The 58,916-nt window shown below is 30.9% G+C and overlaps 2 protein-coding genes and 2 pseudogenes across 2 annotated transcripts; 1 reads left to right on the forward strand and 3 right to left on the reverse strand.

The window, feature by feature from the left end:
- Positions 1 to 16,931: 16,931 nt before the first annotated feature.
- LOC107905832 (UDP-glycosyltransferase 84B2) lies at positions 16,932 to 18,601 on the forward strand. The gene has a single exon (XM_016832603.2). It carries the CDS (start codon positions 16,964 to 16,966, stop codon positions 18,380 to 18,382), a length of 1,419 nt encoding a protein of 472 aa, XP_016688092.2. The 5' UTR covers positions 16,932 to 16,963; the 3' UTR covers positions 18,383 to 18,601.
- Positions 18,602 to 22,736: 4,135 nt separating this feature from the next.
- On the reverse strand, positions 22,737 to 24,737 carry LOC121223165 (probable receptor-like protein kinase At5g24010; annotated as a pseudogene).
- Positions 24,738 to 31,860: 7,123 nt separating this feature from the next.
- On the reverse strand, positions 31,861 to 34,693 carry LOC121223038 (probable receptor-like protein kinase At5g24010). The gene has a single exon (XM_041103967.1). It carries the CDS (start codon positions 34,480 to 34,482, stop codon positions 31,975 to 31,977), a length of 2,508 nt encoding a protein of 835 aa, XP_040959901.1. The 5' UTR covers positions 34,483 to 34,693; the 3' UTR covers positions 31,861 to 31,974.
- A 10,980-nt stretch (positions 34,694 to 45,673) lies between these two features.
- On the reverse strand, positions 45,674 to 48,365 carry LOC107910923 (probable receptor-like protein kinase At5g24010; annotated as a pseudogene).
- Between the last annotated feature and the right edge of the window lie 10,551 nt (positions 48,366 to 58,916).

Here is a 58,916-nt window from a genome sequence, read left to right on the forward strand (position 1 = left end):
CTTAGACGGATCGGTGCGACGGAGGACTCAGCAGTGACCACAGTAATTTTTAGACTTCATGGTTTTCAATTTACGATTTATGATTTGATTATTATTGATTATTTGGGTTGTAATTAAGGACCCTCTCGGACTTTGGTTTTAAATTTGGGTTTTTATTTATTTATTTTACTTTATTGATTTATACCTGCTAGTCGTAGGAAATTCGGTTTTCAAAAAGTTAAAGTATTTTCTAAACGCATGATCACTTAGACTATTTTATTAAAGCTTCTGCAATGAGGGATGTTTCAAAACAAATGTTTTAAATGAATAAAGACGACTTTCTAAGTTCTAAGAAAGGTTTACTAAAGATAATAACATGGAATGTTTTCATCGTAACAACGAGGTTTCAAAAACACTATCGTGTGACATTGGCAGATATGACCATAACGTCTAGGTTGGGTTTGGGGTGTTACAGCACCAATATTGAACCCAAATTATTACAAATCACTCTCCTAAAATAACCCTCACACAAAATCAACAAAATACTCTCCAATAAATCTTAAGTAGAGTGTCAAACTATCAGCAAGAAAATACAATAAAGTATGCAACTTAGACACTTCAAAATCTACTCTACAGGGACGTCACACTACTACATATTTATAGTCCTCTTCAAGTGATCATTCAACAGAGTTTTGATAGGTTTGAAACACTCATTTAAGATATAAAAATATCCCTTAAATTATCTCATAAAAGCTTTCTTAAACAAGTCTCTCAACAACTTCAAATCTTTTGAAAGGATAAGGATAAGATTCTTCAATAATCCAAACTCTTCTCATTTCTCCTCCAATCTAATTGAATAGATGATGACCATATTCTAGAATGTTGGCCACGAAATATCTCCACATTTGCTATTCTAATAAGATTTAATCTACAACTAAACATGCTAACACCAAAAACTTTTACTACACCAAAATTGTTCTTCTATTTGTTGTTCAAGCATGAAGTGGAACAAGAGAAGTAGTTAAATTTCAACAGGTCATTCTAAGTCCCCATACTTTTCATATTTTGAGATTTCAGTCTTGATACAAATGATAGTCATTAATCCATTAACTAGTTTTTTTTAGTGAGTAATATGTGAAAATAACAAGCTAACATAACATCATACATATAATAATATGTTTGTCACACCAGATTTTGGAAATAACAAAACTTAATGTAACATTTATCATTTGGTGAGGACCAAAAATTTAAAATTTTAAAAAGTACAGAGACTAAAAGTGACCAAATTAAAGTAAAATGACTAAATCTATAACTTTTTTAAAGTACATGGATTAATAGCAAAATTTAACCTTTGGATATTTCAATTTTACACGTACGGATTTATTACCATATAAGCAAAATTAGTTTTCTTCCATTATATTTTGGTAACAATGGATTTCATTCCAAATAAGCAAGTAACAAAAAGAGATTTCTTAATGCTCAATAGACATAAGCCATTAGCAAAAATTCAAAGCAAAAGAAACAAAAAAGACCATCAAACCCGAGCAAAAGTGTCTTACCCTATATCTTAACCCCTAATATGGGTTGTAGGAAAAGATACAAGGAGATACTTTGCATTAGAGAAGCAAAGGCCATGTCTTAAGGCTAAAGCCTACACATAGGCGTCGACCACAAGTCGTTATTTTGGTGTATTGGCAGTAACTGACATGTCTCTAATGCAGAAAGATTTTGCGATATCATTTCCTATAAACAACAATAGTTAAACAAGTTGCAGGTAAAGGAAATTCACAACAAAAAATTATTATCCTAAAGAAAACAAAACTAACGACAACACATCAAAAAGGGACACAGAGTCAATAACTTCAAATTTAACCGCCAAGGTGATGTACCCTCCCTTGTTTGGATCCCATTCCACACCTTTACACATGAATGAAAGTGGAACAAGATGCTATATTTAATTGGTAACCAACTTGCATTAATTTTAGTTTAATTGGCCTCTTAAAGAATTGTTTAAGTTTTGTTACATGCAAATAATCTTGGATAGTTTTGTTTGACACTTTTTGATGACAAGAAGCTTTTGGATTAAAGGAAGGTAAGTATAATTTTATACTCTTTACTTGTTTTGTGCTCATTGAATATATACTATCAATAAATAAAATATACTTAGTATTATATAAGAATAAGATTAGAAGTATAATCATTGTGATTGATAAATGATAATAGTTAGCATATTTTAACGACCTAAAAGTCAATGGTGTCAGAAAGGGTGATTTCGGAACCCATTTCCATAAATCAGACTCGTAAATATCTAATAAAAATATTTACGGAGTTATTTTAAAAGTGAATTGAATTTAAATTAGGAAATTTTATCAAAATAATGCTTAATTAGGGTGCAGGGACTAAATCGTAAAAGTATCAAAAGTTTAATTATTAGTAAATTATGAAGTAGAACTTGGCTAAGGGACTCATAAGGTAATTACACCATTAGCTTATTATTAGTGGATAGTAATATTAATGTTAAATGTTAAAAAATGTTATAAATTATATTAAGTTAATAATTAAAAAATAAAGCCATTAGTAATAAAATTAAGTTAGTGGAAGAAAACAAAACATTTTATCCATCTTCACATGCAAACACTGAACCATTAAAGGAGGAGAAGAGCTCAACACACAGCTAGGGTTCTAAACTTTCAAGCTTCAATTTGTTAACGTCGACTCAGCTTCTTTGAAAAAGAAAGGAAAAGACAAAGTCATCGACGAATAACTCAGAGTTTACAGTTTGTGTTTCTATAATCCGAACTATCTTGTAATTGCTACATATTGACTTATTTGTGCATGGTAAGGATGTAATGTGAGATCTTTTGTTTAAGTGAGATGAATTGGATTGATTTGATTTGATTGATGTTTATGAGGACTAAATTGAATATATTTGAAAATTGTGTATGTTTATACAAATGTGAAAGTTTGTATATATATATTGAGATAATTTATTGTTTCCATATGTTGGATAAATGTATTCATGAGGTAAATTCATGTGAATTGAAGTATTAGTTGATAATGAAATATGTAATAAATGCCCTATTAAGTTTTTAGATAGAGTCGGATATAATTGGCATGCCATAAGATAGGAAGAGTTCGGGGTTACTTCGAATACAAGTCATTGAGGCACTGGGTGCCAAATTGCTTCAATTATACCGATGAGACATTAGGTGTCAAACTTATTGATAAATGTTGAGTGCAACTATTTGCTTTGGATTTATCCAATGAGGCACTGGGTGCCAAAATGGTGTGTTGGTTGGATCCATGTATCCGTCTGAGTCTGAGTTGTGTTAATAGGGGGATAAAAGATAAAAACGAAATGTTTATATTTGAAATGATGATGTTGAATAAGTCCTCAAAATCCAAGTGATTGAATAATATCTAAGAGATGTGAAATTGATATTGAGATGACAAATGATTAAAAAATGGAAATGATATGTGAAAAGGGGTATACATTTTTTAAATGTGTTGAAATAGTGACAGATATGATCATTGACTACATGAAATTGGAAATGGTAATGGAATGTGTCATCTTATGAATTGAAATATCAAATGATTTGTGAAGTGGTTTTGTCATGCTTTATATATTGGTAAATCATGTTAGTTTGATCAAGGAATGTGAGAAATAGTTTAAATGACATGTTAATTGCATATCATCATTCATTTTTAGCTTATGCACTTAAATTGGCTTATGTTATGCTTTAACTGTTGGTGATACCAAACTTAACTGTTGGTGATGATTTAATTTTGGTTTCATCATGTACCTAAAGTGTCATATGGTTATATAATGTTCATTTTGTATTTTGTTTGCATTTTCAGAATCATAGGTGGGTGTGTGTGTGCGCGCGTGTGTGTGATGACAATGATCATGAAAATGATTTATTGTTGAGTAGGTTAGCTTGTATGTTTGTTTGCCTAAATGGTGACTAGGTGATGTGTCGTGGAATAAGTGTGAAAAGGTGATTCATATGCCTAGGTTATGCTTGAAATGATTTGATATATTTAGTGCATAAATTATAATGTTGATTTGGAGCCAATTGTGAAATTGTTTGAATGGTTAAATGGATGTATGTTTGGTTTATTGTGTGAGGTGCCATTGAAGGCATATTGGTTAGACAATTAGGATGATTGTTATAAGTGATATTTTTGGTATGATTTTGATGTTTTTGAATTGGTTGAGATATGGCATAATGGTTGCTTAAGGCCTAAGTGAATTTAGGTTAAAAAAACTTGTATTGAAAGGTTTCTTCAGGTACACACGACCTTATACATGACTTGACACACGGACGTATGCCATACATGGACATATGGCACAGTCGTGTGGTCTGTTGGTTTGGATGATATTTGGTGCACACGAAAACAACTTGTCACATGGCCCAATGACACGGTCTTGTAGCATCTTTTGAATATTTGCACTTTTGACCCACACGACTTCAGTGAGTTATATAGTTTGTTCACACGACCGTTTGACTCCAGCCCCACACGACATCAAGCTATTACACGGCCTGCCCACACGGCCGTGTGTCCCATCCCACACAGCCTTAGCCTTTCACATGGTCAGAGGACACGGCCGTGTGACCCCTTTTTGCAAAATTTTCCTACCTTTTTGTTTTTGTTTCAAATTGATCCTTGTTTGATACTAGGTTGATCTTAAGCTTTTGTAAGCTCGATATAAACCCGAATTTAGTTTTAATGCTTATTATACTTGATTATATGTGTTATATTGATATTTAACTGAGATTTTTAAATTATGATTGTATGAAAATGTTTTGTATTTATCCGTAACATTCTATTACTCGGGTTCACCAACCGAATCGGGTAAGGGGTGTTACACTATTGTAAAGGCCTTTCTAAAGGCTGAGAATAATTAGTAAAGATCTAACTAATGAGTTATAATAGTTAGCAACGGCCTCACTAATGGGTTATGATAGTTAGTAAGAATTTCAAGGATAATAGTAATGCTATGACTTTGCTCATGGTTTGTAATAGTGATCAAAGTAGTGGTCATTTAAGTCTTATCATATTCATTTTCTTTTTTTAATACAATTATATCGTTATGTGTGGATGGATAATTGGGACAAACAATATCTTATGAAATATGCAGAAGGATTCATCTTGATGTTTAATTCTTACTTATTTTTCTATCCAACATTATCTTATATATAGTATTACAATTAGACTAATTTTTGTTATGATGTGTGTATTGGTTATAACTATAGGGGAATAGCCACCCACCTATTTACCTTCACCTTTTTTAAAGACATATAAGATAGGAATCTAATATTTAGAGATCTAGGAGACAAACTTGGGATCTAATATAACTTTTTTTTTGCACTTAGATTATTTTTGTTATGATATCCGGGCTCTCATTTTTTCTCACTTTTTTATAACTTGGGTTGTAGTAATTTTATTGTAGTTTTGATATTATATCAAATGAGTTATTCTTTGGATAGTTGTCTATTTCTATTATGGTTATCTATCAAGCAACTTTTATATCACTTAGTAACATCACTCAAAGTAAAGAGCATCGTCCTATCTCAAAGTAAAGAGCATCGTCCTAAGGTGATATTGTCATGTCATGTAATATTTTCAAGGAATTAAATAAATCGATATTAGTGCTTAAGTTTAAGATCCAAGATAGGGTAAACACAAGTATGGTTTTGTGTAAAATTCATGTACCTTTAGCATGTTTAAGTTTTTAAGACTTATTATCCTTCTATTCTATATGTGGAAAATTGTTTTCATAAACATGTCTAGTGACATTATTCTTAATAAAAAAATGTATGATACATTTATTTTATGGTTGAATTATGGTTGGATTGTACTTCAGTGTGTTAAACTTAAAAAATTAAAAAAAAACAATTATAGCTGAATGAGAAATTGTTCTCAAAGAGCCTTCTAATTGAAAATTTTCATACTCACTACAAGTTTGTATTGTTATTTGAGCTATGAAATAATGAGCTCGGTTTTGGTTAAATAAAATATTTTTCCTGTCTAATCCTAATATAATTAGTAGCTTTATTACATGAATTGTGACATTCATATATTTCATAATTCATGTTTTTTTATCATTCATGAATATAGAACACTTATTAATGTAAATGTTTATTAATTAATCTCATTTGAGAATGGGTGACTTAAATGATTTACATCTATTTAATTTATAAAAGCATAATATCAAATTTAGCATTTAACATGCATATATTTTGTCAATTTAACCTTTAGTTTCTTTCAGCTAAATTTGACCCTCAATCTTATAAAAATAGTCAAATTTAACCACAAACCTTTTGAAAAAGAGTCAAATTGATATTTTTCTAATGAATATACTATCTAAAATATTAAATTTTTAAACATGGCAGCTCAGATGACAATCCGCATGTACTTCATACTAGTTTTTTTTTATTCTTCTTAAATTTTTGTAGTTTTTTAATTATGATTTAGTGGATCTAATGATAAATATAAACCTAGGATTGTTCTTAAAGGATATAAAAAACAAAAAGGTGTGGATTAGTTTGATACATACTTACATGTATTAAGGATAACATCCATGTGAACATTGATAGCAATTGTAGCTATTAACAAGTTAGAAATGCATAAAATGGATGTAAAGACAACTTTTTTAAAGAATGACCTTGATGAAGAGGTTTACATATAATAATATAAGGGGTTTGTTGTTAAAGGAAAAAGAAAGCAATGTGTGTAAACTTGTTAAGTCATTATGTGGCTTGAAACAAGCTCATAAACATCGACATGAAAAGTTTGATGAAGTTATGCTATCAAATAATTTTAAATTCAACAAGGTCAATAAGTTTGTCTATGTAAAGAACACCAATAAATAATGTCATTGTATGTCTATATATAGATGATATGTTGATCTTTGGAAGCAATGAGTACATGATCAAGTTTACAAAGGATTTCTTCCAAAGGGCATGTTAGTTTGACATGAAAGACTTGGATGTACAAATGTTATACTAGGAATTAAGATTTTTAGGACATCTAATAGATTTGTGTTGACCCAATTCCATTATGTTAAGAAAATTCTTTACGAGTTTTCTAAAGGTGATAATAGCATTATCTAAACACTGGTGGACTTGAATGTACATCTATCAATGAATAAAGGTAAAGGAATACACTAATTGTAACAAGAGTTTATTACTTTTAATAAAGATGAAGAGGAAGTTGAATGACTTCAAAATTTTATGGAGGATATTCTATGTTGGCCAAAGTCAATGCCATCTATTTTTATTCATTATGATAGTCAGTCAACAATTGCAAGGGCTCAAAGAAACATATATAATGGCAATTTCATCACGCCCCAAAATATAAGGGGTTAATTGAAATAAATAACTAAGAAAATGATTAGGCTTGATGGTTAGGTAGATAGTGCACTTTAGAGGTCTTAGATTCAAGCCACTCTTCTCCCATTTTTTTATTTTAAATTTTAGCAAACTAAGATAAAAATCACACTAAAATAAATATTATTTGGAGTTGCAACTAAATAAGAAATAGGCTTAGGTCTAATGTTTAATATGCCACTCTTCCTCCTAGCATACCTAAGTTCAAGCCACTCCATCCTTAAATTTGTTCTTTTTATTTTTTCTTTTAAATTTTGGCCCAAAACTTTGGGAAAATTTCTCTTGTCGCCCTAGTGTTACCAAACCCTAGATTTTTAATCCAAATTTCCCTAATAGAACTAGGGTTTTGTTTTCTCTTCAATTCCAACTAGGATTTTCTTTCTTATCCCTATTTCTTTTCTTTCCTCTCTTTTACACAAATTTTTTACATTTTTGCTACTGAACATATTTTGTTTCATGAATCAAATCATTCTCTCCTTTCAACCATTCTTCCTATTAGGTTTATTTTGGCCATCAGTAGCACCCCTTTTCTTTCCAAGAATCAATAAGTACACCTTGTTCTAAGGACTAGATTTCATATTCTCGTAACATGATTATCCTTTATTAACCTTTCATTTGATCTAATCGATCTTTTGCGATTCTTGCCAAATCTTTTCATTAACCTCATTAAATCTTGAAAACAATTGTTAATTCATGCAAATATGTCGTTTGAGGACATGTTTTAGGTGTGTTGGATCAGATTTAATTGTAAGGGATATCATTTGGGCTTCCAATGAAATGTGTGTGCTATTTTACAAGCGAATCAGGTCAAACCATGTCGAGGATTAGGGCCACACAGGCGGACCACATGGCCCCTCACAAGCTTGAAAAAAGAAAATACTGACAATTTATCTGCAAACAATAGTGGTTAATCCACAAAACTTGCTGGTAGCTTTTTTCTGCAAACTCGTTTTGTATTCACAACCATTGATAGCGTATTAACCTGCAACATTGGTGGTTCATCCATAATTTTTTTTACTGGCAGCTTTCATCTGCAAAACCGTTGTGTATTCAAAAAGATTGGTAGCGTATTAACTTGCAATATTGGTTGTTTATCCACAAATTGGAGTGTCCGAGATATAAGAGTTCTGGGGAACTCTTATTGTGGAGTGTAGCAATGGGGTATAACCTTTCCATTCTGTTAATATGAAATTGCTCTACTTTACATCAACACGCATAAGCATGCTCAAATAAACTGTAAATTTATGCTATATTACATGATTATTACTATGCAGAAAACTGTTATTATGTATGTTTGGATTATTATTAAGCACTGATTTTCTTGTGATAGAACGCACGCTAAGCTTCATAGTTCTCCCCTTTAATTTCCATCCTTATAGACAATCCACCAAGTTAGAACACGGACACGAAATTAGAAGGGTCTCACCTCAGATTTATTTATTAAAACATTTTAGGTTCATTAATTGATATCTTTATTATTATTATTATTATTATTATTATTATTATTATTAGACTGTATTATTTTATTTTGAACTGTGGCATGTGACATAAGATTTGTGTATGTTTTTATATTTATAGCTTACATGAAATTTAATTTGATTTTAGGATGTTTAATTATAATTATTAATTAGTTATGCATGAACCTTGGTTTTTATTTAAAAACATAAATAGATATTGTAACACCTTTAACTTGTCTTCGTTACTGGATTAGGGTTACAGAGTATTACAACACATAACAAATAGCAATACATCATAAAAAAATAACCAAATATTATTTTAAATATTATTTATTCATAACCAATCATCATTCATGGCATTCAAACAAAAAAAGCTTTAAATCGAGTATACAGAACCTAAAATTCAATTTAGAAACAATTAGGGACTAATCTAAAACAAAATAGAAAATTACTGAAAAAACTGAAAATAGGGGTCACACAATCGTGTGGCCAGGCCGTGTAACAACAAGTGACTGTGTGGGAAAAACTTGCATCAAAATTAAATAGGCCACATGGCCATGTGGGGTGACCGTTTGTGACAACAACCGTGTGGCAAACCATATAACATGCCGTGCGTACCTCAAAATGCCTTCAAAATCAAACAATTTCAATCCAAAATACTTAGGCCACAAGTCATACCATTTTCATTCCTTAAACCCACTTAAAATACATCAATATATGCCAAAATATATCAAATACCAGTCAACCTAAGTGCCTAACCAATATGCCTTCATTAACACCACAACTCAGACACTAAAACATAATCCATTCAAATACAACTACTTAACATTTCATACTTATTCAACTATCAAATATACCTCATTTATCAGGACCAAAATCATCAACCAAGGTTTACCAAGCTACCTAAGAATTTGTACCAAATCAACCATTCAAAATGCATTTTAAAACCAAAAGCATACTATTGTTATCATGCACCACAATCAACCAAAATACTAATTGAGATTTACATCACTATATACATCTCATACTTCAATTGACACAAAACATATCCATAATTCTTATAACATATATATACCAAAACCCTATTTATATGCCAATTATAATCGAACCAAAGTGAACAATTAGTTACCAGTTAAGTTGCCGGATAGTGTGATTTCCACAAGCAATCCAATTGACAGCTTGAATCCAACAACTTACAATGAAGAAAAACCAAAACAAAGTAAGCTTGCATAAAGCTTAGTAAGTTTGTATTGAACGTAAACTTTAACTTACCGAAAATGACTTAACTTAAACCTTTCAAAATAAAAATCATAATCAAGGTCATGAGTTCACTTAATTGTCTATACACATCACAAGTCTCACAAGGTTAGTAAACTCACATATATGAAAAAGCATATCTTCTTCATGTCATAAAACATATGCAAGTAAACATATTTGATATATCATTTATCCAACATCTATTCATTTAACATTTCACATTTTCATTTCAAGTATACATTTCAAATATCCCTTTTTACATATTTATCCATATAAACATTTTCGTATAACCACTTAATATATGTAACGACTCGATAGTTACGGGTGTCGGAAAGTACATTTCTGAGACTCTGTTACCGTAAATCAGATTCGTAAATATTTATTAAAAATATTTATGAAGCTATTTGTGTAGTTAATTAGGGTTTTTTAGGCGAATTTGCTTGAATTAAGAGTAATTAGGTAAAAGGACTAAATTGCATAAATGGTGAAAGTTGAATTATAGATTAAAGAAAAATTAAAGGGACTAAATAAGTAATTATGCCAATAGTCATAATTGAGGCGACATAAGATAGATATTTATAAAACTTAAAGTTAAAATATATATTATATAATAAATAAAAGAAACAAAAAGAAATAGAAAGAAACATGATAGAAACAAAACAGGGAGAAAAAGAAAGAAAAGAAGGAGAAATTAGGGTTTCAAAGTTCAAAGCTCAATTGGTTAGTCAATTTAATCTCTTTTCTTATAATTTTTATATTTTTGGAATCCCGGTATTAAATACTACCTGACCCATGTCAATTTTAGAAATTATTGAGTTTTTAAGTGATGTCTTTGTTGAATAATTTTAGTATTAGGGATTAATTGATAGATTTTTAAGTTAGAAATGAAAAAGGATTTGATTGTAGAATAAATTGTAAATTTTGAATAATAGGGACTAAATTGTGAAAATTTCAAAATTTAGGGATTTAATTTAAATTAGGGAGTTAAATTTAGTTTAAAGTGGAATTTGTATGAAAATATAGGATTAATTGTAAAGAAATAAAGTTAGTCTCGGTTTAGGGAGTAAATTGGAATTTAAGTAAATATTGAGTAAAAATTTAAAATATTAAATATGAGATTGAATTGTGTTGTGTTGTATTGATGAATTTTAATTGTTTTAATTCTGTAGCTAACATCGTACCGGAACCCTTGACTAAAAAGGGAAAAGATAAAGCCGACGAGGAATAGCTCGAAATTTCCGGTTTGTATTTCTATAATCCGAAGCTAGTTATTAATTGTTGTAATTTTTATTTATTGTATATGGTAAGTGTTTAGGTGAGTAAATGATATTTTGATAATTGATTGAATGAACTGAATTAGTAGATATATATATTGAATGGACTAATTTTTGAATTGAAATGAATATATGTGTAATTATGTGATTATATGAAAAATCAGTATTAGATATTGATTATATATGCAATGTGAGATTAAACGATATTAACTGTATCGGGCTGAGTCGGATATAGATGGCATGCCATAGGATTGGAAGAGTTTATGGATTTCTTCGACTTCGAGTTGATGAGACACTAGTTGTCAAATTATTACTTCGGGTATATTCAGTGAGGCACTGGGTGCCAATTTACTTCGGTTTAGGCGATGAGACACTAGGTGTCAAGTTATTACTTCAAATTATCCGATGAAGCACTTGGTGCCAAACTGGTGTGTTTGGTTGGATCCGTGAATCCATCCGAGTTCGAGTCGTGTTAATAGGGGTAATTAATTGAAATTGCATTATGATTAATGTTAGATGATATTGTATGTGAAATGAAAATGGGACAATGAATTGAAATATGGATTGAGACTCATGAATTGTGTATTCAAGAATTGGATATGGAATGAACAAAATTATTGTTTAAATGATATGTGTTTTATAATGTGAAAAGCTATTTATATAGCAAATATAAGAATTGAGATATTGTGAAACAAATGAAATGTGATATGGTTAATGATATAATTAGATTGTATATTTGTGATTTCATTTTTTTTTATATTCGGATTATAGAAAAATCACTGAGTTTTTACTTAGCGTATGGCTTTATTTTCCGTGTGTAAGTTAGGTACTTAATTTTGATCTCCGATTCAGCATCCAAAAACGGTCCTAAACTCAAACGTGGTGATGTTTTTCTTTTTGTCGGCATGTACCTAGGGTGTCTAAATATTAATCATTTTGTGATTGTTTGTAAATAAGATTATAAGTTAATATTGGATGGCTATATACATATAAATATGTGTTTATGTTTGAGGTCATATTATGGCATAATTAATTTAATGTTTAAATGAACATGGAATAGGTAACATAGATTGAATTTGGCATGTTTACAAATTGGATTTGATTGATGTTTCATTGATATGTTTTGAGGATATAATTGTGGTACCTATAAGGGTACATTGGTTAGACATCTAGGATGATTTTTTTGACATGTTTTGGGATATGTTCGATTGTGTTTTGAATTGGTTAAATGAATGGTTTTTGAGTTGCTTAGTGTGTAAGCTTGCAGGGAATGGTAAACTTGTTGTTAAAGGTACATATTGAGTCCACACGGCCAGACACACGTGCGTGTGACTAGGCCGTGTGAGACACACGGCTAGCACACGGGTGTGCGAAGCCATTTCGATAGGGCACACGGTCTGGCACACGAGCGTATGGCTTGGCCGTGTGACCCAAGTCAGAGAGTTACAGGGGTATAGACACGGGCTGAGACACAGCTGTGTGTCCTTATTTCGAATGCCCACACAGCCTGACCACATGGCTGTGTGAACCCTACAGCTTTGAAAAATTTTTAATATTTCACAAAAAAATTCTCTGAGTTTCCAAATTGGTCTCGATTTGTTTCTATCATGTAGTTTGGGCCTCAAGGGCTTGAATAAGTGACAATATGTATGAGTTTGATTGATTTTGACTTGAATATTATGAAATGTTTTAAAATAATGTATGTTTGATCAGTAATACTCTGAAACCCTATTCTGGCGACGGATGTGGGTTAGGGGTGTTACAATATAACTATTTCCATATAACAGATTCATATAACCATTCTGTATATCTATTTACTTATAACTACTTCATATAACCATTCCGTATATCTATTTCCATATAGCTGATTCATATATTCATTTTCCACCTGATGAACCATAATGAAATAGCGTTGGATACGCGGGAACAATGCTCACACAAACTGCGATTGTAAATGCTCACATGAGCTGTAATTGTAATTGCTCACACAAGCTATGATATGGGTCTGCTCATAGGAGCTATGGGTTGGGATTTTAGGCTACACAATGTTTCTCACACAAACTATGGAGAATCTGCAACAACTGCACAACCTCAGCCATTGGTAGGACATCCAAGACCAATAACCAAAACAGTAAATAGCCCCTAATGACATGTCATTTGTATCCTAAGTATTCACAAGGCTCATACGGGTCATGTTTCATATCTATATCATTTAATCATATACACGTGATTTCATTTATGTAGTTTCTCATCTTCAAACATAACCTTTAACTTAATTAACGTTGCAATTTAATCCATTTCATTACGTACCATTTATTAAGCAAATCAACTCAATCACAACATACGTAAATAGGTATTAAATCACAAAAACAAAAATTAATTATTTTTAATTTAATTTTACGAACTTACCTAAACCAATCTACAGCAAACACGACTCTAGGGGCTAAACAACAATTTTTCCTTTTTCGCGTTTGACTATCGATTGATCCGTTTCTTGATCTATATAATAATTTAATTCAATCATTCAATTCGAATACTTTTAAATACTAAAAAAATTCACATATTTGACCTTTTTATCAATATTTTACACTTTTACCCTAAACTTTTACCTTTTATTCAATTTAGTCCATAAACCCGAAACTTTCAAATCTATCACAATTAAACAAATTTCATACTCGTTGTATTTTTCCCTATGCAACTACATCCCATATTTATTAAAATATCATAAAAATTCCATGCCAAGTTTATTATTTTATCAATTTAGTCCTTAAACTTAAAACAAACCAAAATCACTTTACAAAATAGTCCTATTTAACTAGCAAGCTTAATAATTTATCATCAAACTTCAAAAGCATCACAAATTCATCAATGGCATAACTCAAAACATTTGAAAATTTCACAAATTAGTCCCTGGGTTAGCTAAATTAAGATACAACAATCTTAAAAACATAAAAATTACGATAAACAAAATTCAAACGGACTTACATGCATAAGTTGAAGCTTGACCAAACCTTTAACTCAACAATGGCTTTTTTTCATGTTTTTGTTTCTGTTTAAAAGAAAAGAAGAAGAATATGAATTACCAAATGTCATGTTTTTTCTTTTAATTAACTTATTATTTTAACATTTTAATATAAAATTAACATTTAATTAATTTATTTCTACACCAAATTGTCCACTGTGATATAATTATGGTTAAATTACCATATAAAGCCATTTAAAAATGTTTCTATGCTTATTTAACCAATTTTAATCAATAGCGATTAAGTTTTACGAATTTTATGATTTAATTCTTTTTCTTTAATTAACAATCCAAACGTCAATATTTCAAAACCAAATTTTACTACAATTGGAATGCTAGCTAATTTCCACCTTCAAGTTGCTAATGAAAATACTAAGTGCATATGGCTCAAGGAGATGCCACTGATTCAAGAGGCTAACAAATACATCATGATATTGTTCAACAGTACCTTGTTGTTTCAAGGTGACCAAATCAACCATTGGATCCCAGAATAGACTAAATCCAAACTTGTTTAGCAAACTCCTAGCATAACAAGGCCAGTTTAACATGTGCAGGCCACCATTCCTTTGAGAATAGAAATGGTGCCAATCCAATGCCCTTCTCTCCAAATGGAGCATTACCATCCGAATCTTAGCATCATCTTGGGTACCCTCTGCCTCAAAAAACTACTCAAGCTTAGACCACCAGCCACGAAAATCCGTGCCATCGAACCTGGGACAATCGAGCTTATTTGCTAGGACCATCCAATGAACTAGAACAAGGTTGCAAATGGACACTACCCAACTCTGGAACAGAATGAGTGCCCACAGTAGCATGAACTTGACCACTTGTGGAAACCTCTATAGGATGTTTAGGGGAAAATCCAGGAAGAGGCCCTCCTCTGAAAATGCCTTTTCCCTTGACTATTGCATTGGTAGAAGTAGGACTGGAGTGCCCCAAGTATTGCCCAAACAAAGAGTTAAGCTCAGGACGTAACTGCCCTTTGAATTCATCCTTAAAGTCCTGGAATCTGGTCTTCAGCTTGGCATCCCATCATGCCAATTCATCCTAGATTTTAGAAACCTCCTGTTGCAACACATAACCTCCTTCTACAACCAAGTGGTAACTCCACTGCCAACCATAGGAATCGTAATAGCTTTGATACTTTTTATGCAAGTAGAAAAATCTAAGAGAAAAAAATGACAAAACAGGAAGAAGAAAGAGGAAAAAAGAAAACCGATACTATGCTTAACAAATTCGGTAATTGTTCCTAGTTACAATTAGAGGTGCTCATGGGCCGGGCGGCCCGGCCCGGCCCGACGGCCTGCCCGAAATATGAGAGGGTCTGGGTAAAAATATAGGCTTGAAATATGGGTTTAGGCACACGGTCCTGGGCCTCCCGGCCCGATATAATAAATTTATTTTTTTTATTTTTAAAATATTTTTAAAATACTTTTTTTATTTTTTTATTTTTAAAATACTTTTTTTATTTTTTTAAAAAATTTGGTGTTTATTAAAAAAATAGGCCAGGCCAAGCTCGGGCTTAGGAATTTTTTTCCCGAGTCGGGCCTGGACAAAATTTCAGACCCATATTTCAGGTCGGGCCGGGCCCAAGCCTAGAACACAGGCCAAAAAATTCTGGGCCCGGCCCGCCCAATGAGCACCTCTAGTTACAATCATGTGCTTAAAGAGGATTGGAAGTTGGTTGGCCCCTTTACGACTGAAGTCGTTAACCCTTATGCGCACCGTTTCATTTAATCTCCCCCTATCCGTACCGTTTAACTAACATAATACGCTCGATTTTGCATTATTGTTTTTACCTATAAACGCACCGTTTACTAAACTTTATTTAAGTTTTACCCCATAACAAGGGTAATTGAAAGAGAAAGGAACGAGATGAAGAAGGGTAAGAAATGATGAGTTGGTAAAAATATGACATTATATTATTAAATGAGATCATTGGTAAAAAAATCTACTTAATAATTTTTCTCTTAACAGATTAATAATTTATAATCATTTGAATAATTATTTTTTTATCGTTACTATTTTTTTTTAAATCCACGATTAGACTGTAGCCATTTTTTTGGTTATATATATATATGTATATTTTACATTATTATTTTACAGAGAAAAAAAAATCTTAATTCAGATATGGAGATTAGGGTTTTATATTTGTTGTAGGTCTACTCTTAGATTAAGTCTAAATTCAATTAAGCGTGATTTCTTATATGGAAAGGAGTTAGGCATAATTAATTCTTCGAAAATTAGGAAGGTATTCATCAAATAAAATTTAATAATTAGGTATTGTACAGGCAGATTTCTAAGAATTTTCAGAAAAAAAACAAAATTAAATATAAATACAATTAAAACATATAAAGTAAAAGATCTAGAAAATTCTTCTTAAAAGGAAAAAAAATCTCTACTTACCTTTTTTCTGTTTCAGTATCACTCCTCCAAACAAACCTGCCATTAAAGGACAGATACACTACCAAAATAAAAATTTCCCAAAAATGCATTGCATATAAATTAGGAGTCACTAATCAAAGAACAATTAGCCATTCCCCTTTAATCAAATATTATTGGCCTCATCCTTGAAAAGCAATGGAGAGTACTGAAGCAGTGCAAGTGATAATGGTGACCTTATCCATGCAAGGTCACATGAACCCCATGCTGAAGCTCGCCAAAATGCTTGTATCAAAGGGGGTTCATGTCACCCTTGCCACCAATGATGTTGCACGTAAGCGCATGTTGGACTCCAAAATCTCCACTAACTTTACCACCATTAACAGCACTGGTAGACTGAGCCTAGAGTTCTTCTCTGATGGTCTTAGCCATGAGTTTGATCGCGAGAAGGATAGTGGAACCTTTCTTGCTTCACTCAAGGCCAACGGACCCAAAAATCTCTCAAATCTCATTACTGATCTCAAAGCTAATGGCAATCAATTCTCATGCCTTATTACCAACCCTTTTATCCCATGGGTGCCTGGGGTTGCCACCGAACATGGGATCCCTTGTGGTGTACTTTGGATCCAATCTGCAACTGTTTTCGCCATTTACTATCATTTTATTAAGGACCCAGACTTGTTTCCTAACTTGGAAAACCCCAATGGGATTTTAGAGTTGCCTGGAATTCCAGGGCTCACAGTGGGAGATCTTCCAACCTTTATGCTTCCTTGTAGTCCTTCTCACTTCCGGCTATTGGTTACCGAATTCATTTCAATTTTGGATAAGGTAAAATGGGTTCTAGGCAACTCAGTTCATGAGCTTGAAGAGGAGACAGTGAACTCCTTGGAGGCTGTTAAACCGGTTTATTCTATCGGACCATTGGTGTCACCTAGTCTTCTAGGAAAGGAAGAAACCATTGAAGGAAGTGTTGACATGTGGAGGGCTGCAGATTCTAGCGTTGAATGGCTTAACAAGCAGCGACCATCCTCGGTGATATACATTTCATTTGGTAGCATCATTATGTCATCAAAGCAGCAAATTCAAAGTATTGCCACCGCATTGAAGAACATCAAAAGGCCATTCCTTTGGGTTATCAAAGCATCGGAGACGAGAAAAGACGAATTCCCAAGGGGTTTTTTGGAAGAGATCACGAAGGATAAGTCGGGCCTTGTTGTTTCATGGTGCCCTCAAGAGAAAGTGTTAACGAACCAAGCACTGGCTTGTTTCGTGACACATTGTGGATGGAATTCGACCCTGGAAACTGTGGTGGCTGGTGTGCCTGTTGTTGCCTATCCAGAGTGGACGGATCAGCCGACGAATTCGAAGCTCTTAGTTGATGTTTTCAAGGTTGGGGTGAGGATGAGCAATTGTGAAGATGAGAGATTAAGCGTAGAAGAGGTTGAAAGGTGTATTATGGAGGTGATTGATGGACCAAGAGCAGGAGAGATGAAGAGAAGGGCAGTGGAGTTGAAAAATGCTGCTAAGAACGCATTGGAAGAAGGTGGTTCATCCAATCGGAACATTGATAAATTTATCGCTGAAATCAGCGGCAAACCATCCAGCAATAACGTTTAATTCATGATTCAGCCCAAGGTTAGATACTACAATTTCTAGAGAAGGGTCAGAAATTGGATTGATAATATATCCTCACATTTAAATTTTTATGATGAAGGCATGGGTTATTTAAATTTTGATTCATCTCCAACATAAAAATGGGGTGAAGGACTAAATTTATATGAATATTTTGATGTGGTATAATCTTCTCCTTACTTTTACATTTTAATCTTAATATAAATATCACTAGAAGTTTCATGTTATTGAATTTTTATAATTTTTTTTAAAAAGGAAAAGAAATAAAATTTCAAGAGAGTTTCACTCTAATTTATCTACTTAATAAAATTTGAAGAAACTAAAAACTTTTAAAATAATAATAATTGGTATGGTTTTCATCAATTGGGTTAGATTAATTAATTTTTTAATTAAATTATAGAGTTAAAATTCTACATTTTTATTCTTTTCGTACATATGAAATTTAATTTCAATACCTTTATGTTCAGAAATTGAGTACATTTACTTTCCAGATATAAACTTAGATCTAGTTGTTAATACCATTAAAATTATTTTGTTAAATTCACTAGTGACCTATGAAATTAAAAAAACAAAACACACTTGATAGTCATGTAATAAAAAAGACATTGTAAGGACTTAAATTTAACAGGAAATTTTAACAGTGTTAGATTTACCACTATCCGAGTAAATCCAGTTGATTCCAATCTAGCCGTACACTTAACTACGTTGTAAACCCCCAATTTACCTGTAAAATTATACAATTTTTCATTAACAAAATACCACTTATAATGTTGTGCTTTATATTTTTCTTGTAAAAAAAAAACACCTTGAACTTGCAGGAAGAGTCAAACTATGAAAAATTTGTTTCGTTGGAATATCATGAAATTTTGAGTTTTCTTCCTTTACCAATATAAAAACCCACTAGAATAACAAATTAATTTTATTCCGTGTTTCCAGCTCCCAGTTTGTATTAGATTTAATTTCCAATATTTGGGCCACACAGTAAATTAATCCTTTTCCTCTTGGAGGAAAAAGAATTCTAGTAATTATGGAAGGCTTAAGCACCAAAATAAACTATAAATAATTGAAAAACCAATTAAATCCCTAGTTAGAAAAGCAATTAATTGAGTCTTTAATCGAAATTTTGTAATTAATTCAGTCCTTATAATATGATTTTTCATTGAATGCCTAGACAGACCGTTAAATACAGACGTGAAAAATAATAATATGATGGCTAGCTTAGCATTTAATATAAAATATGCTGACATAGAATTTTTTATTATTTTAAGAGAACATAATTAACTTTTTTAATTATTTTTAAAGAGTTTAATTGATTTTTAAAGATTATATAAAATTATTAAAAATAAAAAAATTTATAAAATCTATAAGTTCTAAAATTTTTATAACATTTGTATAACTTTTTGCATCTTTATAATATTTTAATAATCTCCGAGAATTTAAAAAAAAACATTTTTAATAAAAAATTATTACTCATTATTAGTTTCATTCGCACACTATCTTACATCTTACATCATACATCAATCTATTTTTATCGACTTCCCTCATATCATCTCTCCTCAAATAAAACCGTTACTATCACTCATATTAAGTTATCAAACATTAAATTTATTGTCTCTCATACCTCTTACTCGACACCCCATACAAAACTAATCATCATCGTATTTCAAGCTTTCCATTAAAATCAAATCCAAACCTTCCAACTACTAAAAATTTTCTATAATTTTCTTATATATATTTCTAATTTTTATAACTGTTAATACGTTTTTATAACCCTTTTTTTAATAATTTTTAAAATTGTTATATATTTTTCTTAACTTTTTTTTATTTTTTTGTTAAACCTATCATTTTTTTATAGCTTTTATATTTTAAAAATAATTATGTAACTTTTTTAAAATTTTATATTATTATATATTTTCATATTTTTTGAAATCTTTCTAGATTTTATAACATTTAATAATATTTATATTGTTTCATATGATTTTTAAATATCTTATAATATTTTAATATTTTTCTATGTCAAATGCCAAATCTGCCAACACATCATCATTTTTTTACACGTCACCTTTCATGTTAACATTTGTAAAAAATAATATTTTAAGGGCTCAATTAATTACTTACAACTAAATTCATTTTTCAAAAAAAAATTCAATTGAATTTTTAATTAATTTACAGGAACTTTCCATTGTGTAAACAAAAAAGAAAAAGGAAAACATCTAGTTTTTATATCAAGAACGGAGAACTGAAAGACGACTTTAAAGTAATTCATCAAGTTTTTATATCATGTTTATGGTCAACTACGAAAATAGTTGTTGTACTTAAGGTGGAAATGCAGATTTAATTTTTACAAAATTAATTTTGTAAAGGTTAAAGTGTAGACTACTAGTGAATATTGAAATTTGTCATTATATATTGTTTTTATTTATATTTGTCATTAGATTAGTTATTGTGACATGACAGAATAATATTTTGACACAGCATAAATCACATTCATGGTGATGCCTAAATTTCTCTTTTATCCGCTAAATTAATATCCGAGTTTAACGGTATTAAGTGTAAGAGACATGACAGAATAATATTTTGACACAGCATAAATCACATTCATGGTGATGTCATAATCTAAAAAATTAAAAGAAAATCTTTTAACTTTTCTCCCCCAATTTATTCTTCAAAAACTGAGCATATGCATCACTACACCCATTTTTTTTCTCACCTAATTCCTTTGCTTTTATAATCACACTATTTTTTTTTATATTTCTCTTTAAATGCTGGAGTTATAGCTTCCATCTAGTTGGTTTCCCCACCGGTTTTTCACCATTTGTTTCTTCAAAATCTCAATCTCAGCTTCACTCCATTCCTTCTCCATCAAAATTGCTCCTCGGATCTTTTTTCTTCGACTCTTTGCTTTTCACCTTTGAATCTAAAAACCCATTTCCATTTTCAGCTAAATTCCCATGATTTCTAATTGGTTCATCAATTTTATCAAGCTTTGAACATCTTTTGGATGATTTTTTTCTTAGATTCAATCTTAGGTTTATTTAGCATATTAAGGCTCAAATATAAAAAAGCACCTAAAAAATCTTGGATTCAATCTTATATTTTCAATCAATTGCAGCAAAAGAAAATTTCAAAATTAGAAGCCATTTCATCCCCGAAATGTTAGCAAGCAACCTCTTCAAATCTAGTATTCTCGAAACCTAATTTCCAAACAGAGGTGAAGAAATCGACTAACGCACACGTAAACAAAAGAAGAAAATTTCCAAATCTGAAATGGGCAAAAAAGGGAAATGAAAAAAAACGAATTGACTTTTTCTCCATCGAAAGCGTTTGGATCGTGGTGGTGATTTATACTCTCTCTCTCTCTGTGTTCTAGATCCAAAATTATCTCCAAAGTTAGGCCAGTTTTTGTTGAGTGATTTGAAGATAAAGAGACGCTTCTTTGAAGAAGAAAGAGAAGGAAATGACAGAAAAATTAGGGGGGAAAAAGACAAAAAAAATGGTTTTTTTTTAAATTAGATTATGACAATGTTATTTATGACATGTGCCACAATATTATTTTGCCACGTATCCTAAACTTAACAGTGTTAGACTTAAGTACTAATTTAGTTGACAGAAAAAAATTCGGATATCAATTTGAGACAAAAAAATTATAAGTATCAATTTACGAAAAGTGAACAAATTTAAGTATTAATTTTATATTTAACATTTAATTATATTTTCCCGCTTAATCAAAATTTAATTAATCTATTCAAAATTTATTATTAGACTCTATATTTTATGTAAATTGTGGATTTAGTATTTATATTTTAATTTGATCAATTTTAATCTCTATATTTTTCAAAATTTATAATTTTAATCTTTATCCAATGGTAACAATTAAATATGTTTGGTTAAATTGTATTATTAGTCTTTTATTGTGCATAAAGTTATAAATTTAGTTGACATTCACCAATTGGGTCATCCTTAGTGGCTATATTTTTTGAATTTCAAATTTTTAGTCTTAACGCAAACTACCATCGTTAAATCTATTAACTAATTTCTTTTTTTGTGAGTAATATATGAAAATAACAAATAGACATAGTATTACACATGTAATAATATGTTTGACACATCAAATTTTAAAAATAACTTAACTTGATGGATCTAATAGTTACTATTTTATTAGGACTAAAATTTTTAAATTCTAAAAGTACAGAAATTGAAAATAACCAAATTAAAGTATAGGTGCTAAATCCATAACTTAGTCAAAGTACGGGGTCTAATAGCATAATTTGACTAAATGAACTTAATGGTATGAGTTTTTCTTTTCAAGAGAATTTAAGCAGCTATTGTTTGAAGAAGGGCCAACTAATCTGCTCTTGTTGTAAATAAAACTAATATCGAACAGTAACATCGCTAGCAACATGATTATTCAGCCGAAGATCACGACAGTTGGGTTTTATCAAGCAGGAGTAGCAAGCGGCAAATTCGACTTCTGGACCGAGAAGAAAAGCCCCCGATCTTTAGTACAAATCTCTCTCATTTGGATTTATGTTGCTCATTTTTTTCCTTTTATCCTTCTGGTTTGTAATATTCAGGACTCTAGTCTTGGTACATATATTATATAAGTTGTGTTTCTAGTTGGCATGTGTACAATTTAACCATCTGGTCTAGTAAACATGTGATCTTGAAAATGGTTGTTATATTATTATATTATACATCTTGTAGTTTAAACACTGTAATTGAAATGTCTTGCTTATGAAAGCAGTGCCAAATTTAATTCTAGATGTGAAACATAGGGTAGAACAAAAAACATTGCACCGGGAAACTTTGCTTTATAAACCAAATGATTTATCTGGCTTCATCCATTTTCAATTGGGAGAACACTTGCCGATGCGATTGAGTCGGATCCATCCTCCTTTATGATGGACATATCATCTCCCTCAACTTCGATATTTGTGGAAGGTAAACGCTGGATAACATGCAATGATAGCATACCAGAAGCATTTGATGCGCTGTCCTCGTGTAGCTCTTGGACAACTGCTGTTTGCTGGAGCTGTAACGCATACTCCAAGTCCCATGCCACATCACCCATACCAGGCCTATCACAGGCATTTTCTTGTAAACATTTCTCTGTTATCTCTGCAAATTTTCTTAATGAGTTGGGATTGATCTGATCTCTTATGGATGGATCCACAATCTAATCAAGCAATCCTTTGTTCTTACAACGCATTCCCTATTCTTCTAGGTTCACTTGCTCTCTTGGGAGTGCAGGGTTGATAGCCGGCCTTGCACAGAGCACCTCAAGAAGAACCACTCCGAACGAATAAACATCAGATTTTTCTGTCAGCTGTTGTGTTTTAAAGTACTCAGGATCAAGATAACTAAAAGTTCCTTTAATGCCTGTGCTAGCATGGGATTGATCCGAAGGACCTGATCTTGAAAGGCCAAAGTCAGCTACTTTGGCTACAAGATTCTCATGGAGCAAGATGTTTGTCGACTTGACATCACGGTGAATGATGCCCCCAGATGCACCTTTGTGAAGGTAATGAAGTCCTATTGCAGCACTAATGCAAATATCGAGCCTTTGCTTCCAAGACAAGCAAGGTATTTTTGCGTTATATAGGTGATCCCTCAAAGTTCCTTTCTCCATTAACTCGTACACAAGTATCATCTCAAGCCTTTCATCACAATATTCGATCAAGGAAACAAGATGACGATGTCAAATTTTTGATAAAACCATGATCTCCGTCTAAAATTCTGGTAGACCTTGACTTGACCCTGGCTGGCTTCGTTTCACAGCCAGTTTCAAGCCATTCCGGAGAGTCCCTTGATAGACAATCCCAAATCCACCCTTAACAATCTGTAACTTCTTATCGAAGTTGTTTGTTGCCAACTTAATCTCGTCTAATGGTATCCTTAAACCAAGGTTCAAGTTAGGCACAGGGGAAGCAGTAATGGTTCCCTCTCTACTTGGTGTTTTGGAATTACCATGAGAACTTTCTTTAAATATAGGTAATGGTGACCATTCTGAAGTTTCAACAGGTTTTGGCTTCCTACGTCTCAGTCCAATAAACAACAGACCTCCAAAGATGCAAACAAGAACAAGACCTCCGAGGACCACACCAACAATAATGAAGGGAGACATATTGTTGGACTTATGTGTTACAGGGACCAAATCAGATTTCCCCATCATTTCCATTATCTCAACGCCATTTAGAAAAGCATTTTGATCTATAGAATTACTATCAGGCCCTATGGAGATATTTATGAACCCTGAATCATCAGAATCAACCATAAAGTCCATGAAAAATGGAGTCGCTAGATCATCCACTATTTGGTAATAAGGGTTAATGTTTACAGGTTATAGCAACAACGGAGAATTGAAAGACGACTTTAAAGTAATTCATCAAGTTTTTATATCATGTTTATGGTCAATTACGAAAATAATTGTGTACTTAAGGTGGAAATGCAAATTTAATTTTTACAAAATTAATTTTGTAAAGGTTAAAGTGTAAACTACTAGTGAATATTGAAATTTGTCATTATACATTGTTTTCATTTATATTTGTCATTATATTTTAAAATTATGAGTAAATTTACCATTCTAACTCTTATGTGATTGAACTTTACCATTAAACTTTGAATTTTAATAAAATTTGCCACCAACTTTGTTTTTTTAATTAAAATTTACAATTCAATATTAATTTTGATGATTTAAAATTGTTAAATTTGTGTGGCTCGAATCTTTGTTAAAGAAATAAAATACAATGGCAAAACAAAGGGATTTGTGTAGGGCTATAGTTCCTTTTTCACATTGATTAAAATAGAGTCTTTCAACAGTTAAATAGACGTAGTCAAAACTTCTTTTGTATGATTCAGTTTTCAACATTAATGAATTTCTTCTCATTTGCTTGCGGTTTTTCTTGAAAAAGTTTTTCATGTAAAATCTGTGTATTTTATTTTTCTTTTCTTTTTTGATTCGCAATCATGTCTATTGTCATTATCAACGTTAATTTTAACAAAAACATATTTTGATAAAAAAAATCCTTTCAAATATTGTATTTTAATAGGTAGCAATAATTTAACTTATAAATATTAAAAAATAATAAGCTCAATTGAAAATTCTAATTAATGAAATAAAAACAAGAAAATGGAATACATATATTGCAAAAGAAAAAAAATAAGTAATAACCATTGTTATTTAATTTTAATATTATATTAATTAATTATTAAATATTAAATTAAAATATAAAAATATTTTTATTAATTTTTGTCTTCAAATTCTTTCAAATTAAAATTGAATAGTAAAATTGAATAAAAACAATTTAAATTCAGTGGCAAAATCAATTAAATAAAAGTAAAGCACAAAATCCAATATAGAGTTAAACTATAATGACAAATTTATTTTTGATTTATAAGAATAATGTAAAATATCAATTAAAGTGAAATATAGGGATAACTTTTAATTTTCACTGAGAAATTTACCTATTAACTCATTTTTTAATAAAAAATTCAAATTTATTAATTTGTCGAAATTTTAAATTTAAATTTAAATTTTACTTAATGTAGAATTGATTTAATTAATTTATTCAATCAAGACATGAATTAATTATAGGGTTAAATATAAAATTAGTATCTAAACTTTTTCACTTCTCTTAGATTGGTAATTATGGTTTTTTTTTGTCTCATATTGGTACTTAAATTTTTTTTATCTGCTAAATTAATACCTGAATTTAATGGCGTTAAATGTAGGAAACATGATAAAATAATATTTTGGCACATAGTATAAATCACGTTATGTCATAAACTAAAAACTTTAAAAAAAAAATTCTTTTAACTTTTCTCCCCCAATTTATTCTTCAAAAACTGAGCATATGAATCACTACACCCATGTTTTTTTCTCACCTAATTCCTTTGCTTTTTTAATCACACTATTTGTTTTAAATTTCCTTTTAAATGCTGAAGTTATAGCTTCCATGGTTGGTTTCCCCACTGGGCTTTTCACCATTTGTTTCTTCAAAATCTCAATCTCAGCTTCACTCCATTCCTTCTCCATCGAAATTGCTCCTCAGATCTTTTTTCTTCGACTCTTTGCTTTTCACCTTTGAATCTGAAAACCCATTTCCATTTTCAGCTAAATCCCCATGATTTCCCATTGATTCATCAATTTTATCAAGCTTTGAACGTCTTTTAGATGATTTTTTCTTAGATTCAATCTTAGGTTTATTTAACATATTAAGGCTCAAATATAAAAAGGCACCTAAAAAATCTTTACAGTGAAAGTTTTGGCCGATAAATCGTGTAATACCCCAAAAATTACTACAGTAAGAAAGTAAGATAATATTCTTCATATAGTAAAATAAGAAAATAAAGTGATAAAAAGGGTAATTTTGAGTTATGTCAACATTGGGAAGTATATTATGACATATTAATTCAAGAAAGGAGTAAATCGTAAAAGTGAGAAAAGTTTTATTGTCCAAGAGTAAATACTCAAAATTTGAGGGGTTAAAGTGTAAATACAAAAAAGTTGAAGGACCAATAGTGTAAATATTTTAAGGGTGGAATAATCTAGAAACTAAAGAAAATGGATGAATTAGGACCAAATTGAAAAAGTGAAGAATTTTGAGGGATTAAATTACAATTTACCAAATTAAGTGATGAATAAATGATGGAATTTCAAAAGATTATAAAGGGAAAAATGGTCAATTAGAGAGAGAGAGAATTCTAGAAGGTAATGATGATGTTTGTTTTATTTTTAATTAATTAATTAGATCAATGTTATTTAATTAATATTTTATTAAGATTTTTAGTATTATTTTATTATTAAATGATTAATATAAAAGGGAGTAAAGATGATGAGAAATCATCAACCTCCCATGCATTCCAACGTATGAGGGAAAAAAAAAGAAAGTTTTGATTTCTTTACAATTTGGTCCTTTCACCAAAAATTTACCATTTTCACTTAGAAATTAAAAGAATTTCCATAGCCATCAAGAGAGAAAGATAACAAGAAGACTATGGGGAGCTAGAATATCAAGTTAGATTCAAGAAATAGAAGCTGGAGGAGAGAGATAATTAAGTTAAAGATTGAAATCAATAGCACAAGGTAAGAACATCAAGATTTCAATATATTTTTGAGTTTGATATTATTGAAAAAGCATAGAAATGATGTTATAGTAGAGTTTTCTTATATAAAGTCTTATGTTCTTGATATATTAGGGAAGAGAAATAAGTGAAAGTGATGAGAAATATTATAGAGAAAGAGAATAAGGGAGTTATAAACTTAGTAATCAATATATTACACTAAAACAGTTTTGGACAGCAGTAATAGGTTAACTTTGAAAAATCACCATAAATTGTGTAAATTGAATTACATGACTAAAAAAATATGGAATTAAATATTACTGAGTATAGTTTCTCATAGAAGAAACGGTGTAAGTAATAGAATTGTAAATCATGAGATATAATAAATTTTGTGAGATAAGGTCAGAATGATTTAGGTTCCCCCGTTCTGATTTTGAAAAATCATCAAAATTTTGAGAAAAATAATTGGGGACTTAAATTTATATGTTTAAAATTATTAATGAGTCTATTTTCAATAGGAACAAACGAGAACATTATCCGAATTCTGTACAAGGATATAATTAATTTTTAGTGAAGAAGGGTCGAAACTGTCAGACAGTAGAACATGGATGATTTTAAAGAATAAACTGTACTTATTGGATAAATAAAAAATTCTGAAAATTTTATCGTAAGAATATATGTGAACCTAGTTTCGGGGAAAATTAGCGGATCTTAATTTGAAGTTCCGTATCTCAAGATATAAATAATTTAGTGACTATGACTCAAGTGGACAGCTTTGAATGAATGTATAAATAAATGGTGAAATTATAGATAATGTTACATATAAGCATGTTTTATACATTAAGGATGTGGAATGGAGAGGAGGAGGAGGAAAATATATGATTATTCAACTAGCATGAGTTTTCATTAAAAATGGCCAATTTGCATGTTTTAGGTTCAAGGACTAAATTGAATAAAAGTAATATTTTAAGGGTAAATTGGTAAAAATGTCAAAAAGTGACCAAATTGCATGAAATGAATTGCTTTATTAGTTAAATTAATAAATTGAATGAAATAGTAATTTAGATCAAGATTGGGTGGAAATTTGAGGAAAATAACCAAAATGTCCTTGAATTTTGGTATTTTTGCAATTTATTCTCGTAAGTTCGAGTAACTTGAATTATATTCTTAAATGCTTGAAATGTATGTTATTGATGTGAATATGATTTGAATGTTCATTGTATGAAAATTGATGAAACATTGATATATTTGATAAAAAAGGGAATAATGCATTGAATGGATGTATGAATGTTTATCACACTATCCATTAATTCTATCGGTAATTTTGGATGTTTTGATTCTCGTTATAATGGCATGTATGAGTTAAATTGGCCAACGGTAGCTCATTAATATTTTGATTTTGATTGATTTTAAATAGGAATGCTTGATGAAATGAAATGTTTGTAAATTAATTTGTAAACTCCGGTAATGCTCTATAACCCTATTTTGGAGATGGATACGGGTTAGGGGTGTTACAAATCGTATATTTTCAATCAATTGCAACAAAAGAAAATTTCAAAATTAGAAGCCATTTCATCCCCGAAATGTTAGCAAGCAAGCTCTTCAGATCTAATATTCTCGAAACCTAATTTCCAAACGAAGTGAAGAAATCGACTAACGCACACGTAAATAAAAGAAGAAAATTTCCAAATCTGAAATGGGGAAAAAAGGGAAATGAAAAAAATGAATTGACTTCTTCTTCATCGAAAGGGTTTGGATCGTGGTGATGATTCATACTCTCTCTCTCTCTGTGTTTCACATCCAAAATTATCTCCAAAGTTTGGCCAGTTTTTGTTGAGTGATTTGAAGATAAAGAGACGCTTCTTTGAAGAAGAAAGAGAAGGAAATGACAGAAAAATTAAGAGGGGGAAGACAAAAGAAAAAAAAAGGTTTTTTTTTAATTTGATTATAACATTACCATGATATCATTTATACCACGTGCCACAATATTATTTTGCCACATATCGTAGACTTAACATTGTTAGACTTAAGTGCTAATTTAGTTGACAGAAAAAAAATTCGGGTATCTGAGACAAAAAACACTATAAGTATCAATTTAGGAAAAGTGGACAAATTTAGGTATTAATTTTATATTTAACCTTTCATTATATTTCTCCCTGCTTAATCAAAATTTAATTAATCTATTCAAATTTTGTTATTAGACTCTATATTTTATGTAAATTGTGGATTTAGTATTTATATTTTAATTTGATCAATTTTAGTCTCTATATTTTTCGAATTTTAAAATTTTAGTCTTTATCCAATGGTAACAATTAAATATGTTTGGTTAAATTGTATTATTAGTCTTTTATTGTGCATAAAGTTATAGATTTAGTTGACATTCACTAATTGGATCATCCTTAGTGGCTATATTTTTTGAATTTCAAATTTTTAGTCTTAACGCAAACTACCATCATTAAATCTATTAACTAATTTTTTTGTGAGTAATATATGGAAATAACAAATAAGCATAGTATTACACATGTAATAATATGTTTGACACATCAAATTTTAAAAATAACATAACTTAACTTGATGGATCTAATAGTTACTATTTTATTAGGACTAAAATTTTTAAATTCTAAAAGTACAGAAATTGAAAATAACCAAATTAAAGTATAGGTGCTAAATCCATAACTTAGTCAGAGTACGGGGTCTAATAGCATAATTTGACTAAATGAACTTAATGGTATGGGGTTTTTTCTTTTCAAGAGAATTTAAGCAACTCTCTGCCCTTGTTGTAAATAAAACTAATATCGAACAGTAACATCGCTAGCAATATGATTATTTGATGGTGAAATATATAAAGCGGAACCCCGATTTAGCCCGTTCACAAACATATATACCCATATCTGATTCTCAAGTTAACAGAGTCAAATAAATCCTTATTGGAACCACTTTAGAAGGCCATAAACCATCTTTTCCTTCGCCACCCAAACCACCCCTTCTTATAAAAGGGGATGTACCTCATTCAGTGGAGATTCTTGGCAATATCCGATCAAGGAAATAAGATGGGATGTACCTCATCTCAATGGAGCTATTCAATGGGATGTACCTCATCTCAAGCCTTTCATCACAATATCCGATCAAAGAAGCAAGATGGCGATGTCGAAGTTTTGATAAAACCATGATCTCCATCTAAAATTCTGGTAAACCTTGACCTAACCCTAGCTGGCTTCGTTTCACAGCCACTTTCAAGCCATTCCGGAGAGTCCCTTAATAGACAGTCCCAAATCCACCCTTAACAATCTGTAAGTTCTTATCGAAGTTGTTTGTTGCCAACTGAATCTCGTTTAATGGTATCCTTAAACCAAGGTTCAAGTTAGGCAAAGGAGAAGCAGTAATGGTTCCCTCTCTGCTTGGTGTCTTGGAATTACCATGAGAACTTTCTTGAAATATAGGTAATGGTGACCATTCTGAAGTTTCAATAGGTTTTGCCTTCCTATGTCTCAGTTCAATAAACAACAGATCTCCAAAGATGCAGACAAGAACAAGACCTCCGAGGACCACATCTACAATAATGAAGGGAGACATATTGTTGGACTTATGTGTTACAGGGACCAAATCAGATTTCCCCATCATTTCCATTATCTCAATGCCATTTAGAAAAGCATTTTGAACTGTAGAATTACTATCAAGCCCTATGAAGATTTTATGAACCCTGAGTCATCAGAATCAACCACAAAGTCCATGAAAAATGGAGTCGCAAGTTTATCCACTTTTTTGGTAAGGGTTAATGTTCTGGCTGAAGTTGCTATTTATATAGAGAAAAAAAACTTAAAATATTCTGTGACACACTAATAACATCGCAGAAATGAACCTGAATCAAGTGCCTAGAATCTTTGGTTACATCATAAGACTAGGTTACATTAGAGTCGTTTGATGCCATCTCTTTGGAAGTCTTGTACACTAGATCTGGTGCAATAAAATCGGTAACAAGATCATAATTAGGCCTACCTGTGAATCAATGCTTCCTATTGAAAGATTAAAGATAAGTCAACAGGGAGCCTGAATTCGTTTATGAAACAAAATAGGCTCAGAGAAAATTCTAAGCCGTGTTGCATTGGGAAATGATTTAAATGCCCTCGTAATTGTAGACTTTGTTCATTCAGTAGAGGACAGTTCTGGCTTTACAGGCATTTACTTGGTCAATGGAAATAATGTGATGCTGATGTAAGCTTAAATAAATATAAAGATGATTTGTCTTCTTGCAATCTGGTCACATCAAAACTATATTCTTTTAATATTCTTTCAATAATTTATACTTCTAGATGTAACCTTTCAATCACCATTTCAGGAACCATTTGGTAGAAACTAACCTACTATCAGATTGATATAAAAACTAAAAACAAGATCACTCATGAGAAATTACTTTGTATTACTGCAGTGAAACATGTACATTGATGGGGTTGCCATTGTCCTACACCACTGATATTCTTCTAAAAAATGAGGTTTTTCCTTTAAACCAGTGAAGATTATCTAGAATCACCAATCCTCAATTCCGTGAGTACTTCACTAGCAGTTACATCTGAAGTATCATCAAATACTAGAGTAGTGTTGTCTTCATTAACAGCTGGAGAGCTATTGGATGGTAATCGATGGAGAATAGGCATCGAAAATTCCAATGAAGCATTGGTTATACTATCCTCAAGTGGGCCCCTGTTGATTGGAGTAAGTTGAAGCTGCAATGCATATTCCAAGTCCCACAAAACATCACGCATGATTGGCCTTTCACTACCATATACCCTCAAACACTTCTCTGTTGTTTCAGCAAACTTCCGAAATGAGTTGGGATTAATAGTATCCACTAACACTGGATCAATAATATTATCAAGTTGACCTTTCCTCAGCCAATGCATTCCCCATTCAGCTAAGTTCACTTCCTCCCTCTTGTTTGAGTTGATGACCGCTGGCCTAGCACAAAGGACTTCTAAGAGTACAACTCCGAAAGAATACACATCGGATTTATCTGTCAACTGTAGAGACATGAAGTATTCAGGGTCAAGATAACCAAAGGTACCTTTTACATCGACGCTATGTTCTACATCAGGAATGCCTGATTTTGAAAGACCGAAATCAGCAACTTTGGCCACAAACTGTTCATCAAGTAAGATGTTTGTTGACTTAACATCACGGTGAATGATTCCTCCAGCTGCACCTGTATGCAGGTAATTAAGGCCTTTAGCTGCACCGATACAAATTTCTAGTCTTTGCTTCCAAGATAATTCAGAACGTGTACTGTATGATTTCTCAAGATCGGCAGTTGAATAATAGAGATGATCTCTAAGAGTTCCTTGCTCCATGAATTCATAGACCAATATCATTTCAAATCTTTCATCACAATATCCGATTAAGGAAACAAGATGACGGTGGCGAATTTGAGATAAGACCACTATCTCGGTTTGGAACTCTAAAAGGCCTTGGCCATGTCCTGGCTCACTCCTTTTCACAGCCACTTTTATGCCACGAAACATTCCTTGATAGACTTTTCCGAATCCACCCTCCCCAATTACCAAGTTGGAATCGAAGTTCTTGGTCGATTGCTCAATTTCATGATATGATAATCTCAAAGCAAGGTTTAAATTAGTAGGCAACATATTGGAAGTCTTTTCAGACATTCTATTGTAAGAACTGCTCCTTGCATAGAAAGGCCCGGAGAAGGGCCAACTTGAAGATTGTCCACGCTTTGTGTTTCTCCTTTTCAAACTCAGAAGCACTATTGCTACCAAAATAATAACAAATGAACCCCCACCAATGGATCCAACTATAGCAAACAAACTAGTCCTATTACTTTCAAGATTCCCTGGACACGAAACAAAATCTGATTTCTTTATTAACTCCATTATCTCCAGCCCATTCAGAAAGGCAGTTTGATTTGGAGAATTCGGTCGAGGCCCTATACTTATGTTCATGATTCCGGACTCATCAGAATCAACTACAAAATCATAGTAAAATGGAGCAGCCAACTGACCCATTTTATCATATGGATTAATCCTTGCACTAAACTTGTTGTAGATATAGAGATCGAAGATTATGACATTAAGAGATACACTAATTATGTCACAAAAATGGACCCGGACGAAGTGACTTGAACTCTTGCTCACATTAAAACTCCATGTAACATTGAAGAAATTTAGTTGCCTGCTCTCATCTATATTCATTTCTTTTGCAGTCTTATACACAGGGTCTGGGGCAGTATATTCAGTGGCTCCCCCTTCTCGATAGTTAGGTGAATCAGAGAAGAAGTCACTATTCCTTACAGCCATTGGATTAAGCAAGAAACTATCATCCGGTATCCAGTTCCTCCACAATGTATCATTTATTGGTGTGAGGGTAGGCCCTCCAACATTAATCCTAAAGAGTGTATGCAACACCTGAGAAGACAAACCATCAAAAGAAATTCTACTTCCTGCAGGAGTAACAAGAGGAGCGGTATCGGGGATGAAATCCTCAGGGGCAAGAAAGACTTCGATGGCGTTTACGAAAGCCAAGTTTGATCCTTGGGAAGGTATGAAGCAGATCCTAAATCTCTTTTCATTGATGGTGACCAAAAATTCTTTGATGATAGGTGAACTAATACTGTTCCTGAAAGTAAAGTTTGATAATAGCCAAAATCCTGAAGCTGAGACATTAAATTTAGCTGTGGCTAGATTAGAATCAGATGAAGAAACAAAGAAATGGAGACGCACAAAGTAGGTGCCGTTCTCATTAATTACAAACTCGTAAAAGAAAGGGCGTCGATAGATTCTTGCAGATTGATAGAGTTGAGATGATGAAGGATTTGCATGAGGGACAGGGCCGCTTTGCCCTACAAAGAAGGAAACACCGGAATTCAGGTCACCGACAAATTTCCGACCTCCGCTGCCTGAGACATTAGAATTTGATCCACAATTGATGAAGTACTTATGTGGAGGTGTGTAAGCTGATGAAAAGGGAAGAAGCAGCAACAACTGGAGGAGGAGGAGGTTTTGAAGCTTTTCCATTGGAGGAATGAAATGGTAAAGAGGCAAGTGTAACTAAGAATAGAAGGGGGTAGACAGCTTGAAACCGAATAAAGGAAATTGAGAATTGTTGATAAAAGAGGACCATTTAGCTATACTTTTAATGGTGTGGAAGCTGGAAAGCATTGCAATTTCCTTGAGACTTTGGAGGCAGTTAAAAGTAGATGAATTATTAGTCTAAAAAGAAAGATGATTGTTCTTTAACTTTAATAAAGAAGTAGGGTATGTCAACCTAAAAGATTATCTTTCTTTAACTTTAATAAAGAACCAAAGTTATTGCGTTCATATTACCTACATTTCTTTTACTATTTTTGTCCTCAAACCACATATTTTCTTTTAAAATAACTTAAAAAATTGGTACGAATTTGAAAATTAATTACTTTTTCTAACCAATAAATATATTCCAATACCTTGATTCTCAGTTGTGAGTTTGTTGAACAGTTGGAGTCTTTTAATTTCTGTGTGAAACTCTTGCATAATAAGAAAACATTTTTAGATGCTTGCAAATTGGAACATGTCTATTTTTTAATTCCATCCTTTTACTTTATTAATTTTGAAAAACTAATCCTTTTATTTTCAACCATCATCATATTTAATAAAAATTTAAAAAGTTGTTTAGTTGTTGATAAACATATTAATCAAAATTATTGATTTTTATTAATTTGTTGTATATAAAATATTACTTTTTTTTTGTTTATAAATTGTTTTTAGTGTTAATTCCAACTCAACATTTTAATCACAATGTTTAATAATTTTATCCAAATTGGACTAATTTTTTAATTTTTGTAAAATACGAAAAAAAAATGTCCTATAAATTAACTTCTCAATTTTTCTAGGAATTTGGTTTTTCTTTTCTTTTTGGAGTTTGAGATTAAAGTGGCAATGAGTTTCGATTGTGAATTGGTCATTGTCTGCCATAAGTGAGACACCTATTTAAAAGATATCTCCTTTTAAGGAATTTAAAATTTCATTATTATATAATTATGGTATAGTTTTGAGTTCATATGCGATACTGTTTTTACTATAGAAAACATAAATAATCTTCGACTCATTATTTTGAGAAATATTTTTTTTAATTTTGTTAAAATATTTTCGAAATATTTATTATATTCTACTAATTATAAATGAAAAGTTGAAGTATTTATAATGTTATAATATTTATAAGTGAAAGGTTAAAAGCAATAAACCTTACTTTTTCCACCCACTAATTTGTACACTTTAACTTTTATTTGTAAAAATTTTTAATTTTTCTTTTGGTAGAAAAGAACAGCATAAAGCGATTATAAAAAAACACACATCTTAGGACATATGAAAGCTCTTTTTATCAACCAATAGAAGTTATTGGATCGATATTGAAGGTTCTTAAAAAACCATTAGACTTGGAAGACCAGATACCGCAAGTCTTGCCCTATGAACTGCAACTGCGTTTTGGGATCTAGGAACATGGCGAATGCGCATCTTCCATTTACGATTAAAGATACCATGAATCACATGTAGGTCCACCATTCTGCTATTAACAGATCCACCAACCAACAATAATTCTACTAAAAGTGCATTATCACATTCTACCTCAACCTGTCGAAATCCTATCCCCATGCAACACGCAAACCCTTTAGCACAACTCTCACTCCCATCTTGAAAATATTTTCCTGCGGAAAGTGAATTAACATGTAGCCATATCATTGTCATTGTCATTGCTATCCTCACCCAATGGTAGTCCTAAATTAGAGCTATCATCCTCCATGATTGAATTGAAGCTTCAACGCCTCGATCAATATTATTCAATATTCCTTCCACTGCCACTTCCAAGTCCACTGTAAATGGTTTATTTTATAATACAGTCACTCCAAACCTATTGCTCAAGTTGTCAATTGCCTTCTAGAGCTATTGCAATTTCAGTCTAATAGTGCTAATCATGCTTATTATAGATATACGTACTAATCGTGCATTGGATGCTTTAACGCCTCGTCTAATAGTGCTAATTGTGCATATTATAAATATGTGTACTCTTTTTCCTTCACTAAGATTTTTTTCACAGGGTTTTTATACTTTAAATTCTAATAGTCATTAGAAGTGGAGTTCTATTTTATTTATACTTCTTATATCTATAAATATAGACTCTAAAGAAGCATTGTAAAGTATTCCCATTGATCAATAAAATGCACTCTCTTTTTTACTCTCTTATCGTCTTTGCTCTTTACTTTATGTCTTTTTATTTTATAAATGTCTTTTTTTTAAATTATTATAGGTAAAAGTTTGTAAAAATATATTTAAAAATTTCGATGATGTAGTTTTTAAATATATTTTCCATAAAATGTATTTAATTAAATTAAGAATAAATATTAAAACTATACATGAACTTTGATCCAATGTGCAATCTCATACATTAACTTTAAATTTGTGTGATTTTATATATGAAATTTTGTTTTGATTCAATTTTCATAAATCACAAATCATAAACAGCATTGTCAAATTAGCATCATTTTACATGCATGTATTGCATACACAAACAATTATATTATTCAATATAAAAACAAATGTATGTATTTTTTTCTTTAAATATGTACAATAGAATGAAAATCAAAGTTTTATGTATACATATCATTCTCAATTTAAATTTCACGTGTATAATTGCACCAAATCAAAGCTCATGTATCAAATTACACATTAGACCAAAGTTCATGTATAAATTTGATATTTATCCCAATAAATCATTTAAAATAATTGATCTCAAAGTTTAAAAAATTTATCTAAAAATTTTCACTATGACATTTTTACTGAGATAAAAAAAGGTATATCCCTTAGTTATTAATTAAAAATTATAGGCATTGAAATATATTTCAATTCGATTAATTATATATCTATTTAAATAGTAATATTTATTCATAAGAGATGTGGCTATCTAAGAAAAGTTGTGTTTGTATAAACAAACTTGAAGTTTCCTATAAGACTCAAATCAATTGGATGGATGACTAAGACATAGAAAAAGGTATAACAACAAATTTTCACTCTATTTATTTTTATACGTTATTTAATGTTTAATGTACTATTTTCATTAATACAAAATATAGATAATCATTGAGTTTCTTTGTATCTTAAGATTTATTTGTCTAGAACTCTTTTACACACCAATATATACATGGAGACAAATAGAACCTTAAAAAAGTTGCACACCTTAAAACTTTCATTTAATTTCTCATAATTTTAACATAAATTTATGAAATACTAAAAACAAAGAAGAAAAGATGTGTCGGTTCATTGTACATTCACATTCCATCTCAAATTATAGTACTATGAAAATGGTTAAAGACGATAAGGGTAACGTTGAGGTTAGTGATCTTGTTAACTTTTTATTTTGAAGAATCTTTGTACTAAGAAAAGGTACATTGAATTTGTTATTCTACTATTGTTGCATGAATTGGATTTCAATGGTTATGTTTTTTGAAATTAGTTATTCTATCCTTTTATTTATAGCTATTGAAATACCATAAATATTTTGAAAGATTTTAGAAAATATTAAAAAAAAAAACAATTGTTATTTTCTTATATACAATTTGTATAATCAAACTTGTTCTAAGATATGTATTGATAAATTTATACTTTCAAATGAAATTGAAAATGAGTTAATTATTTAAATTTAATTTAGAATTTAATCCTTGAAATATACTTATTTTCATTTTTAGTATCTGAAATTTTTTATCCAATTTAATATGTAAAGTATCATTCACTTATATATTTTGGTGTTGATAAAAGAGGACCATTCAGCTCCACTTTTTTGGTGTGGAAGTTGGAAAGCATTGCAATTTCCTTGAGATATGGGAGCCAGATAAAAGTAGATGAATTATTAGTGAGGGCAGTCCAAAAAGAAAGAGTATCTTTCTTTTAACTTCAATAAAGTAGGGTATGGAAACCTAAAAGATTATCTTTCTTTAACTTAATTAAAGAAACCAAAGTTATTGCGTTCCTATTACGATTCTTTATTTTTTAAATTTCTTTTACTATACTCTAATATATTTGTCCTCAAGCCAGATACTTTCTTTTAAAATAACTAAAAGAATTGGGAGAAATTTTGTTTGATTTAATAGCTCAAAAATTAATTACCTTTTCTAACAAATAAATATATTTCAATTTATTATTTTAATATACCCAAAATCAAAAATAATTTCTTTCTTTGATTCTCAGTTGTGAGCTTTTTTTTTTTTAACAGTCGGAGGTTTTTTTTTTTTTTTTGGAGTTTGAGATTAAAGTGGCAATGAGCTTCAATTGTGAATTGGTCATCATCTACCATAAGTTTTTGTACGTTATTTAATGTTTAATGCACTATTTTCGTTAATGCAAAATATAAATAATCATTGGGTTTCTTTATATTTTAAGATTTATTTATTTAGAACTCTTTTACACACTAACATATACATGGAGACAGAACCTTAAAAAAGTTGCACACCTTGAAACTTTCATTTAATTTCTCATAATTTTAAGCATCCATTTTCATAAATTTATGAGATACTAAAAACAAATGTATGTATTTTTTTTCTTTAAATATGTACAATAGAATGAAAATCAAAATTCCATGTATACATATAATTCCCAATTTAAATTTCATGTGTATAATTACAACAAATTAAAGTTCATGTATCAAATTGCACATTAGACCAAAGTTCATGTATAAATTTGATATTTATCCCAATAAATCATTTAAAATAATTGATCTCAAAGTTTAAAAAATTTATCTAAAAAATTTTAACTATGACATTTTTGCTGAGATAAAAAAAAAGTATATCACTTAATTATTAACTAAAAATTATAGCTATTCAAATATATTTCAATTCGAATAATGATATATCTATTTAAATAGTAATATTTATTCCTAAGAGACGTGGCTATCTAAGAAAAGTTGTGTTTGTATAAACAAACTTGAAGTTTCCCATAAGACTCAAATCACTTGGTTGGATGACTAAGACATATAAAAAGGTATAAAAACAAATTTTCATTCTATTTTCCTTCATCTTACAATATTCAATGACTGCTCTCTAAAAAATATTTTTATATGTTATTTAATGTACTATTTTCATTAATTTAAAATATAGATAATCATTGAGTTTCTTTGTATCTTAAGATTTATTTGTTTAGAACTCTTTTACATACCAACATATACATGGAGACAAATAGAACCTTAAAAAAGTTGCACACCTTAAAACTTTCATTTAGTTTCTCATAATTTTAAGCTTGCATTTTCATAAATTTATGAGATACTAAAAACAAAGGAGAAAAGATGTGTCTGTTCATTGTACATTCACATTTCATCGCAAATTATAGTACTATGAAGATGGTTAAAGACAATAAGGGTAACATTGAGGTTAGTGATCTTGTTAACTTTTTATTTTGAAGAAGTCTTTGTACTAAGAAAAGGTACATTGAATTTGTGATTCTATTATTGTTGCATGAATTGGATTTCAATGATTATGTTTATTGAAGTTAGTTATTCTAGCCTTTCATTTATCATTATTGAAATACCATAAATATTTTAAAAGATTCCAAAAAATATTTTAAAAAAACAAATGTTATTTTCTTATATACAATTTGTATAATCAAACTTGTTCTAAGATATGTATTGATAAATTTATACTTTCAAATGAAATTGAAAATTTGTACATTTTCACCCACGCTTTGTTTTGAGTTAATTATTTAAATTTAATTTAGAATTTGATCCTTGAAACATACTTATTTTCCTTTTTAGTATCTGAATTTTTTTTATCCAATTTGATATGTAAAGTATCATTCAGTTATATAATTTGGTCCAAAACTTAACTAGCGATAAAAAAATTCACCTAATCTAGATATGCCATGTGTCTTTGCCTATTTAATTCATAAAATAATTTTATTAATTTTTTATTAAAAACATATTTTAACCAAAAAAATAAACATGTAACACCCCTTACCCGTGTCCGACGCCGAAACAGGGTACGAGGCATTATCGGACTTAAACACAATCAAACACACAAAACCGGACCATTTAAGTCCACTTTTCTCACCCTCATACTATCCTCCTACACAAAAATATATTTATATACTAATAAAGTCCAACCAATCAACCATTTCAAGCTAAAACATGTATATTTCAATATCTGACATAACCACCACATTCAGATTTAGGGTTAGTTCTTCATTGCTTTTGAAAATTGCTTTTGAAAAGTGCTGTAGAAAAGTGCTTTTGAAAAGTTTGGTTTAAAATTTGAGTGTTTAGCATTTCTGTCAAAAAGTGCTTTTGAGAAATAAAATGTCTATTTTAGACATGTTATTATCAAGTAACAAATATGCATTTAAATAATATTTAAATTAGTTAATATTATTATATTTTAGTAAGAATATAAAAAAATTATTATAACTTATTGTTAATATTTTAATATATGAAATATAAATTTTAAATATTTTTAAGCAATATATATTAATTATTTATAAAATTTAATTAGAATATATAAACTATATTTTAAATATTTAAATATAACCATTAAATATTTGTAATTAGTATTTTAAAAAAATATTTTTTATTTTTAATTAATGATTTTAACACATTTGTAACTAAGCACCAAGAAAAAAAAAAGAAAGTACTATGTTATTGGAGGGGTGAAAAAGTAATTAAGCACCAAAAGTGCTTTTGAGAGAGAAAAAGCTAAAATTTTTAGCTTCTCCTTTTCAAAAGTGTTTTTCAAAAGCACTTCTGAAAAGCTAAAAATTTCAGCCAAAAGCAGCTTATTCTTCACAACTGTTCTTCCAAAAGTGCTTTTGGAGTCAGAAGTGCTTTTTTTAAGCAATGAAGAACTGGCCCTTACTTTGCATACTTAATCATTCATACTATTACTTTTTTTTTTCTTCAACCCCTATACATGCCATATAAATCAAAAAGTTGTTTAACAAAATCTACCAGTGTAAATCTAGATAGTGTGATCCTTGATGTAGATCCGATCCTCCGAACATATATATATGCGTCAATCTACAAGGAACAATAAACACACACAAGTAAACTTATAGAAAGCTTAGTAAGTTCATAGGCTCATAATAAAATCTTACCAAAATCTCACTAACAGTTATAATAAACAAGTATAATATAACATTTCCTGCTAACCACAATCTCAAAAAATGAATTTACTCAATCAAGCTCAATATCAGATATCAACTTATATTCCAATATTTAGCTCCAATTGCACTTACAAATACTTGTCAAATTAAGGATCATCTTACGGATTTGAGTACATCGTTTGTCAAGTGCCACTATTTGCTTGAATCTTTTACAATGCTATAACTTTGTATGGTTTTCTTCACTGAAATACCATACCTACTTTTCACGACTCAGTATGGTTTTCTTTACTGAAATACCATACCTACGTTCCACAACTCAGTATGGTTTTCTTTATTGAAATACCATACCTACATTCCACACTTTGTCATGGACCCACCATGGACTTATTTGTTAATTCATCACTGGTTACTAAACGTACGTACTCAATCCTGCGTATCCCTTAATTTGAACTTACAATTTGATTTTCACATTTTTACAATAATCATAATTCAACAACAATACACGAATTAATACTTTATATCATTATCACATTAACAATTAATCATAAAATTTTAGTCATATGAACTTACCTGAGCCAATTTGTAGGAGTTGTAAAAGTTTAGGGACTAGTTTGATATTTTCTCTTTTTTGCATTTATCTTTGGATTCCCGATCAATAATATAAAATTTTCCATTCATTAGCATCTAATTCAATACTAATTCACTTCGCAATTTATGCCCATCAAATTTCAAAATTACACTTTTACCCTAAATTTACATTTTTTATAATTTAGTCCCTACTCAATTAACACTTTAATTGAACAATGTTGTCCTTAAATAACGCTTTATTTAATCATTTTAGGCTATTATACAACCTTTTGTATTCAAAATTTTAGTACAAAACCCCAATTCCTAGCTTTTTCACAATTAGGTCCTAAAAATCATTTTCTACTAAAATCACTTAATAAAATCATAATATAATGAAATTAAAGCTTCAAATATATAGTAATTCATCATAAAATTCCAGAAATTATTCATTGTAACTTAAAAAATCACCCATGGAATCAAAAACTAATAAATTCAACAGTTGGACCTAGTTGTAAAAGTCACAAAACATAAAAATTTCAAAGAAAAAGCAAGAATTTAACTCACATGGTATAAAAATATGAGAAACCAGCTTGTTTCAGACCTCCTATGGCGTTTTTTCTGATGAATTATGAAGAAATCTCTAGATTTTTCACTTTTTTCTTTGTTTTATATATTTAATTTGCAAAATTTTCAATTTTGCCCTTGTTTCTCCTTATTTTCTTGCTGATTTTCTTGCCCAAACCGTCCAGCCCATATAATTTGGGCCTAATTTCCTTTTAAATCCCTCCTTATTAGTCACTTAAGCTATTTAATCACAATTTAACCAATTTTACACTATTTTCAATTTAATCCTTTTTAATTAATTAACCATCCAAATATTAGAATTTTCTGACGAAACTTTAATACCAACTCAATGACGCTCTATAAATATTTTTAAAAATATTTATGACTCAGTTTATGAGTTTGAGATCTCGATACCTCATTTTAGACCCAATTTACTTATTAATTTCTTTTTAAAATAAAAAATTCACTAATCCAAAAAATCTTCTATAATCACACTTGAATCATATGTATTTATTTATTAAATTTTAAAACTCACTGGTTGAATTTAGTGATCTCAAATCACTATTTCCGACACCACTGAAAATTAGGCTGTTACAAAACATATATTATTAAAAAGCTTAACTTAAACCCATCCCTTAGCCTCTCATGCATGCCTCCCTCATCTGATCCCTAACACATTAATGAAGAAAGAACAACAAGAACAATGGTAAAAATATCAAGAAAAATTGAGAAGATAAATCTCTTTTTCTTTTGCTTTGGCTCTCCGATTTTGCAAAGAAAAATCCCTAGCCCATCCCACCTCACTTTTGCTTTGGTTCTCTAATTTCTTGGATACAAGTCTCTTTTTTCCTTGACCCCATAATTTTTTTTCTCATTGTATTCAAGAATGAAAGTGAATGAACAAAGAAATTTTGGGTTTGTACAATGAAATTCTTAGATCACTATAAACAATTTTAGTTTTGTCTAGGTTTGTTTGGGTGTATCATATTGATATATGGTTTCTAGAAAAATTTTAGGTTAGTACAATGGAATTTTTAGATTACTATAAACAATTTTGGATTGTTTTCTGGGTTTGTCTTTGTTTATATTGAGTTTTTTGGTTTTAAATTTGCAAATGGAGAACAAATAGAGAAATAGGAATTCTGGAAGAACATTATGATCATAAATTACCCAATTTGGGTTAAAACATTTAATTATTAAATGGAATGAATGAATTTTTAGTTTTATAATCTATAATTTATTTCTATTTTATTATATATTTTTGAATTTTTTATATATTTTATTTTATTTTCTATAAGTTTTAAAATATATTTAATAAAAAATACATTTTTAATTAATAATGCCATATGGCATATTTTTATTGGTCACTTATATTTTTCTTTAATGACATTTAAAAATTAGACCAAAACCTATATCAAACTGAACCTTTATGTACCAAAGTGGGAACATTGTTAATTTGTGTTGACATGACACTGTTAGTTAAGATGATGTCAAATGACAACCTCTCATATACCAGATGAAAAACATAAATAAAAGTAAAAAAAATTCTTTATAAATGTATAAATTACAAAATATATATATGTTTTTAGTAATTATATATTTTTAATATATTTATAAAATATTATATTCTTTATATTATTATTTTCAAACTAAAAAATATATAAGTTCTTTTATGAAAATAGATGCATACTTGTCAAGCCTGGGGTTCGAGCAGAACATTAGTGAGCCTACACTTTATGTGAAGAAGGCCGAAAAGGAAACCTTACTGATTGTGTCTCTATATGTGGATGACTTGTTGGTTACTGGTTGTAGAGGTAAGTTGATTAAAGAATTCAAGAAACAGATGCAAGATGTTCTCGAGATGGCCGATTTAGGCTTGATGACCTACTTCCTTGGTATGGAAGTGAATCAAAGTAAGCATGGTATTTTTAAAAGCCAGCTGCAATGTAGATTATTTTAAAGCTGCTAAAAGAGTCTTAAGGTATGTCAAAAGGACCTTAAGCTATGGAGTGAAATTTGAAAGAGCTAAGGACTTGAAGCTGGTTGGCTATTCAGACACTGACTGGGTTGGCTCAGTTGATGATATGAAGAGCACATCGAGCTACTTCTTCAATTTAGGTTCAGGAGTTTTTTGTTGGAGCTCTAAGAAACAATAGACAGTAGCTCAATCCATTGCAGAGGCAGATTATAGTGCAACTGCTACTGCTGTTAATCAAGCCATTTGGCTTAGGAAGCTTTTGTGTGACTTGAATGTTGATCAAAAGTAAGCAATAGAAACCAAAGTGGATAATCGATCAGCTATTGCTATTGCCAAGAATTCTATTTTTCATGGCAAGACCAAACATTTCAAGATTAAGTATCATTTTGTAAGGGAGGTAGAATTGTCAAAGGAAGTCAACTTAATTCATTGTTGCTCGGAGGTTCAGCTTGCAGACATTCTGACCAAGCCACTAGCTGCTACAAGATTCGAGTATTTGAAGAAAGAAATTGGAGTTTGCTACTTTATAGCCAAGGAAGAGTGTTGAAAGGTGGCAACATAGCAGCAGCATGCAAGTAACCAAGCAACACAGCAGCAGCATGCAAATGTCCATGGTGTAATTCGGTTGTAGAGCTTTTGTAATAGTTGAATTTTGCTAGTTTGGTTGTAATCCATTTTTGTTTGTTCAGCTAAGGTTTAATCATGTGCTTTGCTGATTTAGTAGTCATTTAGGTTGTCTTTAAGTTGATTTAATAGCTTAGATGCTTACACAAGCAAGTTTTATTTTTTACCAATGTAATTGAACTACTTATGTATATGGTTTTTTGCTTATTCAAGTAATGAAGTTAATCTTTTCATCAACATCAAACATCCGATTTTTTCTTCTATTTTTCATCTTTCAAACACAAAATTTTGTTTTGATCTTTAGTTATTGATTTAAACTCTACACTATCAGATTGATATAGAAACTAAAAACAAGATCACTCATGAGAAATTACTTTGTATTACTACAGTGAAACATGTACATTAATGGGGTTCCCATTTTCCAACACCACTGAAATTCTTCCAAAAAAATAAGGTTTTTCCTTTAAACCAGTGGAGATTATCTAGAACCACCAATCCTCAATTCTGTGAATACTTCACTAGCAGTTACATCTGAAGTATCATCAAATACTAGAGTAGTGTTGTCTCCATCAACAGCTGGAAAGCTTTTGGACTGTAATCAATGGAGAACAGGCATCAAAAATTCCAATGAAGCATTGGTTATACTATCTTCAAGTGGGCCTCTGTTAATTGGTGTAAGCAGAAACTGCAATGCATATTCCAAGTCCCATAAAACATCATGCATGGTTGGCCTTTCACTACCATGTACCTTCAAACAATTCTCTGTTGTTTCAGCAAACTTCCTAAATGAGTTGGGATTAATAGTATCCACTAGCATTGGATCAATAATATTATCAAGTTGACCTTTCCTCAGCCAATGCATTCCCTATTCAGCTAAGTTCACTTCCTTCCTCCTGTTCGAGTTGATGACAGCTGGCCTAAAACAAATGACTTCTAGGAGTACAACTCTGAAAAAATACACATTGGATTTATCTGTCAACTCTAGAGACATGAAGTATTCAGGTTAAGATAACCAAAGGTACATTTTACATCGACGCTATGTTCTACATCAGGAATGCCTAATTTTGAAAGACCGAAATCAGTAACTTTGGCCACAAACTGTTCATCAAGTAAGATGTTTGTTGACGTAACATCACGGTGAATGATTCCTCCAGCTGCACCTGTGTGCAGGTAATTAAGGCCTTTAGCTGCACCGACGCAAATTTCTAGTCTTTGCTTCCAAGATAATTCAGAACGTGCACTGTATGATTTATCATGATCGGTAGTTGAATAATAGAGATGATCTCTAAGAGTTCCTTGCTTTATGTATTCATAGACTAGTATCATTTCAAATATTTCATCACAATATCCGATTAAGGAAACAAGATGACAGTGGCGAATTTGAGATAAGACCACTATCTCGGTTTGGAACTCTAAAAGGCATTGGCCATGTCCTGGTTCACTCCTTTTCACAACCACTTTCATGTCACGAAATATTCCTTGATAGACTTTTTCGAATCCACCCTCCCCAATCACCAAGTTGGAATCGAAGTTCTTGGTCGATTGCTCCATTTCATGATATGATAATCTCAAAGAAAGGTTTAAATTGGAAGGCAACATATTGGAAGTCTTTTCAGACATTCTATTGTGAGAACTGCTCTTTGCATAGAAAGGCCCAGAGAGAGGCCAACTTGAAGATTGTCCAACCTTTGCTTTTCTCCTTTTCAAACTCAGAAGCGCTATTGCTACCAAAATAATAACAAATGAACCCCCACCAATGGAGCCAACAATAGCAAACAGACTAGTCCTATTACTTTCAGGCTTCTTTGGCCACGAAACAAAATCTGATTTCTTTATTAACTCCATTATCTCTAGCCCATTCAGAAAGGCAATTTGATTTGGAGAATCCAATCGAGGCACTATACTTATGTTCATGATTCCGGACTCATCAGAATCAACCACAAAATCATAGTAAAATGGGACGGCCAATAGACCCATATCATATGGATTAATCCTCGCACTAAACTTGTTGTAGATATAGATATCGAAGATTATGACATTAAGAGATACACTAATTATGTCACAAAAGTGGACCCGAACGAAGTGACTAGAACTCTTACTCACATTAAAACTCCATGTAACATTGAAGAAATTTAGTTGGCTGCTCTCATCTATATTCATTTCTTTTGCAGTGCTATACACAGGGTTTGGGGCAGTAAATTCAGTGGCTCCCCCTTCTCGATAGTTAGGTGAATCAGAAAAGAAGTCACTATTCCTTGCTGTCATTGGATCAAGCAAGAAACTATCATCTGGTATCCAGTTCCTCCATAATGTATCATTTATTAGTGTGAGGGTAGGCCCTCCAACATTAATCCTAAAGAGTGTACGCAACACTTGAGAAGACAAACCATCAAAAGAAATTCTACTTCCTGCAGGAGTAAGAAGAGAAGCAGTATCGGGGATGAAATCCTCAGAGGCAAGAAAGACTTCGATGGCGTTTACGAAAGCCAAGTTTGATCCTTGGGAAGGTATGAAGCAGATCCTAAATCTTTTTCATTGATGGTGACCAAAAATTCTTTGATGACAGGTGAACTAATACTGTTCCTGAGAGTAAAGTTTGATAATAGCCAAAATCCTAAAGCTGAGACATTAAATTTAGCTGTGGCTACATTAGAATCAGATGAAGAAACAAAGAAATGGAGACGTACAAAGTTGGTACTGTTCTCATTAATTACAAACTCGTAAAATGAAGGGCGTCGATAGATTCTTGCGGATTGATAGAGTTGAGATGAGGAAGGATTTGCATGAGGGACAGGGCTACTTTGCCCTACAAAGAAGGAAACACCAGAGTTCAGGTCACCGACAAAGTTCTGACCGCTGCTTGATACGTTAGAATTTGATCCACAGTTGATGAGGTACTTATCTGGAGGTGCGTAAGCTAATGAAAGGGGAAGAAGTAGCAACAATTGAAGGAGGAGGAGGAGGTTTTGAAGCTTTTCCATTAGAGGAATGAGATGGTAAAGGAGGCAAGTGTAACTAAGAATAGAAGGTAGTAGACACCTTGAAACTGAATAAAGGAAATCGAGAATTAATGAAATGTTGATAAAAGAGGACCATTCAGCTCTACTTTTTTGGTGTGGAAGCTGGAAAGCTTTGCAATTTCATTGGCAGTTAAAAGTAGATGAATTATTAGTCTTTCTTTAATTTTAATAAAGAAGTAGGGTATGTAAACCTAAAAGATTATCTTTCTTTAACACTTTAATAAAGAAGTGTTACTATACTCTTAACATATTTGTCCTCAAACCAGATACGTTCTTTTAAAATAAAGAATAATAACTTAAAAAATTGGTAGAAAATTTGTGAAAGAAATATTTACATTTCTTTGATTTAATAGCTCAAAATTAATTACTTTTTAAATATATTTCAATACCCAAAATTAAAAATAATTTCTTTATTTGATTCTCAGTTGTGAGTCATTCAATTTCTGTGTGAAACTCTTGCATAATAAGAGAACATTTTTAGATGCGTCTTCCATTGGTTTTTTTATCTCACAAATTGGAACATGTCTAATTTTTAATTCCATCCTTTCACTTTATTAAATTAATCAAAATTATTGATTTTTATTAATTTGTTGCATATAAAATATATTTTTTTGTTTATAAATTGTTTTCAGTGTTAATTCCAACTCAACATTTTAATCACAACATTTAATAATTTTATCCAAATTGGACTCATTTTTAATTTTTTTAAAATACGAAAAAGAAAATGTCCTATAAATTAACTTCTCAATTTTTCTAGGAATTTGGAATTTTTTTTTTTTTTGAGTTTGAGATTAAAGTGGCAATGAGTTTCAATTGTGAATTGGTCGTTGTCTGCCATAAGTGGGACACCCATTTAAAAGATATCTCGTTTTATAGCTTCCATTATTTTTTAAGAAATTTAAAATTTCATTATTATATAATTATGGTGTAGTTTTGAGTTAGTATGCGATACTGTTTTTACTATAGAAAACATAAATTATCATCGACTCATTATTTTGAGAAATATTTTTTTAATTTTTGTTAAAATAATTTTGAAATATTTATTATATTCTACTAATTATAAATGAAAAGTTGAAATATTTATAATGTTATAATATTTATAAGTGAAAAGCTAAAAGCAATAAACTTTACTTTTTCCACCCACTAATTTGTTACACTTTAACCTTTAATGGTAAAAAGTTTTTATTTTTCTTTTGGTAGAAAAGAACAGCATAAAGCGATTACAAAAAAAAACACACATCTTAAGACATATGAAAGCTCTTTTTATCAATTAATAGAAGTTATTGGACCGATATTGAAGGTTCTTAAAAAAGCACTAGACTTGGAGGACTAGATACCGCAAGTCTTGCCTTATGATCAGCAACCACGTTTTGGGATCTAGGAACCTGGTGAATGCGCATCTTCCATTTACGATTAAAGATACTATGAATCAAATGTAGCTCCACCATTTTGCTATTAACAGATCCACAAGCGAACAATGATTCAACTAGAAGTGCATTATCACATTCTACCTCAACCTATCGCAGTCCTATCCCCCATGCAACACGTAAAGCCTTTAGCACCACTCTCACTCCCACCTTGACAATATTTTCTTGCGAAAAGCGAATTAATATGTAGCCATGTCGTTGTCATTGCTATCCTCACCCAATGACAGTCCCAAATTAGAGCTATCATCCTCCATGATTGAATTGAAGCTTCAACGCCTCGATCAATATTATTCAATATTATTCCTAACACATCAATGAAGAAAGAACAACAAGAACAATGGTAAAAAGATCAAGAAAAATTGAGAAGATAAATCTCTTTTTCTTTTGCTTTGTCTCTCCGATTTTGCAAAGAAAAAAATCCCTAGCCCATCCCCCTCACTTTTGCTTTGGCTCTCTAAATTCTTGGATACAAGTCTCTTTTTTTCTTGACCCCATAAAGTTTATTTTTTTCTTTTCTCATTGTATTCAAGAATGAAGGTGAATGAACAAAGAAGATGATCCCATAAACCTTGTTACGGAGCTAATGGGGGAAATTTTGGGTTTGTACAATGAAATTCTTAGATTACTATAACAATTTTAGTTTTGTCTAGGTTTGTTTGGGTGTATCATATTGATATATGGTTTCTAGAAAAAATTTAGGTTAGTACTATGGAAGTTTTAGATTGCTGTAAACAATTTTGGATTGTTTTTTGGGTTTGTCTTGTTTATATTGAGTTTTTTGGTTTTAAATTTGCAAATGGAGAACAAATAGAGAAAGAGGAATTCTGGAAGAACATTATGAACAAAAATTACCCAATTTGGGTTAAAACATTTAATTATTAAATCTAATGAATGAATTTCTATTTTTATAATCTATAATTTATTTCGATTTTATTATATATTTTTAATTTTTTATATATTTAATTCTATTTTCTATAAGTTTTAAAATATATTTGATAAAAAATACATTTTTAATTAATAATGCCATATGGCATATTTTTATTGGTCACTTATATTTTTCTTTAATGATATTTAAAAATTGGACCATAACCTATATCGGAATGAAACTTTATGTACCAAAGTGGGAACATTATTAGTTTGTATTGACATGACACTGTTAGTTAATATGGTGTCACATGACAACCTCTCATATGCCAGATGATAAAGTTAAATAAAAGTAAAAAAAAATCGTTATAAATGTATAAATTACAAAAATATATATGTTTTTAGTAATTTTATATATTTTTAATTTATTTATAAAATATTATATTATTTATATTATTATTTTGAAACTAAAAAATATATAAGTTTTTTTATGAAAATTGAAATATATAAATTAATAAAAAAATATAATTTTTTGCATAAAAATGAATCTAGGCAAATTATTGCTCAGATTCATTTGTATCTAGACAATCATTTGTCTAGAATGATTCTAGACACACTTTTTAGTTTTTTATATACTTTTTTAATATTTTTAATATTTAATTTTTTTTATAAATTTATAAATTATTATTTTTATAAAAATGAATTGATGATGTATCTAGACAACCATTTGTCTAGAATGATTCTAGATACACTTTTTAGTTTTTTATATACTTTTTTTAATATTTTATAAATTTATAAATTATAATTTTTATATATATTTCAAAATAAAAACATAAAATTTGATATTTTATTAAAAATAAAAATATATAAATTTATTAAAAAATATGGAATGAATATGAAAACAAATTGTTGTCCATGTACTTGATGCGAAAAGGTTTAAATATTTTAAAATATTTTTATTTAAGTTTTTTATGTGAAATATTAAGAGGTTGTCACATGGCACCACTAAATTAGCTAGTAGTGTTACGTTAACACGCAATAACAGTGTTAGTACGGAAGTACTAACCTGGTTGATGGAATATAAGTTTAAGTATCAACTAGGTCCAAAAAAAAGTACAAACTAAGTACAAATGGACTAGTTTAGGGGGCAATATATATATATTAACCCAATTTAAAATTTTAGGTTATTTTGTTAACACCATTAAAATTATTTTATTAAATTTGTTGGTATGACATTTTGAACTTAAAATAGAACACACTTGGCATCTAGGAAACAAAAAAATGGCATTATAATTGACTTGAACTTAATAGAAAATTTTAATGGTATTAACAATTCTTAAAAGAATCAAATCGGTATTTTAATCAAAATAAATTACTTAGATTAACTAATAACATTATAAAAGTTGAGATACCAAATTTTATCAACACTAAAGCAATAGAGAATATATTTCAAATTTGAGCTAAATACAAGGATCAAAATTGAACTTTAACCATTTTCTATGACCTAAAAAATATATATGTATTAGAACTCAAATTTAGCCATTATCTTCTCCTGTTAAAAAAAAAAACAATGTACAAGTGTCAAGTAAGGCCTTTCTTTTATATATAGTAATAATTATGCAGAATTTTAAGAAATCAAAATTACATTAGAAAATGTAACTAAGAATTGAAGGATTGGTAATGTGAATTTACCATATTGAATTGTATGATTAAAAGACTAAATTGACATTATGTTTAAAATATTAGAATAAATAGTAACATATTATGTCAAATTTATTTAAATCTTATATAAACTAAATTGAATAGACTTAAAAATATAAAGTATTTAACTTTACAACATACCATAAAACTGAAAAGGCTGGTCGTAATTGTAGAACATGAATCGCTAGACGCAATCTCTATTTCAGCAATTAACACTCAAAATTTTATGTAGTGTAGCAACATGTGCAATAATTTGATTTAGTTTAGGCAAATATTATGTATTTGTTGATTAAATTATTTAATATAAAAACAATTTAATAATAGAAACATATTTTGAAAAGGAAGTAGTAAAACTAGTGATATATTATTGATAAATACACATAATTGAAAATTTTGAGTCAAATTCCTTTTAGTATTTATGCCCTTTTTTATTTATTTAGAAATGCTTATTTATTACATATGTATTATAATAGTTAGGATGAGTAAAAACTCTGGTAGGAAAATAAAACCTCTTCAAAATAAACGAATTTTTTTCTTTGTTTTTACTAAAAATAAATCATAGGAGTGACGGAATATACTAATTAAATTATTTATTGTTAATTCGCATACTAAAACATATGTAAAAATAATATTTTTACCAAAAGTAGCATTAATATTTTATTCATGATTATGTTATCGCATCTATATTGGAATAAATTTTAGGCTTAAGGGTGTAAAAAACTTTTACACTTTTTCAAAAAAAGCAATTAGATCCCTACTTTTTTTTGCACTCAATTGTGAACTTGAACTTTCAATATGCATAAAAAAAATGCCCTCAAACTTAAAAAAAAAAAGCAATTAAACCCCTACTTTTTTTCACTCAATTGAGTATTTGAACTACCAAAATGCATAAAAAAAACCCTCAAACTTTTTCAAAAAAAAAAAGCAATTAAGCCCTTATTTTTTCTTTTTGTACTCAATTGGGTACTTGAACTGTCAAACTGCATCAAAAAGGCTAGGGGTAGATCTAAGGGGCTGACAGGAGTCTTGACCCTCCTAAAATAGAAAAATTTTCATTAAAGCCCTTTATAATTTATAAAATTTTAAATTAGTAATCGTAAAATTGCACTTTACCCCCCAAATAATAAAATTTTGATTTAATCCTCTAAAAATTATAAAGATATAGGCTATTAAAATGGTGAAATTGCATTTTTACTGTCATAAAAACATATAATTTAATTCTACCCCCAAAATTTTTTTTTGACTTCGCCTCTGCTTTCCCAAGTCATATTTCTAGATCTGCCACTGAAAAAGACCTTTTAACCAATATAGAAAAACTATAAAATACTTCTTTTGGTACGTTTATTTTTATTTTTTTTACGAATTTTATATTTTTTTACATTTTTCATAATTTTCTTACGACTTTATAAAATTTTATAATTTTTTTTCTATATTTCTATATATTTGATAATTTTTTTTATGATTTTTATAAAATTTTACAATTCTTTATAAATTTTTACGATTTTTATATTTTTTTATAATTTTATTTTTAAATATTTTTTTATATTTTATTAAAATTTAATAATTTTTATAATACTTATTTATTTTTATATTTTTTTGCCACATGTCACATTGTGGTTGTGACACGTGATGACTTTAACTGAAAAAATTTAGGGGCGATTAATTTTAATGGTTAAAGGGCCTTTTCAAGTGGTGGATCTAGAAAGACGACTTAGGGAGACAAGGGTGAAGCCAAAAATTTGGGGGGCGTAATTAAATTATATATTTTTATGATACTAAAAATGCAATTTCGTCATTTTAATAGCCTCTAGAGAATTAAATCAAATTTTTATAATTTTGGGGGGGCAAGGTGCAATTTTACCATTATTAATTTAAAATTATATAAATTATAAAGGGTTTAAATGGAAAAATTTCAATGTATTTTGACAGTTCAAGTACCCAATTGAGTGCAAAAAAAAGTAGGGGGTTAATTGCTATTTTTGAAAAGTTTGAGGGCCTTTTTTATGTATTTTGAAAGTTCAAATACCCAATTGAGTGAAAAAAAATCAATAGCTTAATTATTTTTGTGTAAAAGTTTTGAGGACTTTTTACACCTTTAATTTTAGTACTTTTATTTTCCATTTGATAATTGAATTATTTTTGGGGATTAATTAGTTGCATAAAATTGTAAATAAGATCATAATTTAAAAATAGAAGCAATTTTATAAGGAGGCATAAAAACAGGGATATTATATTGATTAATATTTTTTTTTGCAAAAAAAAATACAGATGCATTAAAAAAAGAAATATGGACACAATATCCTAAGCCTAAGTCTGCCATCCGGCTTTACACAGAGAGAATTAAAATGAAAAAAAAAAAAGATAAACACCCCCTATCCTTTTAAAAAACAAAACTTAATTAGATTCCTAAAAAACCTTTCAATATTTCTTCAAAACCTCTTTCCTTCCATGCATCAGTTCCAAATCTAGAAAAATGTTGGCTTCAACAAAAACTTTAGCTGTCTTCTCTCAATAACACCAGCCCCTCTGTATTCCTAAATTCTTCGAAAACCCATAACAAACCCATTTCTAGACTCAGTTCCTACTAACAACGCAACCTTCCTTTCATAACCCTCTTCTATCTCTATTAATAAGACATTCCAGTTCCTCTGGGACCTCTTCTATCCAATACACAGGTTCCTCATACTGTCGACCTTTTGCAGCCAGCGCATGTGCCAATGTATTATTCTTTCGTAAAGCATAATGAAAGATAAGTCTCCTGAACCTTATACTTCTATTTTTATCTCATTGACTAAATTTTCGATGACTGACTTGTCATTCTCTCTGTCCCTTAGCTTCCTTATTACAGTTAAGGCGTCCCCTTCTACGCATACATCCCTGAAGCCCAACTTCTCTACGAACGTTACAGCCTGAAAGCATACCCATGCCTCTGTCATAGTGAGGTCTCTTACATTGGCCATCAGGTAAACACATGAAGCCATAACTAACCCTTCGTTGTTCCTTGTAAGGATGCATTGTATAGATTTATTTTGATGACCCTGATAGGATGCATCAAAGTTTTCTTTAACCATTCGTCTATTTGTGTTGAATTCAGCATCCATGCAGCAGCCAAGGTGGCCATGCAGAGAACAACTAGCAAGCAACAAGTTGGGATTGTTTAGTTACTTCAATGAGTTCTTTGTATTTCAGTTAGTCAAAAGCTTAGTAGGTAACTGCATTTTGATGTAATTAGGTGTTGATTAACTGATAATTCAGCAAACCAACACATACAAGCAAGTTTAACAATTTACTAGGCAGATTAGTAGTGTTAGGTATGTTATTAGGTAGTAACTTGCTTGTTTTGTAATTGAAAACTCATATATGTATTGGCATCATGCCTCTTTTGATGTTAATGAAAAATTCAGTTTGTTTTCATTCAAAAACTCTCTCTTCTTTTCTGTTTTCCACTTGTAAAATTTTTTTCTTCTTCAATTGTTTCTGCTATAAGGCTCGAGACTTGCTGACCAAGCAAGACCAAAGTAGCCTGTTGCTGCCCTTAAACACCAACAATTGGTATCTAGAGCTACATTCTTAGAGGACCTATTATACTTCAATATCAGAAACCATGGCTTCTTCAGAATTTTCACCTGCAGCCCCACCAGTTTTCAATGGAGAAGGCTTCCACATATGGCTGGTCAAGATGAAGACTTACCTGCAGGCCTTTGATCTGTAGGAAGTTGTCAACACAGATGCTGAGCCAGCACCATTGAGGGCCAACCCCACAGTAATTCAGATCAGACAACATGTTGATGAGAGGACCAAAAGGCATAAAGCCATGTCCTGCATTCAGAACTGTGTGTTAGATGTCATCTTCACCAGAATTATGGCCTGTGAGACTCCAAAACAGGCCTGGGATAAGCTTAAAGAGGAGTTTCAAGGCACAGAAAGGATAAGGCAACAACAGCTGCTCAACTTGAGAAGGGATTTTGAGAATCTGAAGATGAGGGAAGAAGAAACAGTGAAACAGTATGCTGATAGAATCATGGCAGTGGTTAATAGTATAAGGCTCCTAGGTGAGCACTTTGATGAGGCAAGAATTGTGGATAAAGTCCTCTCTACTTTGCCTGAGAGATATGAAGCAAAGATATCCTCTCTAGAGGACTCAAGAGATCTTGCTAGTATCTCTTTGACTGAGCTGATTAATACCTTCTATGCTCAGGAACAAATGAGAGCTAGCAGGGCTGAAGACCGTCAGGAAGGTGCTTTTCAAGCCAGAGTCAGAGAAGCCTCGAGCACCAATGCCTATAGAGGCAAAAAGCCCTGGAAAAATAGGCTTAAGCCTGATGCTGCAAGAAGCAGTGACCAGTCCTGCAGATATTGCAAGAGGCCAGGTCATCCAGAAGACAAATGCTGGTTCAGACCAGATGCTGTATGCCAGCATTGCAAAAAGAAAGGCCATGTTGAAAAGGTTTGTAAAAACAAAACCAAACCAAGGCAGAGCCAATTTCAATAACCAAAGGTTGAAGCTCGAGTGGCTAAAGACAGTAGTGACCAAGAAGAGCAGGTCTTTGCTGTGTTTTGCTTAGCTGTTGAGAGGAAAAGCTCAAAAGGCTGGCTATTGGACAGTGGCTGCACTAACCACATGTCACCAGATGCATCCTTGTTTAAAACCTTGGAAAGAAGCTGCAAAACCAAGGTCAAGGTTGGAAATAGTTAGTTCATAAAGGCTGAAGGAAGAAGAGGGGTACTGATATGCACTCCCACAGGCAACAAAGTCATCTCGAATGTCCTATTCGTGCCTGAGATTGATAGAAACCTTCTCAGCATAGCTCAACTGCTCGAGAAATGCTATTCAGTTGTGTTCAAAGACAAGCAGTGCAAGATTGCTGATCCAAGTGGATCAAGCCTCATGACAGTCACTATGACTGACAAATGCTTTGAAGTTCATTGGCCAAATGACTCAAAGTCAGCATACACAGCATTTACAGATGATTCCAAGCTCTGGCATTAAAGGCTTGGACATGCCAACTTCAGGTCGATGGCTCGAATGGTTAGTGAAGGTTTGGCTAAAAACTTCACCAACTCAGTGGAGAATGATGAAGTATGTGAAGTCTGCCAGCTAGGAAAACAAGCAAGATTGCCATTTCTTACAAACACAGCATGGAGAGCCACTGAAAAGTTGCAGCTAGTGCACACTGATGTGTGTGGCCCGATGAGGACTGAATCACTTAGCAAAAACATGTATTCCATCCTTTTAATTGATAAATTTACAAGATATTGCTGGATTTTCTTCATGAAACACAAGTCTGAGGTAGCTCAAGTGTTTGTGAAGTTTAAAGCTACTGTTGAAACAGAAACAGGCTCCAAGCTTAAATCGATAAGATCAGACAATGGGACTGAGTACACTTCAGCTCAGTTCCAAGCCATTTGCAATGATACTGGCATCAAACACCAGCTAACAAATGTGTACACACCTCAGTAGAATGGGGTATCTGAAACGAATAACAGAAGCCTGATGGATATGGCCAAATGCCTGCTGTTTGAGAAGAAACTACCCAAAACCATGTGCTCTGAGGTAGTAAACACTACTGTTTACCTTCAGAATAGGCTTCCTACCAAAGCTCTTGCTTCCAAGACATCCTTCGAGGCTTGGTTTGGATTCAAGCCTTCCTTGGCACATCTGAAAGTGTTTGGTTGTCTATGCTATGCACAAGTACCAGCAGTAAAGAGGGACAAGCTTTCAAAGAGAGCTCAGCCTGGCATTCTAGTAGGCTATAGCTCAGTTAAGAAAGGTTACAGAGTACTAGATCCCTTGACAATAAAATTCCAAGTAAGCAGAGATGTTATATTTGATAAGAAGGCATGCTAGAATTGGTAGAAAAATGAGCCAGAAGCTGTTTCCGAAGAACTGGTGCCTAACCAAGCTGAACTTGAGCAGCTTAGTCCTGAAATGGACATTGATGATGTGCCTGTGAGAGGCACAAGGTCCTTAGATAAATCTATAAAAGAGCACAGATTGCTATAGCAGAACCTAGCAGTTTTGAAGAAGCTGAGGCAGATGAGGGCTGGAGGCAGACCATGGTTGATAAAATCAACATGATTCAGAAGAACCAAACATGGCAGTTGGTTGAAAAACCAGCTAACAGAAAGACCATTGGTGTAAAATGGGTCCATCGAGTAAAGCATAATGCAGATGGAAGCTTAAATAAGCTGAAAGCTAGACTAGTTGTAAAGGGCTTCAGTCAAAGATATGGTCTGGACTACATGGAAACATTTGCTCCAGTAGCCAGACTTGATACAATCAGATTACTGGTTGTTCTAGCTGCTCAAAACCAGTAGACAATTCACCAAATGGATGTGAAGTCTGTATTTCTCAATGGATTCCTAGAAGAGGAGATATACATCAAGCAGCCTCTAGGTTTTACAATGCTTGGTAAAGAACATATGGTGTACAGGCTAAAAAAGGCTTTGTATGGCCTGAAACAGGCTCTTAGAGCCTGGTATGCTTGAATTGATTCATATTTAATCAGTTTGGGATTTGAAAGAAGTGCAAGTGAGCCAACACTCTATGTTAAGAAGAATCGAGCTGAAACACAGCTCATTGTGTCACTCTAT

Source organism: Gossypium hirsutum, chromosome D11 (genome assembly GCF_007990345.1).
Source record: "Gossypium hirsutum isolate 1008001.06 chromosome D11, Gossypium_hirsutum_v2.1, whole genome shotgun sequence".
Classification (NCBI taxonomy): Eukaryota; Viridiplantae; Streptophyta; class Magnoliopsida; order Malvales; family Malvaceae; genus Gossypium; species Gossypium hirsutum.

What these genes read in the sequence shown, in the direction of transcription:
- LOC107905832 (XM_016832603.2), top strand. Translation starts at nt 16,964, where the DNA reads ATGGAGAGTACTGAAGCAGTGCAAGTGATAATGGTGACCTTATCCATG.
- LOC121223038 (XM_041103967.1), bottom strand. Translation starts at nt 34,482, where the DNA reads ATGGAAAAGCTTCAAAACCTCCTCCTCCTCCAGTTGTTGCTGCTTCTT.